The 72089-nt window shown below is 46.3% G+C and overlaps 2 protein-coding genes across 2 annotated transcripts; one reads left to right on the forward strand and one right to left on the reverse strand.

Annotated features, from left to right (window-relative positions):
- Positions 1-2973: 2973 nt before the first annotated feature.
- Positions 2974-30481, forward strand: LOC123996614 (protein FAM110C-like). The gene is made up of 2 exons (XM_046300118.1): positions 2974-3268; positions 26153-30481. The coding sequence occupies exon 2, from the start codon at positions 26937-26939 to the stop codon at positions 28380-28382; it is 1446 nt and encodes a 481-aa protein (XP_046156074.1). The 5' UTR covers positions 2974-3268; positions 26153-26936; the 3' UTR covers positions 28383-30481.
- A 27980-nt stretch (positions 30482-58461) lies between these two features.
- Positions 58462-61205, reverse strand: LOC123997282 (uncharacterized protein C1orf232-like). Its single transcript, XM_046301433.1, has 4 exons — positions 60712-61205; positions 59366-59443; positions 59035-59141; positions 58462-58831 (listed from the first exon to the last, which is right to left on the reverse strand). Exons 1-4 carry the CDS (start codon positions 60790-60792, stop codon positions 58462-58464), a joined length of 636 nt encoding a protein of 211 aa, XP_046157389.1. The 5' UTR covers positions 60793-61205.
- Between the last annotated feature and the right edge of the window lie 10884 nt (positions 61206-72089).

Below are 72089 nucleotides of genomic sequence, written 5' to 3' on the forward strand. Positions count from 1 at the left end.
TCATGTAGTAACCAAAAAAGTATTAAACAAATCAAAATATATTTTATACTTGAGATTCTTCAGAAAATCTTTGGTCAAATAAGTATTTGGTCAATAACAAAAGTTTATCCCAATACTTTGTTATATAACCTTTGTTGGCAATGACAGAGGTCAAACGTTTTCTGTAAGTCTTCACAAGGTTTTCACACACTGTTGCTGGTATTTTGGACCATTCCTCCATGCAGATCTCCTCTAGAGCAGTGATGTTTTGGGGCTGTTGCTGGGCAACACGGACTTTCAACTCCCTCCAAAGATTTTCTATGGGGTTGAGATCTAGAGACTGGCTAGGCCGCTCCAGGACCTTGAAATGCTTCTTACGAAGCCACTCCTTCGTTTCCCGGGTGGTGTGTTTTGATCATTGTCATTCTGAAAGACCCAGCCATGTTTCATCTTCAATGCCCTTGCTGATGGAAGGAGGTTTTCACTCAAAATCTCACGATACATGGCCCCATTCATTCTTTCCTTTACACAGATCAGTCGTCCTGGTCCCTTTGCAGAAAAACAGCCCCAAAGCATGATGTTTCCACCCCCATGCTTCACAGTAGGTATGGTGTTCTTTGGATGCAACTCAGCATTCTTTGTCCTCCAAACACGAGGAGTTGAGTTTTTACCAAAAAGTTATATTTTGGTTTCATCTGACCATATGACATTCTCCCAATCTTCTTCTGGATCATCCAAATGCTCTCTAGCAAACTTCAGATGGGCCTGGATATGTACTGGCTTAAGCAGGGGGACACGCCTGGCACTGCAGGATTTGAGTCCCTGGCGGCGTAGTGTGTTACTGATGGTAGGCTTTGTTACTTTGGTCCCAGCTCTCTGCAGGTCATTCACTAGGTCCCCCGTGTGGTTCTGGGATTTTTGCTCACCGTTCTTGTGATCATTTTGACCCCACGGGTGGGAGATCTTGCGTGGAGCCCCAGATCGAGGGAGATTATCAGTGGTCTTGTATGTCTTCATTTTCCTAATAATTGCTCCCACAGTTGATTTCTTCAAACCAAGCTGCTTACCTATTGCAGATTCAGTCTTCCCAGCCTGGTGCAGGGCTACAATTTTGTTCCTGGTGTCCTTTGACAGCTCTTTGGTCTTGGCCATAGTGGAGTTTGGAGTGTGACTGTTTGAGGTTGTGGACAGGTGTCTTTTATACTGTTAAAAAGTTCAAACAGGTGCCATTAATACAGGTAACGAGTGGAGGACAGAGGATCCTCTTAAAGAAGAAGTTACAGGTCTGTGAGAGCCAGAAATCTTGCTTGTTTGTTGGTGACCAAATACTTATTTTCCTCCATATTTTGCAAATTAATTTATAAAAAATCCTACAATGTGATTTTATGGATTTTTTTCCCCTCATTTTGTCTGTCATAGTTGAAGTGTACCTATGATGAAAATTACAGGCCTCTCTCATCATTTTAAGTGGGAGAACTTGCACAATTGGTGGCTGACTAAATACTTTTTTGCGCCACTGTATGTGTGTGTGTGTGTGTGTGTGTGTGTGTGTGTGTGTGTGTGTGTGTGTGTGTGTGTGTGTGTGTGTGTGTGTGTGTGTGTGTGTGTGTGTGTGTGTGTGTGTGTGTGTGTGTGTGTGTGTGTGTGTGTGTGTGTGTATATATATATGTTTTTATTAAAACAGGACAAATCTGAGGGAGCGTGTGCCCCTGTGCCCCCTATGGGCATGACACCTCTGCATGCAGAGTAGCAGAGTATTTCAAGTTACAGTGTGCTGTGCTACCTCACTCGCCCTGTCAAGATTGATGAGAGCACGGGAATGAAAAACAGGTGTGTGTGTGAAATGTGTGGATCCCTTCTTTATCTCTTTCCTTTCCTCCCCCGGTCACCCAACCTTTTGGAGTCTGGGACTTTTGGCTGTTTTTTTATGGGAGGAAGAGAGGGAAGGAGGACAGGCACAGACGGAGGGAGCACTAGCACAGAAGGAGTGAAAAAACAACAATGATGATTGCAGATTGTGGCAAACTTCACCTCTTATCCCACACCCTGGATTAACTCTTAACTCTCCCCTACAGTCACATCTGAGTGTCCAGAACAACAGTGCAGGGTTAAGTTCCAACAAGCCTTTTGTTATACAACAATTAATCACATTATAAGCCAATCATCATCAAATATAGACAAAACACCGGAAATAGTCGCAAGTATAGGGATGATGTGTAAAGAGAATTGAGACAAATCATGTCTCACGAGGATGATAGATATAAGGCTATGCCCCACCAATCCCCACTCACCCCCATAATCCACCACAGGGGTCCTTAGAGGAGACTTCCCCCAAACCCCAAATGAATTAACAATAGTGAGGCAAGAGATTCATGACCTCCCTTGATATGTTTATATTGTTTGTTTGCTGACGAAATGTCCCAAGTGACTTTTGTTCATGTCACATAGTCTTCTGTAGCCATCTAGACAGTCTGCTACCGCCCTGAATTGTATGACTTCAATTATCTATGAATTTGGTTTCCCCAGCCAACGCAAACTCAAGGATGTGGCTTTAATCTTAAAAATATAATACTAAATGTATGATGAGTAGCCCATCCATACGGAAATATATTTTAGCCATATAAATCTAAAAATGTCTTAATACCAAGTTCTGTTTTGTCTTCAATATGGTTCTGAAGTACATTAGGTAAGGCTATGCCTATCATAGCTCACTTGGTAGAGCATGGCGCTTGGCGCTTGTAACGCCAGGGTAGTGGGTTCGATCCCCGGGACCACCCATACGTAGAATGTATGCACACATGACTGTAAGTCGCTTTGGATAAAAGCGTCTGCTAAATGGCATATATTATTATTATTATTATTATTATCATCGCCCTCCTGTCCATAATCGGTGCTTTAAATAAACATCTTGATTCTGATTAAATCTTACCTGGCCCTGGAAAATAAAAACAAGGTCAATCACCCACCCCGACATAAAGGCTGAACAGGAGTCAGTTTGCACAACGCCCTACCTGCCCACTCCCCATTGTGGCACGGAGTTGCACGGCTGCTACAACGTAAACTACCCAGTGTTCTGGCAGTCTGCGAAGGAAGCGGACGCAGCACAGCAGACAAGAAGCGTGGAGCACTAGCGGTCTGTCAGTCCGACTATCTGCCGAATAAAATAGGCTACACAAGAAGCTGAGCAGATAACCACTCGGACAGATCCATGTCCCGTCCCAGTGGTTGAAAGAACAGAAAGAAACGAGAGGACACCTTCACATGCATGAAGAGCAACACGCAACACAAGGTGAGCATGAAATGGATTTTTAAATGGATTGAGTAGCACAAAGTTATAATGTCCGTTTATTAGCCTACTATAGATCTTATTACTAGGTCAATTACAAACAAAATAGGCTCCATCGTTTTGAGGAGTGTCTTCCTTCAGCGTCGAAATTCAATCGTGAATGAATAGCCTTCAGCATTGAGCATTGCCAATAATTACTTCCATATTATTTACGGTTTAATAATTTGCAATAATTACTTCCATGTGATTTACGGTTTAATCAACTATGATCTGAGCTGTACATAATGCAATAAATTATGCCTGATCATATGTGGATAAGTGGGAGAATAGATTCGAACTTAGCTTGTTTATAACTCTGTTGTAGGCTATTATATTAAGTTACTGAATATTAAGGGAAATTGCCGAGAGGAGGTTTACTGAATGGTGCTGGAGCGCACGCTGGACACGTGTCCCTAGGCAAAGTAACAAGGTGAATTCAGTGAGTCTTGGCGGTGCGTTATTCGGATGAGAGGTTATTTTGCTAACGGGTCAGAAATGCCTCACTGAGAGGAACATTTTTATTTATGCCTGTTTTATCATGTTGGAAACGGGAGTATACAAAATTATGCACGCATGCTAGAGTTGTCCTCACCATAACTAAACGCAAAGTAGGCTACTTTCAAGCCGGGTGCACTGACTTGGTATTCTTGGATACGCATAATTGTGCATCTATTTTAGGCAGTGTGCCAGTAAATTTGTCATTCCAGATGGATAGGCTATACCCTCACATGTAACATGCCTTATATAAACTGCAAGCACAAGTATTGTATTTTTGTGCATAAAGTGGATTGTGTAGTGCTACATGGCATTTGACAGGTTAACTGTCAGCCTGGAGGCCAGCGCTGTTGGAGAAGTTGACATGCACTATAATTCATCACATGACATGTAACCTATACATGAAGGCCCCTCGTCTGACTCACCGTGAACTGTTCTAGTCGTTAAGACTGCCCTTTCACGACTACTTGTGACTACGGTCGCGATAAAAGTGAGATCGGGTGAAATTACTTCCTGATAAGATTGAACATCCGCGCGCTGATTGGAAAAGAGGCCTACTACCTTGGACCATAATATTTTAATCTGGATAAAAACTAGGGCATGAGAAGAAATGATGGATGAGCTTCAAACCATCTGATCTCCTTCTAATGCTCTGTCATTTTCCATGAGTGAGTGCAATGGTTCAATTGAGTTTTACTGAGTTACAGTTCCTATGAGGAAATCCTTCATTTTAAATCAATTAATTGGGCCCTAATCTATGGATTTCACATGACTGGGGATACAGATATGCATCTGTTGGTCACAGATACCCTTAAAATAAAAATGGGCCTCACAATGGGCGTCGGGATCTCATCAGTGTTTTTGTGCATTCAAATTACTATTGATAAAATGCAATTGTGTTTGTTGTCCATAGCTTATGCATGCCCATACCATAACCCCACCGCCACCACGGGGAACTCTGTTCACAACTTTGACATCAGCAACCCGCTCGCCCACACAACGCCATACACGTGGTCTGTGGTTGAGTCCAGTTGGACGTTCTCTAAAACGACACGGTAAAGAAATTAACATTAAATTCTCTGGCAACACTTCTGGTGGACATTCCTGCAGTCAGTATGCCAATTGCACGTTCCCTCAAAACAACTTGAGACATCTGTGGCATTGTGTTCTGTAAAATTGCACATTTTAGAGTGGCCTTTTATTGTCCTCAGCACAAGGTGCACCTGTGTAATGATCATGCTGTTTAATTAGCTTGGTGATATGCCACACCTGACTTGTGGATGGGTTATCTTGGCAAAGGAGAAATGCTCACTAACAGGGATGTAAACAAATTTGTGGACAACATTTGAGGGATTTCTTTTGTGTGTGTTTGGAACATTTCTGGAATCTTTTATGTCAGCTCATGAAACATGGGACCAACACTTTACATGTTGCATTTATATTTTTGTTCAGTGTATGTTGCCTTGTAGCCATTGTGTGGCATCTGTTTACCTGCAATGGCAACATTTTATGTGGCCTCGTGCATGTTGTAGTCTAACCTGGATTAGACATTAGGCCAATGGCAGTGGATCTATAGGGAAGATATTAGGCACTGATGAGCCAAATAAGTCCCCTACAACACGAGACATGGGTGGAAGACAGCGCTATCTGAGATCTCACAATAAGGCATAGCCAGCAGGTAGAGGAGCTCAAATCAGTGGTTCTTCAACAAGGTTCTTATGCAATTTTACCACACAATAGGTTTTGACTTGTCTTTCGTATCTCACAGTCATTATTGGGTGTTGCTCGAGTTCCTTTAGACTAGGGTTGGGCCAGAGCATTGTGTGTTTTATTCATCCCCCACCAACTCTTTCTGATATTTGGAGATAGTAGATCCAGACTTGCAGAGTGGGGATTATTAGTGTGGAGTCATATACCACTGAAGGCCAGTCTAAATAACCTGGAGTACTAGACCAAACAAAGGGCACTCCTTTGTCTTGCAACCACAAACAAACTTGCTGTGGTGTGTGTGTGTGTGTGTGTGTCCATAGAGCAGCCTGTTTACCCCTCCAATTATATAGGAGAGCAACAGTGGTATTTTTTAATCATGCACTGTGGTAACTTTGTGGTGTTGTTCCATTTTGACAGGCTGTTGCATGTTTTAAGATGCGGACATGGACAGCTGTGCTAGTATATCATGCAGTAGTGATGATGCTGATTCACTTTTACTTCATAGCCAGGGACCCGACATGATCTCCCCCGCCGCAATGCAGTTAGTTTGATTTTTTTTTGTATGGCATTACTGAGAGATAAAGCTCACTGTGATTCTTCAGCGTTTGTGTGCACAGTCAGTGGCAGTAGAACCTCGCATTCAGTGGCATTCTCTATCCCTAGTCGCTCTTTGGAGATGAGAAGGGGTGATCTTTGGCCGTGAGGACAGGAGCCTGGCAGATTTAGGATATTGACCAGTGTATTGTGGAAGGTTATAACCCATAGACAACCTTGCCCCGTCGTACAGATAACTGTGTACTTCCTTGATGTATTTGGCCTTTAAAGTTCCTCCTTAGGAAATGAGCTTTGAGATCTGCCGTATATGGGAACAGCAGTATGCGTCATCTCTTCCTATGCTCATGGCTCTCAGTCTGCGGGAACCAGCAGTGATCTGACTTACACTACCTGCAAATGAACAGTCTGGCATCATGGAACAGTTGCTAATGTCTGTAGTGTATTTTTTTAACCTATGGCAGTGGGTTCACACACTGCTAATTTAGCTGCTGTAATAAAGGCTGATGTCTTTCTTTGAAGTTGATCCCACCAGAGCAGACAGGCAGGAAGATGCCCTCTGCTACGGCAGACCCAGAGGCACAAACAGAGCAGAGAGCAGGCAAAGCCAACCTCCAACAGCAGTCCGGAATGGAGCGATGACAGGAGCCCTGACATCATTAGGATGACTAACATTAAATGTAACATGGGCCGGGCCTCCGCGGTGTTGGTGGCAGCGGTGGGACCCGGGTCTCTGACTGACCAAGCGAGGACTCACAGCGGCGGTCGAGTCGGGGTCAAAAATGTCACATTGCCCACAGTGACGTTTTCTGGAGGTTTGTGTGTGTAAATGCATAGCCACGTGTTCATCCAGCATCAAACGTTGTATAGACATACACACATTGCATACCAGACTGACAAATAGCAGTTTACATTTTCCCGTGGTATGCCATTGACCCATGTGCCCTGGTGTAGGACCGGGCTGAGCCACCTATGGGACAGATCTTCCTTTCAGACTCGTTCTTCATTTCTCTCTATCATTTATGTTTGCACTCTCTTTTTTTATAGACTCTCCACATGTATAATCTGATTGGTGTTGACCCACATCAATCTGAGCTGCTGAAGTACAGTGGAAGCCACAGGGCCTTTCATGCTTTTAGTTCACAATCGGCCCCTCGTGTTTCTTACCACTTAAATTTCATGAAACCCACAGTCACATTTCACTGAACTCTTATGTTTTCTCTGACAGACCAGTCTTGTAATCAGTCATTTCCCCAAATGAAAATCATTGGTTTGTGTGTGTCACATTGTATTCTCCAAAATTAAAATCAAACATTTGTTTTGCTTAATCCCTTTCCTGTTGCGTGGTTGCCGTGTATCGCCCCCTAGTTACAGAAGGTGAAGCCCCCTAGTTACGGAGCGAAGCTCAGGTTCCTAATTAGAGGGTAAAGGGTCCTGTAAGTGACATCACCTTCCCCCTGGCGCTATGTGTGTGTGTGTGTGTGTGTGTGTGTGTGTGTGTGTGTGTGTGTGTGTGTGTGTGTGTGTGTGTGTGTGAATAAAAGGCAGCTGGTGCGAGACATTTGACAATCACTGCTGTGTGAAACTTCAAACACCCTCAGTCTTCCCACAAACTGTCAGAACCGGAGCTTATAATTTGACTTTATTGTTCCTGTTGCCTGGTTTGGCCGATTGTTACCACCGTCTGTGGGAACTTCCTCACCAGTGGTTCAGGGGAACAAAATATTCAAAAAGAGGAACTTGTCAAGAGATGGCCTTTAAATGAGTTGTGTTTGTGAAGGTGCTTTTGAGATACCTAGCCTCATCCATATAATTCTTTACGATATCGCAATATTTTGTTTCACAATATCGCAATATTATGTTTGTGCTAGTTGGCTGTACCTGCCCCAGAACTGTATTATTCCTTCATAGCTTGTTCTCCATCTTCTTTTTAAATAGTGAGCAATTTGTTATCAGCTATTTTATTTCCATGACTGATCAAAACGTCTTCTCATGGCTCTCTCTTGTCCCCCTACAGCAGACATGATGAGCAATATGTTTGGATCATCGAATCGCAATAAAATCGCAGTGTCAAATTGCAATACGTATAGAATCATGAGAATATCATATTGTGAAGTCCCTGGCAATTCCCAGCCCTACACTCTTTAAAATAAAGGTGCTTTCTAGAACCTAAAATGACTGTCCCCATAGGAAAACTCTTTGAAGAGCCCTGTTTGGTTCCAGACAGAACCCTTTTGGAACCCTTGTTTCTAAGAGTGCATGAGCTAAATGTGCCCCTCCAGGAGCCTCCCAGGTGGCAGAGTGGTCTAGGACACTGCATCACAGCGCTAGCTGTGCCACCAGAGACTCTGGGTTTGCACCCAGGCTCTGTCGCAGCCGGCCGTGACTGGTCCGTGGGGCGACACACAATTGGCATAGCGTCGTACGGGTTAGGGAGGGTTTGGCTGGTAGGGATATCCTTGTCTCATTGCGCACCAGCGACTCCTGTGGTGGGCCGGGTGCAGTGCGCGCTAGCCAAGGTCGCCAGGTGCACGATGTTTCCTCCTACACATTGGTGCAGCTGGCTTCAAGGGTTGGATGCCCGTTGTGTTAAGAAGCAGTGCGGCTTGGTTGGGTTGTGTTTTGGAGGACGCATGACTTTCAACCTTCGTCTCTCCCGAGCCCGTACGAGAGTTGTAGCGATGAGACAAGATAGTAACTACTAATAATTGGATACTACGAAATTGGGGAGAAAAAGGGGGTAAAATGTAAATATAATAAAATTCCCCCCAATTAAAAAAAAAAGTGCCCCTCCAGTATCTCCTTATCGGCGTCACAACAAATCAGATCATCATCCCTATTAATCTAGTCATTTTCATGATTCGCAACCATCCATAGACCCATCTCTATCAGCCCCTAACCCAATAAATAATTAATCATCGATAACTAAATCATGAAAGGTGGTCCGCCCCTCCATCTCCTACTGGTCCCCTGTGTCGTGGTGACAGCTGTGGGAGCTCCTCTCCCTCTCCCTCTCACATCCCTGTAATTGTTCACAGCTCTGCTGGGCACCTCGGTGGCTCTGCCACATCCAATCAGAATCACCCATAGAGCCGTAATATCCTCTCAGTCGCTGACGCATGACAGTCTGGACCCTTCAATTAAGAGGACACGGTAGTGCTGGGCCCGGCAGCCTCCGAGACTGCCGTCCATTCCATCCGACCTCTCCATCCGACTCACTATGGTGAGTCTTGGTGACTCTGACAGGGCAAGGAGCAGGAACGGGGGGTCTATTTCTGTGGCACTTGGGGCCTGTTTGTGGAGACGTGGGCCGACGACTGGGTAATGAGTGAAGGCAGCTGGCAGGTTCAGTGGAGGTGACACACTAGTACATAAGGCAGGAAGGAAAACACTGGGCCTTGTTCTGGTTCTGTGTTTGAGAGGTTTTACCCTCATCTAGTTTTCCCCATGATTGACTCCTTTATTAGGTTCGGGAAATATCCCCCAAAAAAGAAAAAAGTGGTCGGTGCTTGGTGGGCCTCTGTAAACGTGGCATGTTTTTCGCAGGGAAATATGAAAAACACATTAGCTGACATTCTCTCTTTACCTCGGGGTAAGTTGAAAGGTAAGCTAATCGAGTCGTATTGGTTTTTCCGTTCAGTTGATAGCTGTGTCTGTCACATTGGTGGTGGGTTGGTGATAAGTGACTGGTAGCCTACATTGTAGGTCAGTACATTGCGTTCAGGCCATGGTTCATCCATAGTGGGACAGATAGCAAATCGATCGAAAGTGTGAGGCTGTGAGCGGTGGCAGTGGGTGTCCTCTGGCACAGTGATTGGCTAGGATGTATCAGTGTGTTGAGAGATGCCATGTTTGGTCAGAGGGCACTAGGGAGGCACAGCTGGAGGAGCCTCACCCCACCACCCATGACTAAATGATAACCCTTTACTGCCCCTCCAGCACTTGGATGATGCTACAACAGACAAAATATCTGGTTTGAACATCCCAGCGACGTTGTAAGACTTCTGTGAGAATGTTTTGTGGTCCCCGTTATTTTCTATTTAGAGTGCTAAGAGGTTGTAAATGCAGACACCCTCATGTTTAGACAGATCTTACACACAAGTTGCCCAGCTGTGCTAAACGTGTAGCATCTAAATAGTTTGTTAAGTAGATACATGGTGACATGAAAAACTGCAGCACTGACTAAATGTATTTTGTGTACTAACACAAAGTGGTAAGAGAAAAGACATGAGCCATCTCATGTTGTTGGACATTCCCGTACAGGCTCTGGAAATTGGCCGCATGCCTCAAACTCTCTTTTAACACCATGAAACCACTAGAAACCGGCATATGCTGTTTCAGAGAGGGCGAATTCTTCCGACTTATTGAAATCAAACATCTGGCTCGTCTCCAGCAAGAGCTCTAGCTCGAGCTTTCACACCAGCTGAGAGCTTAATGAGGGCTCACTCTGGGAGAACAGCCTTCATAACGTAACACTCCAGGGGCTTTCGCGATGTGCCCAGATTTATGTGTGTGTATAGCACTATGTATACAACCCCAGGATGGTGTATTTGGGAGGTTCGGAGGGAGGGGGGGGTCTCTGGTACCCAACAGGGTTCTTTCTCACACACACAGCATTCAGCAGTATATTTGACAGAGGGTGTGTTTTATTTAGTCAACATAAAGACATGTTGGCGTTTATAGGTGTAACAGTGGTGGTCATTGCTTAGAATATGTACACAAATCCAGACCTGGTTTGGAGGCACCACATACCTGCAGAGAAGCCTACTGCCCCCCCAAGCAGGCACACACACACACACACACACACACACACACACACACACACACACACACACACACACACACACACACACACACACACACACACACACACACACACACACACACACACACACACACACACACACACACACACCCCACCCCACCCCAGTCTACCACCAACCTCTCCCATCTCCCTTTTGACCTCAGCTGCATTCCCCAAAATCCTGACCAGAAGGACTATAGGTCTTTTATATAGGCTTTATATAATACAATTTTTCAACATTTCCTTGATAGGTTCCCCTTCCAAGTGCGCTTTAGTTCACTCGTCGACAGTGAGGCATCATAGTAGAGGCTTAACATTCCACCACTGAGCTGTAGACAGAGAGTGGATCAGGTGTCACTATATTGTGGCACGGGTTACCAGGGAGTCAGGGGCTGGGACTGGTTCCAGAGGTCCAAAGTGGAACACAGGTTGCATCAATGGCACTAGCTTCCACTAGGGCCAGGGGTGGGTGGGGCGGGACGGGGGGGCGAGACGGGACGGGTCTAACAAGTCAAAGTTAGGAGTAGTTCTCCATTGGAAAGATACAAATGTAATACTGAAAGGCCAATGAAGAGAGCTATGTTTTTCTGCATCTGTAGAATTGTCCATGTGGGCGAAACACATGCTTAATTGTATATTTTTCTGTGCATTAGGCCTAAAAGGTGTAACACACAAACAGTCGGTATTGAGTCATTGGGTTACATACCGTAGGTCAACTGTGCTGTGGTTATCAGCTCAACCAGGAGGGTGCCTGCTCCTGCTGGCAGGAAAAAAGGGAGTCGGTTTGATCTGTTGATAAAAGTTAGAATAGTCTAGGAAGTCTGGCCGTCTTATCTCAACCGTTTCAACCTTTATTAGCTTTCCACGGGTGTCAGAGCTGATAAGAGGTTGACCAGGGCCGGCAGTCTTGCACCTCCTGTGCCACAATCAGGTAGTCCGTGTCTCTTGAGTAGCTAATCAAGGGTGACTTTTGTTTTTAAAGTGACGTTCCGTACTTCAGGTTTTTGCGATTGGCCTCGGACTTGAAGGACTTTCCCAACCTTGAATAAACTTGGACTAGGCTAATATAAATAGTTGACTTATAGACTGTAAAGTGGTAATGACACGGAGCAGAACAGATTGCGTTCATCTCCACGTCTGTACAGGCTGTCTCTATTTCGCACTTATAGGCTTCGACGCTCCACTCACTGTCTTCCAGTTATTACCATTGAATGACAAAAGAGCCACATTCAGTGAGTTAAGTGGGCATCTCATCTATTTTATGGTTGGAGGAGGTCTAGTGAGGTGGCGGTCCCTTGTGACCTGATGCCCCCTTGCATGACAGTGGAAGGGTCTGAGGTACCCCCCCCCCCCCCCCGCAACACCCCCCCCCCCAACCATATATCAAGTAGCTAATGGCCTGATGGCACTCGAAGCCTCACAATTGTGAGGGGATTTACGGTGTGTCACTGGCTTTGTTTGTTGGGCCAGTGGAGGGGTGTTTATCCCCCTGGCTCCGTCTCTGTTATTTTTTTATTGTCATGTTTTGTTTTTTTGTCCTCCCCCAGCTAATGAGATGGAGTAGTCCAGGTCTTTCCCTTATTATCTACTAGACCCAGAGAGAGCCATTGTTTAGAGCCGTTAATAATGTAACTTCTGTGGCTCTAGTCTGTGGCCCTAGAGGAGCCAAGTCTCTGTCCATCCTTAGAATACACCCTCTAGAGATGTTTCTGTAGTGCTGGTTAACGACCTAGGAGGATTGCACCGTTAATTTGGACCGTTAATGGTCATAGTCTTTATGTTCACACATGGCACTGTCGACCTGGGCATGTTGTGCATCCATAGAGTCTACAAACTCCGCAAGAGAATCCTGAATAGGTCCTGGTTAAAATGAGTGCAATGGTGATGGTCTTCCATCTTCTGCCTGTTTCATCCTACAGAGAGGAGCCAGATGTTTGAAAAGACAGGAAGAAAAGGGGAATGCAGGGGAAAGAGAAAGGAGAAAATATAGGGGTGAAGACTGAGAGATAGTTCACAGCAGATGCCCGTTCGTTTATTTGACAGGTAAAAAAGAGGGTCAACACATTTTAAAGTGCTTCAAAGGTGGTCTCTCCGAGAATTGATGTACCTCTTATCTTGTGTTTATCGCTCTGAATGCATATGTCAAAAAAGGGGAACTTCTAAACTGAGGACAGCCGGTTTCCTTTGGATATGCTATGTTAGCTCTGGACTCTAGCTGGTTCATTGGTGGGTAGATGATGAAGTCCTCATGAACCAAACAAACACTTCCTGGGTTTGAAATCTCTCTTCCCCACCAGAGTAATCAACAGAAATCTACTGGCACTCTTTAACCCTTCCTAGTCAAATGTCTTTGCTTACTCATATACACTGCTCAAAAAAATTAAGGGAACACTTAAACAACACAATGTAACTCCAAGTCAATCACACTTCTGTGAAATCAAACTGTCCACTTAGGAAGCAACACTGATTGACAATACATTTCGGATGCTGTTGTACAAATGGAATAGACAACAGGTGGAAATTATAGGCAAATAGCAAGACACCCCCAATAAAGGAGCGGTTCTGCAGGTGGTGACCACAGACCACTTCTCAGTTCCTTTGCTTCCTGGCTGATGTTTTGGTCACTTTTGAATGCTGGCGGTGCTTTCACTCTAGTGGTAGCATGAGACGGAGTCTACAACCCACACAAGTGGCTCAGGTAGTGCAGCTCATCCAGGATGGCACATCAATGCAAGCTGTGGCAAGAAGGTTTGCTGTGTCTATCAGCGAAGTGTCCAGAGCATGGAGGCGCTACCAGGAGACAGGCCAGTACATCAGGAGACGTGGAGGAGGCCGTAGGATGGTCAACAACCCAGCAGCAGGACCGCTACCTCCGCCTTTGTGCAAGGAGGAGCACTGCCAGAGCCCTGCAAAATGAACTCCAGCAGGCCACAAATGTGCATGTGTCTGCTCAAACGGTCAGAAACAGACTCCATGAGGGTGGTATGAGGGCCTGACGTCCACAGGTGGGGGTTGTGCTTACAGCCCAACACTGTGCAGGACGTTTGGCATTTGCCAGAGAACACCAAGATTGGCAAATTCCCCACTGGTGCCCTGTGCTCTTCACAGATGAAAGCAGGTTCACACTGAGCACATGTGACAGACGTGACAGTCTGGAGATGCCGTGGAGAACGTTCTGCTGCCTGCAACATCCTCCAGCATGACCGGTTTGGCGGTGGGTCAGTCATGGTGTGGGGTGACATTTCTTTGGGGGGCCGCACAGCCCTCCATGTGCTCGCCAGAGGTAGCCTGACTGCCATTAGGTACCGAGATGAGATCCTGAGACCATATGCTGGTGCGGTTGGCCCTGGGTTCCTCCTAATGCAAGACAATGCTAGACCTCATGTGGCTGGAGTGTGTCAGCAGTTCCTGCAAGAGGAAGGCATTGATGCTATGGACTGGCCCGCCCGTTCCCCAGACCTGAATCCAATTGAGCACATCTGGGACATCATGTCTCGCTCCATCCACCAACGCCACGTTGCACCACAGACTGTCCAGGAGTTGGCGGATGCTTTAGTCCAGGTCTGGGAGGAGATCCCTCAGGAGACCATCCGCCACCTCATCAGGAGCATGCCCAGGCGTTGTAGGGAGGTCATACAGGCACGTGGAGGCCACACACACTACCGAGCCTAATTTTGACTTGTTTTAAGGACATTACATCAAAGTTGGATCAGCCTGTAGTGTGGTTTTCCACTTTTAAAATTTTGAGTATGACTCCAAATCCAGACCTCCATGGGTTGATAAATTTGATTTCCATTGATCATTTTTGTGTGATTTTGTTGTCAGCACATTCAACTATGTAAAGAAAAAAGTATGTAATAAGAATATTTCATTCATTCAGATCTAGGATGTGTTATGTTAGTGTTTATTTTTTTGAGCAGTGTAGCTTACCTCTAGCACCATTTCTATTTGAAACAGTAGCAAAGTTACCAATAAATTGAATCAGTTGTTTTTGAATAAGGCCTGTCCTCTGAGCTGTGCAGTGGGAAACATATAGGCATGACCTTTGCTTTTGGTTTATCAAACCTGGGTCATACTCATTAACCAAGTAGGCCAAATAATACCATTGATTAAAAGCAAAATTGAGTGAGCCGAATCCATTTGTTGTGCACACAATCACAATGCGACCCTGGTGACCACGGGACGTCGGACCCTCGCTACTCTCTCTGTCCCGGCCCAGAGGTACTGATGCAGCCTGACACAAAACTTCTGCTTCTTCTTATGGGCTACGTGGAGTGCCTGGCTAAGTCTTCCCTGCAGGCGGGCTAGCAGCTTCACAGACAGAGGGGGAGAGAGAAGGGGGGGGAACGACAGGGTGGGTGGAAAAAACAAAGAGAAAGAAAGCGAGAGAGAGAGAGAGGGGGAGAGAGAGAGAGAGAGAGAGAGGGGGAGAGAGAGAGAGGGAGAGAGGGAGAGAGAGAGAGCGAGAGAGAGAGAGAGAGAGAGAGAGAGAGAGAGAGAGAGACGCATGAAAGCCAGGGAGATGAGAGGTTAATAACTACCCATTGTGAGAGAAGGAGGTTGTCTACCTCACTTGCTTTGGCAATGTTAACACGTGTTTCCCATGCCAATAAAGCCCCTTGAATTGAATTGAATAGTCAGGGCGGGAGCGGTGGCGATGCAGTGTATTAGGAGAAACGTTCTGCTGTGGCCGTCACACACTTTTCAAAAGAGAGAGGATCACAGTAGAAGGTGCTGGGTACTAATTAGTCTCATTAGAGTCAATGGAGTTAATGGAGGCTGTTGTCTGTGTGTAAATGCAGGCTGCTCTCAGTGTGTGTGTGCGTGCGCGTGCGTGCGCACATACCTACGCGTCAACCTTGTCATGTTTTGTCATTTATTATCTTGTCTTGTCCCTGTGCTTCCCATTCTATTCGTTTCCCTCTGCTGGTCTTATTAGGTTCTTTCCCTCTTTCTATCCCTCTCTCTCCCCCTCCCTCTCTCACTCTCTCGCTCTCTCTTCTCTCTATCGTTCCGTTCCTGCTCCCAGCTGTTCCTATTCCCCTAATCAATCATTTAGTCTTCCCACACCTGTTCCCGATCCTTTCCCCTGATTAGGGTCCCTATTTCTTCCTTTGTGTTCCGTTCCTGTCCTGTCGGTTCCTTGTCTAGAATTCACCGTGCTGTGTTTGTGTATCGCCCTGTCGTGTCGTGTTTTCCTCAGATGCTGCGTGGTGAGCAGGTGTCTGAGTCTGTCTGGTTCAAGTGCCTTCCCGAGGCAACCTGCTGTTCACCTGCTGTTCAAGATCGAGTCTCCAGTTTGTCCTCGTCATTTCGAGTGAAAGTTGTGTTTTTTGTTTGTATTTACTTTACTGGATTAAAGACTCTGTTTTCGCCAAGTCGCTTTTGGGTCCTCTTTCACCTGCATGACAGAAGGAACCGACCAAGGAATGGACCCAGCGACTTCAGACGCTCGTTACACTGCCGTCGAGATCCAAGGAGCCATGCTCGGCAGACACGAGCAGGAATTGTCTGCTGCTCGCCATGCCGTGGAGAACCTGGCCGCTCAGGTTTCCGACCTCTCTGGACAGTTCCAGAGTCTACGTCTCGTGCCACCTGTAACTTCCTGGCCTGCCGAGCCTCCAGAACCTAGGGTTAATAACCCACCTTGCTACTCCGGGCAGCCCACTGAGTGCCGCTCCTTTCTCACGCAGTGTGAGATTGTGTTCTCTCTCAACCCAACACATACTCTAGAGAGAGAGCTCGGGTTGCTTACGTCATTTCACTCCTTACTGGCCGGGCTCGAGAATGGGGCACAGCTATCTGGGAGGCAAGGGCTGATTGCTCTAACAGGTTCCAGAACTTTAAAGAGGAGATGATTCGGGTTTTTGACCGTTCAGTTTTTGGTAGGGAGGCTTCTAGGGCCCTGGCTTCCTTATGCCAAGGTGAACGGTCCATAACGGATTATTCTATTGAGTTTCGCACTCTTGCTGCCTCTAGTGAGTGGAACGAGCCGGCGCTGCTCGCTCGTTTTCTGGAGGGACTCCACGCAGTGGTTAAGGATGAGATTCTCTCCCGGGAGGTTCCTTCAGATGTGGACTCTTTGATTGCTCTCGCCATCCGCATAGAACGACGGGTAGATCTTCGTCACCGGGCTCGTGGAAGAGAGCTCGCATCAACGGTGTTTCCCTGCTCCGCATCGCAACCATCTCCCTCCTCTGGCTCAGAGTCTGAGCCCATGCAGCTGGGAGGGATTCGCATCTCGACTAAGGAGAGGGAACGGAGGATCACCAACCGCCTGTGCCTCTATTGCGGAGTTGCTGGACATTTTGTTAATTCATGTCCAGTAGAAGCCAGAGCTCATCTGTAAGCGGAGGGCTACAGGTGAGCGCAACTACTCAAGTCTCTCCATCAAAATCCTGTACTACTTTGTCGGTCCATCTACGCTGGACCGGTTCGGGTGCTACATGTAGTGCCTTGATAGACTCTGGGGCTGAGGGTTGTTTCATGGACGAAGCATGGTTTCGGAAACATGACATTCCTTTCAGAGAGTTAGAGAAGCCTACGCCCATGTTCGCCTTAGATGGTAGTCATCTTCCCAGTATCAGATTTGAGACACTACCTTTAACCCTCACAGTATCTGGTAACCACAGTGAGACTATTTCTTTTTTGATTTTTCGTTCACCGTTTACACCTGTTGTTTTGGGTCATCCCTGGCTAGTATGTCATAATCCTTCTATTAATTGGTCTAGTAATTCTATCCTATCCTGGAACGTTTCTTGTCATGTGAAGTGTTTAATGTCTGCCATCCCTCCCGTTTCTTCTGTCCCTACTTCTCAGGAGGAACCTGGCGATTTGACAGGAGTGCCGGAGGAATATCATGATCTGCGCACGGTCTTCAGTCGGTCCCGAGCCAACTCCCTTCCTCCTCACCGGTCGTATGATTGTAGTATTGATCTCCTTCCGGGGACCACTCCTCCTCGGGGTAGACTATACTCTCTGTCGGCTCCCGAACGTAAGGCTCTCGAGGATTATTTGTCTGTGTCTCTTGACGCCGGTACCATAGTGCCTTCTTCCTCTCCGGCCGGGGCGGGGTTCTTTTTGTTAAGAAGAAGGACGGTACTCTGCGCCCCTGCGTGGATTATCGAGGGCTGAATGACATAACGGTTAAGAATCGTTATCCGCTTCCCCTTATGTCATCAGCCTTCGAGATTCTGCAGGGAGCCAGGTGCTTTACTAAGTTGGACCTTCGTAACGCTTACCATCTCGTGCGCATCAGAGAGGGGGACGAGTGGAAAACGGCGTTTAACACTCCGTTAGGGCATTTTGAGTACCGGGTTCTGCCGTTTGGTCTCGCCAATGCGCCAGCTGTTTTTCAGGCATTAGTTAATGATGTTCTGAGAGACATGCTGAACATCTTTGTTTTTGTCTATCTTGACGATATCCTGATTTTTTCTCCGTCACTCGAGATTCATGTTCAGCACGTTCGACGTGTTCTACAGCGCCTTTTAGAGAATTGTCTCTACGTAAAGTCTGAGAAGTGCTCTTTTCATGTCTCCTCCGTTACTTTTCTCGGTTCCGTTATTTCCGCTGAAGGCATTCAGATGGATTCCGCTAAGGTCCAAGCTGTCAGTGATTGGCCCGTTCCAAGGTCACGTGTCGAGTTGCAGCGCTTTTTAGGTTTCGCTAATTTCTATCGGCGTTTCATTCGTAATTTCGGTCAAGTTGCTGCCCCTCTCACAGCTCTTACTTCTGTCAAGACGTGTTTTAAGTGGTCCGGTTCCGCCCAGGGAGCTTTTGATCTTCTAAAAGAACGTTTTACGTCCGCTCCTATCCTCGTTACTCCTGACGTCACTAGACAATTCATTGTCGAGGTTGACGCTTCAGAGGTAGGCGTGGGAGCCATTCTATCCCAGCGCTTCCAGTCTGACGATAAGGTTCATCCTTGCGCTTATTTTTCTCATCGCCTGTCGCCATCTGAGCGCAACTATGATGTGGGTAACCGTGAACTGCTCGCCATCCGCTTAGCCCTAGGCGAATGGCGACAGTGGTTGGAGGGGGCGACCGTTCCTTTTGTCGTTTGGACAGACCATAAGAACCTTGAGTACATCCGTTCTGCCAAACGACTTAATGCCCGTCAAGCTCGTTGGGCGTTGTTTTTCGCTCGTTTCGAGTTTGTGATTTCTTACCGTCCGGGTAGCAAGAACACCAAGCCTGATGCCTTATCCCGTCTGTTTAGTTCTTCTGTGGCTTCTACTGATCCCGAGGGGATTCTTCCTTATGGGCGTGTTGTCGGGTTAACAGTCTGGGGAATTGAAAGACAGGTTAAGCAAGCACTCACGCACACTGCGTCGCCGCGCGCTTGTCCTAGTAACCTCCTTTTCGTTCCTGTTTCCACTCGTCTGGCTGTTCTTCAGTGGGCTCACTCTGCCAAGTTAGCTGGTCATCCCGGTGTTCGAGGCACTCTTGCGTCTATTCGCCAGCGCTTTTGGTGGCCGACTCAGGAGCGTGACACGCGCCGTTTCGTGGCTGCTTGTTCGGACTGCGCGCAGACTAAGTCGGGTAACTCTCCTCCTGCCGGTCGTCTCAGACCGCTCCCCATTCCTTCTCGACCATGGTCTCACATCGCCCTAGACTTCATTACCGGTCTGCCTTTGTCTGCGGGGAAGACTGTGATTCTTACGGTTGTCGATAGGTTCTCTAAGGCGGCACATTTCATTCCCCTCGCTAAACTTCCTTCCGCTAAGGAGACGGCACAAATCATTATCGAGAATGTATTCAGAATTCATGGCCTCCCGTTAGACGCCGTTTCAGACAGAGGCCCGCAATTCACGTCACAGTTTTGGAGGGAGTTCTGTCGTTTGATTGGTGCGTCCGTCAGTCTCTCTTCCGGGTTTCATCCCCAGTCTAACGGTCAAGCAGAGAGGGCCAATCAGACGATTGGTCGCATACTACGCAGCCTTTCTTTCAGAAACCCTGCGTCTTGGGCAGAACAGCTCCCCTGGGCAGAATACGCTCACAATTCGCTTCCTTCGTCTGCTACCGGGTTATCTCCGTTTCAGAGTAGTCTGGGTTACCAGCCTCCTCTGTTCTCATCCCAGCTTGCCGAGTCCAGCGTTCCCTCCGCTCAAGCGTTTGTCCAACGTTGTGAGCGCACCTGGAGGAGGGTGAGGTCTGCACTTTGCCGTTACAGGGCACAGACTGTGAGAGCCGCCAATAAACGCAGGATTAAGAGTCCAAGGTATTGTTGCGGCCAGAGAGTGTGGCTTTCCACTCGCAACCTTCCTCTTACGACAGCTTCTCGTAAGTTGACTCCGCGGTTCATTGGTCCGTTCCGTGTCTCCCAGGTCGTCAATCCTGTCGCTGTGCGACTGCTTCTTCCGCGACATCTTCGTCGCGTCCATCCTGTCTTCCATGTCTCCTGTGTCAAGCCCTTTCTTCGCACCCCGTTCGTCTTCCCTCCCCCTCCCGTCCTTGTCGAGAGCGCACCTATTTACAAGGTACATAAGATCATGGACATGCGTTCTCGGGGACGGGGTCACCAATACTTAGTGGATTGGGAGGGTTACGGTCCTGAGGAGAGGAGTTGGGTTCCGTCTCGGGACGTGCTGGACCGTTCACTCATTGATGATTTCCTCCGTTGCCGCCAGGATTCCTCCTCGAGTGCGCCAGGAGGCGCTCGGTGAGTGGGGGGTACTGTCATGTTTTGTCATTTATTATCTTGTCTTGTCCCTGTGCTTCCCATTCTATTCGTTTCCCTCTGCTGGTCTTATTAGGTTCTTTCCCTCTTTCTATCCCTCTCTCTCCCCCTCCCTCTCTCACTCTCTCGCTCTCTCTTCTCTCTATCGTTCCGTTCCTGCTCCCAGCTGTTCCTATTCCCCTAATCAATCATTTAGTCTTCCCACACCTGTTCCCGATCCTTTCCCCTGATTAGAGTCCCTATTTCTTCCTTTGTGTTCCGTTCCTGTCCTGTCGGTTCCTTGTCTAGAATTCACCGTGCTGTGTTTGTGTATCGCCCTGTCGTGTCGTGTTTTCCTCAGATGCTGCGTGGTGAGCAGGTGTCTGAGTCTGTCTGGTTCAAGTGCCTTCCCGAGGCAACCTGCTGTTCACCTGCTGTTCAAGATCGAGTCTCCAGTTTGTCCTCGTCATTTCGAGTGAAAGTTGTGTTTTTTTGTTTGTATTTACTTTACTGGATTAAAGACTCTGTTTTCGCCAAGTCGCTTTTGGGTCCTCTTTCACCTGCATGACAAACCTGGTCTACTGACCTCACCCTTTTCAGATCCCCAACCTGTTTTCTTACCTTGTGGCTTGAAACCTGTCTATTTCTAAATCTTCTCTCGGTTATCAATCACCGTGTGTGTCCAGAAGAAATATGAGCCAACTTGAATTTGGGCCACTCTCTGGTTTGTAAGTAATAAATAGTGTCCCAAACAACCAACGGCTAGCATTGTGATTCACACTGATCTATGCATTGTTCTCAGTGATAGTACTTACAGTGCTCAGAGCAAGAGAGAACCTCTCATCAGAGACTGGCTGGCTCTCTTCAAACGGCCGTTGTCACATCCAATGAATACAATGCCTTCAGAAGACGTTTACATTTCAAACAACAGTCAATCTCAGAGGGGAGCACGTTTTTTAAACTTGGCCTTAGTGGAAAACGGCAGTGGTTTTCAAAAGATGTATGGTCTATGGAGTTATACTTTCATGTTCTAAACATTCTCCCTTGTTTTGTCATATACCGTGATTCTGTTCATATTTGCTTAACACTTGACTCCAACATCCTGCGGTTAACCGTTTTGTCTTCCATTGGTCAGAACTAAAACCAGGATGTACTCCATGCCACAAACTCTATAGAACTCCTATTCAGATTGGATTGAAGAACTGACACATCCATGGAGGGTCAGAGGCTGCCTGTCATCAGTGCCCCATGTTTGAGTTCATAGGCCAGGCACTAATCTCGCTTTGCGCTCCAGTGGCATAATCCTGCCACTTGAAACGGCAATCCTACTGTCTGCTGGAGCACATATCCCCCCGAAAGAACGGTGTCTGGTAAATATGATGCCCCACCACCACCGCTACCCTTTAGTTCTGCTACATGTTTCATTACCCAGTTTCTTTCTGTAGTTACACTTTATCGGATGGTCTGGATAGTCCATCTGTAGATGCAGATGGTCATACTATCAACAAACGAGGCAACTGCTTGCTAAGGTTAGGGTTAGGTTTAGAATATGGTTTAGGGTAAGGGTTACATTTAGAGTTAGGACCAGGGTTAAGGTTAGGGTTAAGGGTTAAGGGTTAGTAGATACAGTAGTTGGTTGAAATGTTACTGATAGTCTGTAGATCTAGAGCATCTACAGATGGACCATCAAAAAAAAGTGTTACCCTGTCTGTTTTTATCCCTGTTTTTATCCCTGTCTAGGCTCTTTCCTCTGGCACCTGTTGGGTTTTGTTCCGGAACTTATTCCAAACAATGGGTACCTTTCCCGGCCTTGCCTGCTTGACATCTGGAAAGTGTAGCCGTTCCCCCCTCCTCTCTAGACGGAATTTATAGTAGTAGGCCTTCTAGGGCTTTTGACAGCAGGGCAGAGGGGGGGGGGGGTTGATGTGAGAGGGGTGTGGAGGTTGAACGGTAGAGAGCCAACCTAAACGCAGGAGGTAGGGAGGTAAGCCCCCTTTTTATGTCATGGTGCCAGTAATTAGCTTTTTCACCAATTCATAGGACTTTGTGTTAAGTCTTGGGGGTTTGTTTCATGATCATTAAGGGGCTCGGATCCTTATGGAAAGTACTTGCTGTTTGCAAAGTGCCTCTGTTTCTTTGTTATTGAACGTACCAACATACTAACCTTATACTGGTATGTAATATGTACACAAAACCCTTTAAAAACACCACAGACATAGATCCTTTTCCTGTCAGAAGGAGGTCACTCGTTGTTTTGCCACTTTGTTTTTATATCACACCTCGGGCCATTCTGAGAACAATACCACTCTGACTCTCCAGCAGTCACACAGCAGAATTCTGAGAACAATACCACTCTGACTCTCCAGCAGTCACACAGCAGAATTCTGAGAACAATACCACTCTGACTCTCCAGCAGTCACACAGCAGAATTCTGAGAACAATACCACTCTGACTCTCCAGCAGTCACACAGCAGAATTCTGAGAACAATACCACTCTGACTCTCCAGCAGTCACACAGCAGAATTCTGAGAACAATAGCACTCTGGCTCTCCAGCAGTCACACAGCAGAATTCTGAGAACAATTACCACTCTAACTCTCCAGCAGTCACACAGCAGAATTCTGAGAACAATACCACTCTGACTCTCCAGCAGTCACACAGCAGAATTCTGAGAACAATACCACTCTGACTCTCCAGCAGTCACACAGCGGAATTCTGAGAACAATACCACTCTGACTCTCCAGCAGTCACACATCGGAATTCTGAGAACAATACCACTCTGACTCTCCAGCAGTCACACATCAGAATTCTGAGAACAATACCACTCTGACTCTCCAGCAGTCACACAGCAGAGTTCTGAGAACAATACCACTCTGACTCTCCAGCAGTCACACAGCAGAATTCTGAGAACAATACCACTCTGACTCTCCAGCAGTCACACAGCAGAATTCTGAGAACAATACCACTCTGACTCTCCAGCAGTCACACAGCAGAAGGAGCACATTTGGTTTTCTGGGCCAGTTTCTAAATACTTTTTGAAGGAAAGTACATGAAAAACAGCCACCACCTGTGCTCTCAGGTTTTTGTAGCAGTTTAGGGGTTTACAGACAAGGTCTTCCTACTGCTATAACACAGATGGAAGCCTATGTAGGCTCTCGAGTGGCGCAGCGGTCTAAGGCACTGCATCTCAGTGCTGGAGGTGTCACTACAGACCTTGGTCTCGATCCCGGGCTGTATCACAACCGGTCGTAATTGGGAGTACCCTAGAGCGGCACACAATTGGCCCAGCGTTGTACGGGTTCGGGGAGGGTTTGGCCGGGGTAGGCCGTCATTGTGAATTAAGAATTTGTCCTTAACTGACTTGTCTGGTTAAATAAAGGTAAAACAAAAATGAATGTGGGCTCTCCAAAAGGCCTGATAATCTGCAAACCAACTCTGTAGACATACAACTGAATTTACTGGGCAGGGCCTTATTGCCACATGCTGACACACACACACATACATATATATACACATGCATGCAAGAGCACACACATACACACACGATAATCATGTTGGGATTCTCTGTAGCTATAAATACTTTCTCTGCGCCTTGGCTTAGGCTCCCTATCCCGTTATAAACACACAACCTCGTCCCCTCCCTTCCTTACTCCCAAGTCAGAGCAATGTGTGCCCCTGAAAATAACACGGTCTTCTCTTTCTATGCAACATGCCATTGAGATATGTACCATTTTCAAACAACTCCAGTTACTTTTGGTTTCAAGTTTAACTTATCTTTCATTGGGGCTTGCTAATTTGGAGAGCACGCTGTCCCACTGCAACTTTGAGAGAGTTATTGCGTTGGAAGTGTATTGGTTTACTTTGCAAGGTTTTTATGCAGGGTTTTTAAATATTAATGGTCTTGTGTTAGTGAAGTATTCTGTGCAGCTCTTTAGGACTGCAAATGTGGTGTGTCTTGTGTTAGTGAAGTATTCTGTGCAGCTCTTTAGGACTGCAAATGTGGTGTGCAGAAGCTTTGTTCAACTCATCACAGCTGATTATGCAAATGTATATTAGGAGCGATACCTCTTTTCTGTCAACCTTGCATGTTGAGGAGCAATCGTTTAGGGAGATGTGTTGAACTCCTTTCCCCTTCTGCACGTAGACACACAGACACATTCTCTCACAGCTACAGGGTGTTAGGAATATCAGTGCAGAGGTATGATTGCTAAAATGAACGTAGCCTCCAAGATATTCAATTCCTCGTAAAAACTTGGATTGGCATGTTTTGTGTATTCCCAATAGCAGTCAGCTCAGTGCATGCGTGGGAGCTTGGCCCAGCTCTTTCCTGACAGACACAGGACTCATTCCAGCTCTAAAGAGTGTGACATGAGCTCAGTGTGAGCTTTGGGGACCCCTGTCACTCTCTGCCATAACGTCTCTCTCTGTTTCTCTGTCTCTGCTGTCCTGGATAAAAGCAGGCCGTGCTAACACCTCTCTCTGTTTCTCTGTCTCTGCTGTCCTGGAGAAAAGCAGGCCGTGCTAACACCTCTCTCTGTTTCTCTGTCTCTGCTGTCCTGGAGAAAAGCAGGCCGTGCTAACACCTCTTCTCTGTCTCTGCTGTCCTGGAGAAAAGCAGGCCGTGCTAACACCTCTCTCTGTTTCTCTGTCTCTGCTGTCCTGGAGAAAAGCAGGCCGTGCTAACACCTCTCTCTGTTTCTCTGTCTCTGCTGTCCTGGAGAAAAGCAGGCCGTGCTAACACCTCTCTCTGTTTCTCTGTCTCTGCTGCCCTGGAGAAAAGGCAGGTTTCTCTGTCTCTGCTGTCCTGGAGAAAAGCAGGCCAACACCTCTCTGTTTCTCTGTCTCTGCTGTGGAGAAAAGCCTGGTTTCTCTGTCTCTGCTGTCCTGGAGAAAAGCAGGCCGTGCTAACACCTCTCTCTGTTTCTCTGTCTCTGCTGTCCTGGAGAAAAGCAGGCCGTGCCTGGAACACCTCTAACACCTCTCTCTGTTTCTCTGTCTCTGCTGTCCTGGAGAAAAGCAGGCCGTGCTAACACCTCTCTCTGTTTCTCTGTCTCTGCTGCCCTGGAGAAAAGCAGGCCGTGCTAACACCTCTCTCTGTTTCTCTGTCTCTGCTGTCCTGGAAAAGAAAAGTTTCTCTGTCTCTGCTGTCCCTGGAGGCAGGCCGTGCTAACACCTCTCTCTGTTTCTCTGTCTCTGCTGTCCTGGAGAAAAGCAGGCCGTGCTAACACCTCTCTCTGTTTCTCTGTCTCTGCTGTCCTGGAGAAAAGCAGGCCGTGCTAACACCTCTCTCTGTTTCTCTGTCTCTGCTGCCCTGGAGAAAAGCAAAAACACCAGGAAAAGCAGGCCGTGCTAACACCTCTCTCTTTTTTCTTTTGCTCCGGCCGTGCTAACACCTCTCTGGTCTCTGCTGTCCTGGAGAAAAGCAGGCCGTGCTAACACCTCTCTCTGTTCCTCTGTCTCTGCTGCCCTGGAGAAAAGCAGGCCGTGCTAACACCTCTCTCTGTTTCTCTGTCTCTGCTGTCCTGGAGAAAAGCAGGCCGTGCTAACACCTCTCTGTTTCTCTGTCTCTGCTGCCCTGGAGAAAAGCAGGCCGTGCTAACACCTCTCTCTTTTTTTCTTTCTCTTCCTAGGGGACTGTGAGTGCAGGTGAGGTGAGGACAAGGACAAGTCCTTCATCCATCCGTCAACGTCCGAGTGTCCCGGTGCCGCCCACTCTCAGGTCACCTCAACCGCGACGGCGGCCGAACAAATAGGAGTCTCTCGAACCCAGCGTCCCTCAGACTGCCTGCCTTCGCAAAGCAAATATTTGAAGCCATTATATCTCATTTCCCAGGGCTAACCTTCGGTGAAAAGATCAACGGAAAGGGAGTGATCGCTCAGAGAGAGACGGACAAAGAGAGAAAGAAAGAAAGGGGGAGGGTGAAAAACAGTAACCCTTTCAAAGTGAACTCTGCCTGCTATTTCTGCTGCGCTGTGGGCAGGAGAACGTCCCATTTGGGAGTGCTTTTGGCCAGTGGCAACAGGATTTCCCTGCTCCCTGCCCATTTATCCAAATGCCTGTGTAAATACTAGATAGAGATATCAATTTGTCTGGGCTCCAACAGTGCCCAAAAAGAGACTATCTATAGCTATAAGCTATCTATAGCAAGCTCCACATCAAACGTGGCCTCTGTGGTCACAGAATTGCTACCTATTTATTTCCTCAGTAGAGAGATTCAGGAACTGTGAGTGAGAATGGGAGCTGTTATGTCTTTAGTTCTGAAGCAGAAAGCTTACTGAAAAAGTTCACACTAGAGTAGAACTTGAAAGGCACAACAATAAATCCAGGGGGACACCTTTCGCCACTCGCTGCAGGAGAAGGCAGCCATTTTGGGGCTGCTGTTTTGATGTCTTTACCCGAAAGGGTGGAGCACCATGAAACCGCTAACACCCATAGGATCCCCCTCACCTCTGAGGCTCCTCAACAAGGGCCCGGACTACCTGCGTAGGCAGATGGAGGGTGGGGGCCAGGGCCGATCTATCAGCGCTGTAGAGAGACTAGAGGCAGACAAGGCCAAGTACGTTAAGAGCCAGCAGGTCATTAACACCAAGCAGGAGCCCGTCCTGGTGCCCTGCACACCACCTCCTCCACACCGTCGTCCCCTCACCGTGCCTGGGAGTCTCACCCCACGGCTGCCACCCCGCCGTTCCTCTGCCCCTTTCCCCACCCTGACCGGCCCCCTCAAAGTACGAGACGAGAACGAGAATGATGACTCGAGGAAGGAGAATCGGAGGACGTCGGTGGATGTGGAAGCACGGAACAGGAGTAACGCCAACAAGGTGACCCCACCCAGCCCCAGGACCCCCAGGACTCAACCCTCCGTACCCCTGGTAGCCCCTCACAGTGCACCCATCCTGAGGAGGAGCACCGGTAAGCGCATGCTGCGGCCTGACTCCCTGGTCATCTACCGGCAGAAGAAAGAGTGCAAAAGCCTGCCTAGTGGTGGCATCGTATTGGGGAACTCCACCATGGAGATAAAGGGGTACAACTTTGTCCGCCGCCTCTTCCTGGGCTCCATGCGGGAGAAGAGTGGCGGGGGCGAGGGGGACACCCAGAAGATGGTGATCAGCGAGGAGAAAGCTCTGTCGCGGGATGGTGACTCACACATGTCCTGGACCACTGACAAGGACACAGTGGACGGGGGACAGGGAGGGCCGGGTAGCCAGAGATCCAGTAAGACGGACCACGAGCGCTCACCGCTGCCCAGCCCTGGCTTCAGCTGTACACCGGAGCGGACTAAGAATGGTGTTAGCTGTGTTAGCAATGGCACCACCAATGGTACCAGAAATGGCAATGGCATCACCAATGGTACCAGAAATGGCAATGGCATCACCAATGGTACCAGAAATGGCAATGGCATCACCAAGGGCAACAACGTGAGTGACCACACTGACAACGAGGCGGACATCTGGAAACGGGTGCCACCACCACCACCACCGCGGCGGCGTTCAGGACTACAACGCTCCAAGTCAGATCTGCTTCTGCGATGCTCAGTGGCGTTGTCTGACCAGGAGCATTTCTTTGACTACTGCGGGCTGGACCTGGACATGGTGGACCGGCTGGGGCCTGAGAACTTCCTGGGTGGGGCCAGCGACGTAGACACGCTCTCGTTGGTGCTGAGGAGCATAGGGGGAGGGCGCGGTGGCTCGGAGCCCAGCGAGTTCTCCCGCCACTCAGGAGAGGCGGGGCTTTTCCAGGAGGAGGTGGCCGAGAAGCTGACCACGGGGGTGTCAATCATCGAGAGGAACGCCCGTGTCATCAAATGGCTCTACAGCTGCAAGAATGCAGCACAGGAGGGGCCCAAAGAGTCCACTGTTTAGACACCACTTCTCTAAAAGAAGACATGTTCCCCTATGACTGAAGGACAGAGACTTTGTTATTGTACTGTAATCCTTAGTCTTCTCCCAGGTTGATATGCTGTATTTATAGGTCCTATGGAAAGTGAGGGGTGTGGATGGGCTACACCTTATTTTCCAGTGGAATCATTTACCCCTGAAGATGTTAGTGTCAGTGAGTGTGTGCGGTTGTGTTGGATATGGCTGTCCCGCCCACTCCCTATCCTAACCAATATGTATTGTCAGATCTATAGTGACTGACAGCTCCGCTCTGACTCTACAACACACAATAAGACGCATCAGTGGGAAAACAACAGGCACAGATGAGGCTGTATTTAGCGTCGTGGACGCACAACACAACCCTACACTCTTCTCTCGAACAAATTCATAATTTAGAATGGAAGACCACAGAGGGTTTTTCTGAACTGGAGTGAACCGTGAGTACCTCATTCCGAACTGTGCCCGTTTAGTTTGTGTGTTGCCTTTTTTTTCTTCTTAAACGCGGGCGTTGGAACAAACACGCGAGGGCCCCTGTGGGGTCGTTAAATGCACTGAACTGGACGAAAAGTGAGAGAGGGAGGAAATGAGTGAGAGAGAGAGAGTGGAAACGAGTGAGAGAGAGAGGAAACGAGTGAGAGAGAGAGGAAACGAGTGAGAGAGAGAGGAAACAAGTGAGAGAGAGAGGGAGGAAACGAGTGAGAGAGAGAGGAAACGAGTGAGAGAGAGAGAGAGAATGAGAAACAGCTTTATAGGAGACTCCTCTCAAATTAAACACTGAGCATAATACTCTAGAGACAGTACTTCCAGGACAGTCGTATTAGACAAGGAGGGACGCAGGGTCGGTTATTTTGATCCTACAGCACCTCTGAACCTTACCCCAAAGAGCGCTATAACTCTTACACAGCAACTACTGACCACTGATACGTTAGTTGTGACGCAATTGTGATTGATTTTGACAGCTACAGCTGTGTGACTGGCTGGCAGCGAACTCTGCATTGCCTTTTTATCTGTTGCTACTGTGTAAGCTACCTTGTTGCCATTGCAGGATAGAAATTAAAGTGTGATAAGTTATTTTTACTGGATAGCTGGTCAATTCCTTGTGGGAAAAAAAGTGACTTTTTACTTCGCTACCACAAAATATTAACTTAAAAGGGCATTTTAAATTCCTCACAAACACAGATGTATTTTGTTGCTGTTGTCATGTAACATTTTCACCATAGTGTTCAAAGTGTAAGGGACCATGAGCTATCAGGTTGCCAAATATTTGAGGGTGTCACCTTCACAGAGCTGACGTTTACAGAGTCCCCCAGACTCCCTCTGGTTTGAGGGTTGGGGTTCCTCTCCCCTCTGGGGCCAATGGTCATCTGGTTATAATAATAATAATAATATGCCATTTAGCAGACGCTTTTATCCAAAGCGACTTACAGTCATGTGTGCATACATTCTACGTATGGGTGGTCCCGGGAATCGAACCCACTACCCTGGCGTTACAAGCGCCATGCTCTACCAACTGAGCTCTACCCTAGGCCTGGGGGAGGACGGTAAGGGGGTGAGAACTCCCTCTCTTACCCCTCTACCTTTTTAATAGCTGTAGATCCTGTCTCACTTCATCAATCTGTCAGTGATGCCCATTTTTATCGAAATGAAAACGTCACCTTGATCAGAGTTCTCCCTGGGATACCTCTGAAAAATTCACTGAAGTTCCGCGGGTGGTATGTACGGGTTAGAATGTGACACGGAGAGACAGAGTCATTGGGTGGAGTAATATTGGACCTGAGGAGGGTCACATGATAGGCTATGTAATAAATCAACAACCAATCCCCTTTTAGAGCCATGGTGTTTTCTCTCTGTAAGTAGCATAGCGCCCCAAAACAACTGGACCCCCTTCCCCCCTTTAAACTGGATTTGTGTTGCAAACTCTTCGGAGAAAATTGTTCTCTTGCATGTTTACAAAATGTCTGTACATTTTTCGATCTGTTTTATTTTCCGTGTATATGAGAGGTTTTAGTTTTTACTCCAAAGAGAAGTGTGTATGATGTTGTACACAGACAATTTTAAGAATAAAGTTATATTTGTGCGAGAAACAAATGTCATTGTTTTATTGTTTTTGGCTCCAGCTCCAGTAGACATAAACAAGTATACAGAAACCATGAAGCGGCACATATTTATACCACATCAACACCACAGTGAAGCAGGACAAACTCTGTCTGACAGAAACAGTACATGATGACTTCATCCACTCTTTAACACTGCAAATCATAATTGTAGTCTTAAGCCTTACAAACTTGTCTCACCATTTTGTGGGTTACAGGCAACCCGTTGTTTACAGGAGGCGAATAACTACTTTTGAGAAGAAAGAAACTCCTCTGTAAATAGCGTAAGTTGTTTCAGGAATGTCTGATGGAAAAGAGTGAAGTGAGTCAGAGTTTTGATGTTGTCTGGCTCTTTTAATCTTTGCTGTCTCTCTCCACCACCTCACATCTCATTTTTCACATTAGCTCAAGAGGCTGCCTGTGGTAATCCTTTTAGCATTCTGGGCATATAGAACCCCTGAGTGAGTTGCAACAGGTCCTGTTTACAGACAACACAAAGGAGACTGTGGCCCGATGCTATTTCTAGGTGGTCAGGCTGAGACGTCCGTGGACAACTGCTACCTTTTCTCCGTTTCTGTCTCTCTCTTTTTCTCTCTCTCTCTGCCTGTATCTCTCTCTCTCTTTCTTCCCCCTCTCTCTCTCTTTCTTCCCCCTCTCTCTACCTTTCTTCCCCCTCTCTGTAGTATTTCTGTCTTTGTCTGTCTCTCTCCTCCAAACTTTCTCTTTCCTCCAAATCCTTCTCCCATCCAACTCTCTCTATTTCTCTCTCTCTTGCACGCTCTCTCTCTCTACCTTTCTTCCACCTCTCTCTGCCTTTCTCTCTGTCTTTCTCTCTTTGTCTGGTTCCTGGTTCTCTCCTCCAAACGGTCTCTTTCCTCCAAAACCTTCTCCCATCCAATACATACACTCTCTCTCTCTCTCTCTCTCTCTCTCTCTCTCTCTCTCTCTCTCTCTCTCTCTCTCTCTCTCTCTCTCTCTCTCTCTCTCTCTCTCTCTCTCTCTCTCTCTCTCTCTCTCTCTCTCTGAGGAGAACAATAGGTACCCTGTCTGTCTGTGGGTGTCAGTCAGGGCTGACAACAGAGCCTGCTGTTACATCCTGTCATTGGTTCGTAGGACCAGGTTTTTAACACATGTTCACGTCTTCTGGGATAAACAGACTAAACACCTAGTTGCAGCCATCTGTTTGAATTTGATGGCATCAAGTTGCATTGAAGGAAAGGCATTGCCACCAAATGTTGCTTTTCCAAATGTACAATACTACAAATGAAAGGTTTCCACCTGTTAGACATCAAAGGGTTTCTAATGTGACTGGGCCTGCGGGAAGTAGGTGATAACCTGGCAGGGATCTACCATCCACGGCTTTGATGCTGATGTTGGTTTTTCCTAACGTTAAACTTCAGGGGGCCTTGCAGAGAGCCAAACCAGACCTCCGACACCATGTGTTTAGCCAGCACCACCATATCCTTTCTGTTAGCTGCCCTGATTTTAATTCGAGGACTGGTTCAGTGGTAGCCTGGTCCCAGATCTGTTTGTGCTGTCTTGCCAACTTCTCTGGTCATTGTCATGCCAATGACCATAGGACTTGGTAAGATGGCACAAGCAGATCTGGAACTAGGCTAGATCAGAAATCACTGAGAATAAGAAACACTGAACTCTTGAACCCGCCCAGAAATGTGCTAACAGGCAGTCTCCAGGCATACCTTATGAATGTGACATCTAGTCTCCAGCACCCGTCTCTATCTATCTGAGGCTGTCCTAATATGGACACCGTATCAATCAATAATTCAGTCAAATTAATTATTTAAGCCCTTTTTACATCAGCTGATGTCACAAAGTGCTATACAGAAACCCAGCCTCAAACCCCAAACAGCAGACGTAGAAGCACGGTGGCTTGGAACAACTCCATAGAAAGGCAGGAACCTAGGAAGAAACCTAGAGAGGAACCAGGCTCTGAGGGGTGGCCAGTCCTCTTCTGAGATTATAACAGTACATGGCCAAGATGTTCAAACGTTCATAGATGACCAGCATGGTCCAATAATAATGATCACAGTGATTGTAGAGGGTGCAACAGGTCAGCACTTCAGGAGTAAATGTCAGTTGGCTTTTCATAGGCGAGCATTCAGAGTTCGAGACAGCAGGACCGGTAGAGAGAGAGAGAGAGTCAAAAACAGCAGGTCTGGGACAAGGTAGCATGTCCGGTGAACAGGTCAGGCTTCCATAGACACAGGCAGAACAGTTGAAACTGGAGTAGCAGCACAACCAGGTGGACTAGGGACAGCAAGGAGTCAGGCCAGGTAGTACTGAAGCATGGTCCTAGGGCTCAGGTCCTCCGAGAGGGGAGGGAGAGGGAGAGAGAGATAATTCGAGGGAGCATACTTAAATTCACACAGGACACTGGATAAGACAGGAGAATCATTAACAAACTGACCCTAGGCCCCCAACACAACTATTGCAGCATAGATACTGGAGGCTGAGGACAGGAGGGGTCGGGAGACACTGTGGCCCTGCCGGACGATACTTCCGGACAGGGCCAACCAGGCAGGATATAACCCCACGCACTTTGCCAAAGCACAGCCCCCACACCACTAGAGGGATATCCGCAAACCACCAACTTACTACCTTGAGACAGGGTTGAGTGTAGCCTACAAAGATCTCCCCCACGGCATGAACCCGAGGGGGCGCCAAGGCATTGTCACATGTTGCTCGGACATGCTTACATCACACAGTAGTCCCCCTCAGAAAGACATACTGTACGTTACTGCTGGGGATGTTATTAGTGTGCGTTCTTGCACTGTTGGATAGTGATTCGGGCTCGGTGTTTTTCCTCCTTGCACTCTGAATAGCAATGTGTGTCAGGTTTAGCAGGGGTTGTGAAGTGTGTCAAATCTGGCCTAGTTCTTCTAGGCCAGCAGCTCCAGCGTGCTGCAACCGTCCACGCTTGAGAGGAGCCCAATTCATGACTCACAGAGAGATATAGAGAGAGAGAGAGGGATGAACACACACCGGAGCATGCACACACGCATGTGTACACACACACGCACGCACGCACGCACGCACGCACGCACGCACACACACACACACACACACACACACACACACACACACACACACACACACACACACACACACTCTTACACCAGAACATGCAATCACAAACACACACACACATTGGGGCACAAGATCACTATGATAGAACTAGCACATGACACAGAGACAATAGGCATTCCTGATGCACGTTTTCCTAAGGGATGTCTTAGGCAGTGACAACAACAAACTAATTGGGGAAGTTAGTTGGAGGACTCAAATGGTTATGGGTGTGTGCGTGTCTGTGTGTCCTGGCAGTCAGAGGGCTTGGGTACAGAGGGGTTGACACATGACCACACAGTCTGTTATAGCTCAGGCCCGAGGACCCAGTGACACAAACCTGTAGACAAACCTCCGACCGACTGAAAACTGCAACTCCATAACAGGGGGGGAAACGACTCAAACATATGATTTATCTGTGATTTATGCTGGCACGTGCACATATTAGTATATACCCGTGCCCTTTGACCTCCCAGTCACTAAGTGCCCTTTCGGGTGGTGGTATATTTAAGAAAAAATCTGTATACAGGTTTTGTTGTTGTTGTTGTTCTGAACCCACTGCCCCAAGTCGTTGTGACGTTGTCAAGTTCACCACCCCCCACCCCTACCCTCTCTGTGTCCGTTTGTCTTCCCTGTACAGAGCTCACACGTACCCGGTTGTGCCCTTTTCTCAGTCTGCCCTGTATGGAGAATCTGCATACCCAGTATCCAAACATGCATGGCTTGTGATGCTAATCATTTTGCCTAGCTGTGGATTGTGAGTAACCCAATAACAAGGCATAGCCTACAGTCGGGAACGCACTGCATATCTGTCAGTGAACAGCATGGAGACAAAACAGGCTTTTCGCAATATTTCAAATAAATTTGAGGGGAAACACAGTTTGGAAAGCAAATGGATCCTGCTGAAAAGAAAGGACTCTAATCTGTCTGCTGTAAAAATATATATATATATATATATATGTATATTTTTAAACTTCCAAATCGGCGTATTGAGCGAACATTGTTTACAAGAATGAGAGAGCGCAGTGGGCAAACACTGGTTGAATCAACATAGTTTCCACGTCATTTCCACAAAATGATGCTAAGCCAACGTGGAGTAGACGTTGAATTGACGTCTGTGCCCAGTGGAAGGCTTTTGGCATGAGCGCATTGGCCAAGCCAGCAAGTGAAAAGATCTGGATTTATGTGATTGATGAGTCATGCTGTGATGTAGGCTACGGTATATTCCAAGGGTTATATATTGAAGTTAAGTAATGTAGTTCCCAAAACCTGATCAGATTGATTCCAATGCCCCAAACTACTTACATTGTTTACCTACAGAGAGAGTAAGGAACACACCTACCTCTTCCACCCACCCACCCATTCCCCATACCCAACCCTGTCCCTATGGAGGTTTGAAACCTTATACCCTAAACCGGTAGATGGGGTGTGAGTGGGGGTGGGTGGTGGTTCAGCTTCAGTGTGCCCCCTCCCCTAACAAAAAACATGGGATGCTGGAGCACAGGAGGATCCAATGGCTCCACCAGGTCATAAATCAGAAGACAGCCCTTTTCACTCCCCTCTCTCGTGTGACCTTCGCTCCCTGGGGTCAGGGAGAGGAGGTATAGTGCGCCCCTGTGGGAAACCTGACCAGGAGACACCAGCACACCCAGCTAACTCCTCTCCACAAGATGGATTGACGTCAGAAAAGACAACGACGATGGGGGATGGAAGGGGTTGGGGTTTGGCTCGGGTGGAAACTTGCAGGAAGAGCAGAGTTTTATGTGTTTTATTTTCTGTATGTGGTTGTGAGGTCAAGGGTTGGCTAGTCCTTGTTGAACCGAAACCGAAACCAAAGGTTATTGAGATGCTGGTGCATTGGCTTGGTTGCAGTCAGGAGTTTTGGAACTTTAGTAGGCTTCGTCAAAATGTCCCACTCAGACTCAGTAACACCCCCTCACACTCGCCGCTTTTCATCAGCTGTGAAAATGTGATCATGTCATTAGTGACAGCTGCAAAGCCTCCGGAGTCAAAGTTGCAAATGACAATACAAACAGTTTAACTAAGTCATCCAAAACATGTCATATAAAAGTGGCCTGATATTGACTAATTGAATCTAATTCCATGTTGTTTCAGTGATGTTTTTACAGTGACTGAGAAGACCAAGGACCATGGGAGGTTAAAGCAGGGGTGGTGGCCAGCTAATGCCTTATTACTGTGTAATACCCTGAGCCACATCGTAATACGCTGGCTAGCTACCACAATACGCTAATGGCATTACCAGACACAGTAGCAGAGGATAGAGTGCCAAAGGAGAGAGGTGAGAAAGTAATGAGCAACACTGTGCCGGTGAACCCTTGTGTTTTATCCGGGTGGTGTAGAGAGGAGCGAGAGACAGTGTGGTCAGGAGTTGAGAGGTTCAGGCTGCTTTGATGACAGGGCAAGGAGAAAGTGGAGGGGAAACACAATGCTGGAACCAACGGTGGAACTAACCTGGGTGTGTTGGGTTCTTCACCTCTGTGAATGTGCAGTGAACTCAAAAGGGATCTGTTAAGACGTGAACCTTATATGACAACACTTGTGAAACACGAACAACTGAATTTTCTGAAAGAAAACTAAATATGATGTAAATGTACTAATTCTTGCTACGTTTGGCTTACATCACTCCTAAATTGTCAGTCATAATATACATTTGACTTATGAGACAAAAAGAAAATCATTGCAACTTGGGTTTACTATATAGTATATTGCTCAAATATACAGCAGCATTCTTAAACCTAATAGTTTGTTAAAGAGGATCTGTGGTGAGGAGAGTTGGCTAATCACATGTTCTGATCTATTCCTAGTCATGTGGGAACTAACGTGGAGGAAACATCAGGCAGACAGCTGCTGTATATGTGTTAGTAGAAACATTCAACTAGACGTTTCATGCTTTGACATTCGACTCCTAGGGAGTTTAAAGTTCATACTTAAAACCCTCACAGTACAATCTTACTTATTGCCCATTTTATTGTATCCCTGCTGTTTTCGTTGACTCTATTTCACTTTCAGTTCTTGATGTTTTCTCAGAGCCGGGTTAAACTGTCACTTATCCCCATATGTTCACAATATGGGCCAGCCATAACTAGTGAGTGACTTGCTCCTTTTCTTGGTTTGAGCTTTGATGTGCTACCCAAGCCGTTCAATTTGTTTGTGAAATGTACAAAGATGAAACGGGTCTGACTGAGAAACTGTAATATAAAGTCTCCCTATAAAAAAAGGGGGAGGACAACAATATTTCTGCTCATAAGAGGAACTCGTGGATGCCATTTTTATGCCTCTGCGTCCAGTATGAAGGAAGTTAGAGGTAGTTTTGTTATGCGTGCTAGCAGATACCATAGACTTCCAGTCATTGCGCTAATGCTAGTTAGCACTACTGCTGGTTAACAACTTCCTTCAAATGGCACGCAGAGACATAGAAATGGTATCCACGAGTTCCTCTGACTCTGGGGAAGTAGATCAAGGGACTCATTGCCGAAATCCTGAAGTATCCCTTTAAGACTGTGACCTTGGGGCAGAGAAAGGAGGCCAACCACTCTGAAATGTCCTGATTAGAAAGCAGCCAGACTTAGAGGACTGGCCGGCAGGGAGGATTTGGTAGTAATTTACTGTCTTCTGTTTCGCTCCCTCTAATTGCCGACTGTTTATCTGCATGGGACGAGTTGACACATATTCCCACGGATCAGGAAGCTAGGCCAAGTTAGGGCCCAGGATAGGGGGTAGAGAGTGTGACTTAAAACACAAAACTCCCAGGCTTTTTACAGGGAAGTAGGTCTGTTGTCCACTGTCCAATTTAAGTGAATTACTCCGTTTCTGGAGCAAACGAACGTGAGGAAGCCTCGGAATCTAAGCTGTGTTAAAGGGCATGCTAGTAGATACCATAGACTTCCAGCCATTGCGCTAAAACTAGTTAGCATTGGCTCGCCAAACGACCTCTAACTTCCTTTATACTGAACACAGATGCATAACAATGGTATCCACAAGTTCCTCCGACTCTGGGGAGGAAGACAAAGGGCATCATTGCCAAAATCCCGAAGTATCCCTTTAATAAGATGTCTAAGCTCAACTTAGAGACAGGTAGTGGAGGTGGCTCTGCGTATGATCCCCATGGGTAAGAGAGTGAGCGTATAGACGGAGAGCAGAGTGTGGTGTCACTCCTCCCGATGGGGTTTCTCCTTAGGCTCCTGTGGGATTGCCTGCTGTGCTCCAGCCCCGACTGACCAACATCAAAACAGACCCGACCAGACCAGACCAGTGTGTGTGTGTGTGTGTGTGTGTGTGTGTGTGTGTGTGACCTCGCCCACAGTCTCCCACTGCTCTGGGGTTTTGCCGTTCCTTATTTAACGCCCGCCTGGTTGGCACGGGGCGGAACGGCCCTCCACCACGGCGCCATGCTGCTCAGGACCTCCCCTGAGATAGCAGCCAAATATGGCCACGATAATATTAGAGGATATCTGCTGACCACACTGTCCACTGTTGAAAACGAGCTCGAGTTAGTGTATGGCGTCCATAGTAGGAAGTCATCAGTTCTCAGGCAAAACTCCAATTGTCCATCATAAGTCACTGATGACCAAGAGATGTGTGTGAATGAGTGATGTATAGGGATGCACAATCTGAACATCTGCGTGCACAGACAGGGAGGAGTAGGACCCTGATATAGAGCGGAGTCAAGCCTCCTCTCTAATTACTGTATATCTGTGATGAGAAGTCGTCATCTTTGACTTTTTAATTACCTGGATGGCCAGTTAAGACTTCTCTACAGTGTCCTACAGAGGGTAGCTCTGTGTGTATCAAGTTCTCCAGGGTAAACCACAAAAGATCATTTTTTATTTCTACGTTTATATACAGTGCTTATACAATGATCCGCGGGAGAACATGCACTGTGGGGTAACTGTATACACCGAACCTCCAGTTCATGAGAAGAAACCAGCACAGAGAGGACAGGAAGAAGAGATGCATAATGCTTTGCAGGGAAGTCTATTTATATGCAACGCTCTGAGCAATTTCGCTTTGCTTGGCTGAGAAGTATTTCTTCCTTAACGTGGAAACAACAACAAACATTCCTGTTGCAGGAGATTCGCTCATTTGAACTGGAGAATGAATGTTCATTCAACGGAAAGTAATGTATTGCCTGTGATATTCGTGCATCAGGGAAAACCAAAATGAGCAAACAACAACTGTGCAAAGTGGCCCAAAGATAATTATTACCTCTAAAATGAATACAGGACATTTAATTCTTCAAATTACAGACAGGAGATGGCTTTGTCTATGCCTTTCTGCAAATGACCCCCAGGCACAGTACGGACGGGCTGGGCTCTGTGTGGTCATGTGGTGTCCTCAAATGACATGGAGGGCTGGGCTCGAGACCACCCCGAGGGGCCAGAGCTTAACCCAGGTGTCTAATTGGTTAATTAACCTGTCACTCAGACAGGTGTAAAGTTCTTGAGTGACTCAATTAGGCCTTCCTCAAAACAAGCCACCTGCGTGACGTCACCTTAGTATGTTGACTGAAGGGATTTGCACAGCACTACTCCAAGCCTTTTGACTCTGAGAGCAGTCGCTCTGTCCAACGTTTGGCCCTGTCAATCAAAGTGCGTTAATCCAAGTAACATAATACAAACATCCCCATAAAAATCTGTCAGTTTAAACTAGAGATGTCTTTTTTCTTTTTTTGCCATGGATGCATCTCAATCCACAGCATCCGCACTTCCCCTCTCTGAAAAGGGGAGACTCTCGCGAGCACGAATGGCGGTAGTATTCTCCCCCCCCAAAAAAAAAGTATCAAGGTACTCGTCTGGAGGTAGCCGGTACCCTTTTTTTCAAAAAATGAATGTGAGGATGAAGGACAAACACTTCAAAACCTTGTTCCGTTTGATACATTTTTTTTTTGTCTTTTTTGACATTTCTGAATATGTTATTCAATGTGTTTCTCTAAAGGCCTGAATCAATATTTTATCCCAACATTTGCATTGTCTACCTAAAGGGGTCGTAGAATTCCATATCAAATAGCTTCATGATCCATAGTGTGAACATCTTAAAACAATTCCATATGTCAGTTTAGAACCCCCCCCTGCGGCTTAGACTTTCTTGTTCTTAATGTTTTGTATGTTCAGTGTATGATGGAAAGGGGGATACTGACTGTGTTCAACTGAAACGTGTCTCTCGCATTTAACCTAACCCCTTTGAATCAGAGAGATCAGAGAGGTGCCGGAGGCTGCCAAAATCAACATCTACGTCTTTGGCGCCGGGGGGGGGGGGGACAGTGGGTTAACTGCCTTGTTCAGGGGCAGAACGACTGATTTTTACCTTGTCAACTCGGCAATTCAACCCTGCAACCTTTCGGTTACTGGCCCTACACTCTAACCACTAGGCAACCTGCCGCCCACGGGGTCCATCTCATACACTAATAAACCACAATGTGATTCAACGGCTCTTGTGCCTCCCCACAAACAATACAAAGAGAGAACTCCTCTTTGGATGTCACATCTTACATGTTCAGTTTTATGGCCAGAGTCCATACAGGTCCAGGTCATAGCCCAAACCCCACTTCCCCACTCCCCAATCCTCACTATACCACAATAGCTCTGCCTCCTGACAACCTCCATCAACTCCCCATGCCCAGCGACACACCAGGTTCCCAGGTCAGTCCGACATAGAGGCGGAGGAGCTAGGGGGCATGAGGAGGAATTCCTGTCAGGGCCCATGGAGGAACGGCTAGCAGACACGCAGGCCAGGGCTTTGAATGACAACTTGATGACAGGCGGGACGGACGGGGGTTATTCATGGCTACCGCAGGAGCAAGGGGGAGTGTGAGGAGGAGAAGGGGTGGAAGACGAGCCCATGGACATCTGCCCCCGCCATCCATGGGCTGTTCTAAAGCACTGATCTCAGACAAGATATGAAGTATTGAAGTGTGGATGCTATCATCATCTGGTTCTACCATTCGGAAGACTAACATGACATTTCCTCCTTGGCTCGCTATGTTGAGGAGGATGACTTCTTTGTTTGATACTGCCATATCTTTATGCTAGGACTGAGCAGAGTTCTATTAGCTGCGGTGGTTCCTTCTCCCTGTGGGGTTTAGGAAGGGGAGAGGGCCGGCTTTGAAAGGGAGTGGGGGAAGGGGGGGGGGCTCTAGCTGCAACACGGGTGCAGAGCAAAGAGCAACATCCCAAACAGCTGTAGAAACAGAAATGTGACACGGACAGGGATTTTGTGAGGGGTTTCTGAACTCATCCTGCATTCTAGAGCCACCATGTTCCAAATATACAAAGCAAAGACAAAATTCATAACACCACTTTATGAGGGTCACTTTTGTATGTCCAACAACAACCATGACACTGTTTTGTTTTTTTAATTGCATGATTGAATTGAATAAAATGAATCGTCCTTATTAATTGTCGGAGAAAGATGTCAGTTGCAGTTCAAAGATGGTTAACGGATAGCAGTTCTCTGCTCTAACTCTTTATGCAAAAAAAAACCATAATGGCCGAGGGACAGTCAATATATCCATGTTAAGCAGGCAGCAGGCTTCAAGACGGCAAAGATGAACATGTACATAATTGACTGAGAATGTATTGACTCCCTGGACATTTAACAGTCAGTCCCTCAACCCCTCAACCTTTGTTACAGACCAATAATAGTCACCACAGACAAGTCAATCGGTTTACAGAGCACTGAGGCACCGGTCCCAAGTTTGGGAGGTGGGATAAAATGTCCTGCAGTGAAAGAGTGGAGGAGGAGAGAGAGAGACAGAGAGGTGGGTGATGGGGGTTGGGGTGGTCGGAAGGGAGGAGAGGCTGGGGGGCTTCTAAAGGCTTGTGTGTGTTGTGGGAGTTTTGGGGGAGGTTGAGGGGTATGAGATGATGGGGGAAGGGAATTTAATGGCGAGATTACCCCTCTGATGTAGATAGTGGGGTAGATAGAGAAAAGGGGAGGGGTGTAGGGGGTGTCCCAAATCCACCCCTAAAGACCCAGGGGATTACAGAGGCTGAGATTGAGTTGGCAGATTACGAACTGAGAGCTGAAAACTCTGCCACTCCAGTTCTGGTGAGAATCCCAGGGTAACGAGAATGGGTTAGAAGGAACAGAAGAGGGTGTGTTTGAATAATTTAACTTCTTTCCACCTTATTTTTCTCTTCCGGGACAAAACCTTGGAGACTTCTTCACACTCAGCCAGGCCACAGAGTTCAGATCAGCTCTCTGGGTTTAAAAGGAAGACAGGAAAAGCAATAGCTGTCAACTCTATGTTTTTTCATATGACTGCACAATTATTTAACACACACACACACACACACACACACAATCAACACATCATCAACACATTATCACTTCTGGATTATGGGTGCATGACAGAGTTCCTCTGAGTGAGACAGGGGCCAGAACTCAAAACAAAAAGAGAAAGTCTCTCTCGTATCTCGGCAGAACACTTTGATTGGGAGTATGAGTGTTCTGGCTCACACTACTTTGGCTATCTGCTGTTTTTCTTTGATAAGAGCGTTAAAGGAGCTGATTTTGCCCATCTGGCAGGTCATCTACCCCTTAGCTGAAATAACTACGACATCAATCATATTTTAGAACTATAAACTGTCAAATAGGAAAACCTGTGAATCCAAGAGTGAATCCAATGATTGGCCTGTGCATTCTGACACTTCTGTCTGTTTTTCTAATGATTGGCCTGTGCATTCTGACACTTCTGTCTGTTTTTCTAATGATTGGCCTGTGCATTCTGACACTTCTGTCTGTTTTTCTAATGATTGGCCTGTGCATTCTGACACTTCTGTCTGTTTTTCTAATGATTGGCCTGTGCATTCTGACACTTCTGTCTGTTTTTCTAATGATTGGCCTGTGCATTCTGACACTTCTGTCTGTTTTTCTGATGATTGGCCTGTGCATTCTGACACTTCTGTCTGTTTTTCTAATGATTGGCCTGTGCATTCTGACACTTCTGTCTGTTTTTCTAATGATTGGCCTGTGCATTCTGACACTTCTGTCTGTTTTTCTAATGACTGGCCTGACTGACACTTCTGTCTGTTTTTCTAATGATTGGCCTGTGCATTCTGACACTTCTGTCTGTTTTTCTAATGATTGGCCTGTGCATTCTGACACTTCTGTCTGTTTTTCTAATGATTGGCCTGTGCATTCTGACACTTCTGTCTGTTTTTAAATGATTGACCTGTGCATTCTGACACTTCTGTCTGTTTTTCTAATGATTGGCCTGTGCATTCTGACACTTCTGTCTGTTTTTCCAATGATTGGCCTGTGCATTCTGACACTTCTGTCTGTTTTTCTAATGATTGGCCTGTGCATTCTGACACTTCTGTCTGTTTTTCTAATGATTGGCCTGAGCATTCTGACACTTCTGTCTGTTTTTCTAATGATTGGCCTGTGCATTCTGACACTTCTGTCTGTTTTTCTAATGATTGGCCTGTGCATTCTGACACTTCTGTCTGTTTTTCTAATGATTGGCCTGTGCATTCTAACACTTCTGTCTGTTTTTACAATGATTGACCTGTGCATTCTGACACTTCTGTCTGTTTTTCTAATGATTGGCCTGTGCATTCTGACACTTCTGTCTGTTTTTCTAATGATTGGCCTGTGCAATCTGACACTTCTGTCTGTTTTTCTAATGATTGGCCTGAGCATTCTGACACTTCTGTCTGTTTTTCTAATGATTGGCCTGTGCATTCTGACACTTCTGTCTGTTTTTCTAATGATTGACCTGTGCATTCTGACACTTCTGTCTGTTTTTCTAATGATTGGCCTGTGCAATCTGACACTTCTGTCTGTTTTTCTAATGATTGGCCTGTGCATTCTGACACTTCTGTCTGTTTTTCTAATGATTGGCCTGTGCATTCTAACACTTCTGTCTGTTTTTACAATGATTGACCTGTGCATTCTGACACTTCTGTCTGTTTTTCTAATGATTGGCCTGTGCATTCTGACACTTCTCTCTGTTTTTCTAATGATTGGCCTGTGCATTCTGACACTTCTGTCTGTTCTTACAATGATTGACCTGTGCATTCTGACACTTCTGTCTGTTTTTCTAATGATTGGCCTGTGCATTCTGACACTTCTGTCTGTTTTTCTAATGATTGGCCTGTGCATTCTGACACTTCTGTCTGTTTTTCCAATGATTGGCCTGTGCATTCTGGACACGTCTGTCTGTTTTTCTAATGATTGGCCTGAGCATTCTGACACTTCTTTCTGTTTTTCTAATGATTGGCCTGTGCATTCTGACACTTCTGTCTGTTTTTCTAATGATTGGCCTGTGCATTCTGACACTTCTGTCTGTTTTTCTAATGATTGGCCTGAGCATTCTGACACTTCTGTCTGTTTTTCTAATGATTGGCCTGTGCATTCTGACACTTCTGTCTGTTTTTCTAATGATTGGCCTGTGCATTCTGACACTTCTGTCTGTTTTTCTAATGATTGGCCTGTGCATTCTGACACTTCTGTCTGTTTTTCTAATGATTGGCCTGTGCATTCTGACACTTCTGTCTGTTTTTCTAATGATTGGCCTGTGCATTCTGACACTTCTGTCTGTTTTTCTAATGATTGGCCTGTGCATTCTGACACTTCTGTCTGTTTTTCTAATGACTGGCCTGTGCATTCTGACACTTCTGTCTGTTTTTCTAATGATTGGCCTGTGCATTCTGACACTTCTGTCTGTTTTTCTAATGATTGGCCTGTGCATTCTGACACTTCTGTCTGTTTTTCTAATGATTGGCCTGTGCATTCTGACACTTCTGTCTGTTTTTACAATGATTGACCTGTGCATTCTGACACTTCTGTCTGTTTTTCTAATGATTGGCCTGTGCATTCTGACACTTCTGTCTGTTTTTCCAATGATTGGCCTGTGCATTCTGACACTTCTGTCTGTTTTTCTAATGATTGGCCTGTGCATTCTGACACTTCTGTCTGTTTTTCTAATGATTGGCCTGAGCATTCTGACACTTCTGTCTGTTTTTCTAATGATTGGCCTGTGCATTCTGACACTTCTGTCTGTTTTTCTAATGATTGGCCTGTGCATTCTGACACTTCTGTCTGTTTTTCTAATGATTGGCCTGTGCATTCTAACACTTCTGTCTGTTTTTACAATGATTGACCTGTGCATTCTGACACTTCTGTCTGTTTTTCTAATGATTGGCCTGTGCATTCTGACACTTCTGTCTGTTTTTCTAATGATTGGCCTGTGCAATCTGACACTTCTGTCTGTTTTTCTAATGATTGGCCTGAGCATTCTGACACTTCTGTCTGTTTTTCTAATGATTGGCCTGTGCATTCTGACACTTCTGTCTGTTTTTCTAATGATTGACCTGTGCATTCTGACACTTCTGTCTGTTTTTCTAATGATTGGCCTGTGCAATCTGACACTTCTGTCTGTTTTTCTAATGATTGGCCTGTGCATTCTGACACTTCTGTCTGTTTTTCTAATGATTGGCCTGTGCATTCTAACACTTCTGTCTGTTTTTACAATGATTGACCTGTGCATTCTGACACTTCTGTCTGTTTTTCTAATGATTGGCCTGTGCATTCTGACACTTCTCTCTGTTTTTCTAATGATTGGCCTGTGCATTCTGACACTTCTGTCTGTTTTTCCAATGATTGGCCTGTGCATTCTGACACTTCTGTCTGTTTTTCTAATGATTGGCCTGTGCATTCTGACACTTCTGTCTGTTTTTCTAATGATTGGCCTGAGCATTCTGACACTTCTGTCTGTTTTTCTAATGATTGGCCTGTGCATTCTGACACTTCTGTCTGTTCTTACAATGATTGACCTGTGCATTCTGACACTTCTGTCTGTTTTTCTAATGATTGGCCTGTGCATTCTGACACTTCTGTCTGTTTTTCTAATGATTGGCCTGTGCATTCTGACACTTCTGTCTGTTTTTCCAATGATTGGCCTGTGCATTCTGACACGTCTGTCTGTTTTTCTAACGATTGGCCTGAGCATTCTGACACTTCTTTCTGTTTTTCTAATGATTGGCCTGTGCATTCTGACACTTCTGTCTGTTTTTCTAATGATTGGCCTGTGCATTCTGACACTTCTGTCTGTTTTTCTAATGATTGGCCTGAGCATTCTGACACTTCTGTCTGTTTTTCTAATGATTGGCCTGTGCATTCTGACACTTCTGTCTGTTTTTCTAATGATTGGCCTGTGCATTCTGACACTTCTGTCTGTTTTTCTAATGATTGGCCTGAGCATTCTGACACTTCTGTCTGTTTTTCCAATGATTGACCTGTGCATTCTAACACTTCTGTCTGTTTTTCTAATGATTGGCCTGTGCATTCTAACACTTCTGTCTGTTTTTCTAATGATTGGCCTGTGCATTCTAACACTTCTGTCTGTTTTTCTAATGATTGACCTGTGCATTCTAACACTTCTGTCTGTTTTTCTAATGATTGGCCTGAGCATTCTGACACTTCTGTCTGTTTTTCTAATGATAGGCCTGTGCATTCTGACACTTCTGTCTGTTTTTCTAATGATTGGCCTGTGCATTCTGACACTTATGTCTGTTTTTCTAATGATTGGCCTGAGCATTCTGACACTTCTGTCTGTTTTTCTAATGATTGGCCTGTGCATTCTGACACTTCTGTCTGTTTTTCTAATAATTGGCCTGTGCATTCTGACACTTCTGTCTGTTTTTCTAATGACTGGCCTGTGCATTCTGACACTTCTGTCTGTTTTTCTAATGACTGGCCTGTGCATTCTGACACTTCTGTCTGTTTTTCTAATGACTGGCCTGTGCATTCTGACACTTCTGTCTGTTTTTCTAATGACTGGCCTGTGCATTCTGACACTTCTGTCTGTTTTTCTAATGATTGGCCTGTGCATTCTGACACTTCTGTCTGTTTTTCTAATGATTGGCCTGTGCATTCTGACACTTCTGTCTGTTTTTCTAATGATTGGCCTGTGCATTCTGACACTTCTGTCTGTTTTTCTAATGATTGGCCTGTGCATTCTAACACGTCTGTCTGTTTTTCTAATGATTGGCCTGTGCATTCTGACACTTCTGTCTGTTTTTCTAATGATAGGCCTGTGCATTCTGACACTTCTGTCTGTTTTTCTAATGATTGGCCTGTGCATTCTGACACTTATGTCTGTTTTTCTAATGATTGGCCTGAGCATTCTGACACTTCTGTCTGTTTTTCTAATGATTGGCCTGTGCATTCTGACACTTCTGTCTGTTTTTCCAATGATTGGCCTGTGCATTCTGACACTTCTGTCTGTTTTTCTAATGATTGGCCTGTGCATTCTGACACTTCTGTCTGTTTTTCTAATGATTGGCCTGTGCATTCTGACACTTCTGTCTGTTTTTCTAATGATTGGCCTGTGCATTCTGACACTTCTGTCTGTTTTTCTAATAATTGGCCTGTGCATTCTGACACTTCTGTCTGTTTTTCTAATGACTGGCCTGTGCATTCTGACACTTCTGTCTGTTTTTCTAATGATTGGCCTGTGCATTCTGACACTTCTGTCTGTTTTTCTAATGATTGGCCTGTGCATTCTGACACTTCTGTCTGTTTTTCTGATGATTGGCCTGTGCATTCTGACACTTCTGTCTGTTTTTCTAATGATTGGCCTGTGCATTCTGACACTTCTGTCTGTTTTTCTAATGACTGGCCTGTGCATTCTGACACTTCTGTCTGTTTTTCTAATGACTGGCCTGTGCATTCTGACACTTCTGTCTGTTTTTCTAATGATTGGCCTGTGCATTCTGACACTTCTGTCTGTTTTTCTAATGATTGGCCTGTGCATTCTGACACTTCTGTCTGTTTTTCTAATGACTGGCCTGTGCATTCTGACACTTCTGTCTGTTGTTCTAATGATTGGCCTGTGCATTCTGACACTTCTGTCTGTTTTTCTAATGATTGGCCTGTGCATTCTGACACTTCTGTCTGTTTTTCTAATGATTGGCCTGTGCATTCTGACACTTCTGTCTGTTTTTCTAATGATTGGCCTGTGCATTCTAACACTTCTGTCTCTTTTTCTAATGATTGGCCTGTGCATTCTGACACTTCTGTCTGTTTTTCTAATGATTGGCCTGTGCATTCTGACACTTCTGTCTGTTTTTCTAATGATTGGCCTGTGCATTCTGACACTTCTGTCTGTTTTTCTAATGATTGGCCTGTGCATTCTGACACTTCTGTCTGTTTTTCCAATGATTGGCCTGTGCATTCTGACACTTCTGTCTGTTTTTCTAATGATTGGCCTGTGCATTCTGACACTTCTGTCTGTTTTTCTAATGATTGGCCTGTGCATTCTGACACTTCTGTCTGTTTTTCTAATGATTGGCCTGTGCATTCTGACACTTCTGTCTGTTTTTCCAATGATTGGCCTGTGCATTCTGACACTTCTGTCTGTTTTTCTAATGATTGGCCTGTGCATTCTGACACTTCTGTCTGTTTTTCTAATGATTGGCCTGTGCATTCTGACACTTCTGTCTGTTTTTCTAATGATTGGCCTGTGCATTCTGACACTTCTGTCTGTTTTTCTAATAATTGGCCTGTGCATTCTGACACTTCTGTCTGTTTTTCTAATGACTGGCCTGTGCATTCTGACACTTCTGTCTGTTTTTCTAATGACTGGCCTGTGCATTCTGACACTTCTGTCTGTTTTTCTAATGACTGGCCTGTGCATTCTGACACTTCTGTCTGTTTTTCTAATGACTGGCCTGTGCATTCTGACACTTCTGTCTGTTTTTCTAATGACTGGCCTGTGCATTCTGACACTTCTGTCTGTTTTTCTAATGATTGGCCTGTGCATTCTGACACTTCTGTCTGTTTTTCTAATGATTGGCCTGTGCATTCTGACACTTCTGTCTGTTTTTCTAATGATTGGCCTGTGCATTCTGACACTTCTGTCTGTTTTTCTAATGACTGGCCTGTGCATTCTGACACTTCTGTCTGTTTTTCTAATGATTGGCCTGTGCATTCTGACACTTCTGTCTGTTTTTCTAATGATTGGCCTGTGCATTCTGACACTTCTGTCTGTTTTTCTAATGACTGGCCTGTGCATGGTTCCATTGGAGATGGATATGTTAAATAAAAGTTCAATTACAGTTTTTTCCAACTGCTTACACACATTTTTCAAAATCGCCTCCTTTTTTTTCAAAACTCTACACACAATTCCCAAAACTGCACACACACAATGCAAAATGCCTCACATCTCCTTCAAAATGTAACACTGCATTCAAAATGCCATAAACACATGTCAGAATGAAGCATTTGCATCAAATGGCAAACACTGCTTTCATAATACTACATTTTTGGATATACCATGTAAACACTGTTGTTCTAAATCTAAAGCTCTTTGGTCTTTCATTGGCTTATATCTACATTTCAATACAATGTTCTACAGTGAAAGTAATCTGCTGAAAGGGGTAACAAGTACACTGTAAACACCAATGCAATGTAGAAACAGAAAATATTTACTATTGTATACAGTAGCATACAACAAAACCATAAACATAAGTAAACCAAAAGTATATTCTTTAGTATACAGTAAAGAACACATGTGTGGCGTCCCAAGGGGGCAGTACAGGAATTGGTGGTGGGGGGGGGGGGGGGCAGTCACCAGTGCAAAGCTACGCTTCATCTCTTCTCAGGCCTGAGTCTGGCCACGATACTTCGTCCACATCACAAGATAGGTTTTCTATTGCCAAACATCAAGGGGAGAATCTCCTAGCATGGCGTATCCAACCTTGGACAGAGGCAACCTCTATGTCCCCACATAGACCATATTTATAATTGCAGTCTCTTGTACATCTGTAAACAAGCGTCCTCGTCCTCCATGATGTCTTTGCCTTTCCACTCTGTACAGAATTCAAACACAGTATGTGTTCAGCATAGGAACTGTAAACAATGTACAAAAAAATGTAGTACAGCATGATAACCAACCTCATTCATTCAATGCAGTGCAGTAAATGGATGGCTTAGAGTAACAAATGTTTATGCAATACTATGCAGTCATACGTATTTTACAGTACATTACTGTAATGCTAAAATAGTCATTAGACAGTTGCATACCTGTTCTCATTTCTGAAGGTTCGAATTATGGACGCCACTGTAAATCGACTCAAATTGGGCTGGACTCTCAGTCCAGCCTCTCTCATGGTCAAACCGTGGTTGATCACATAATCTCATTAGAGATGCCTCTCCTTCCTTCGCTTCTTTGCCCTTGTCCTCTTCCTCTCCCTCCTACTCCTCTTGCTCTCTGTCCATTGTTGGCGTCCATTGTTCAAAACAGGTAATCTGACCTTTGACCTATTTATAGGCCTATACTACAGTAAAGCAGTGATTGGTTAGTGATCAGTTAAGCTATTAGTGTTTGCACATGTGAGGAGTGTGTGTGTGACCTGGTGAATAAGTGTAGCATTTTGATTGGTTGTGTTTGGAAAAGGAAAGCAAGTCACTTCCTGTTAGATTTTTGTGTTTTAGGTTGAGAATTGTGTGTAGTGTTTTGAAAAAAGTGTTTTATGCAATTGACAACTGGGTCAAAGGCTGAGAAATAGCTTATGGTTTTTCACATTTGGTGTGTAGTTTTGCACTTTGAGTGAGAGGTTTAAAAAATCGTGTGACATGAAAGGATTTTGTGTGTAAGCAGTTGGAAAAACTGTAAAAAGAAAAAGCAAAGCTATTAAAAGGTGACCTCTTGTGAACTGAAGTGCTTTGTCCTCTCCAAGCTGTTAAGGGATTATTCCCCTGATTGGCCCTGAGAGTGAACAGCAGGCCAGGTAGACGTCCACAGGGGAGACCCAGGTGAACAGGTCAATAACATACCCCGTCCTCCTCACATCTGTTTTCCTTAAGTGCTTTGTGTGTGTGTGTGTGTGTGTGTGTGTGTGTGTGTGTGTGTGTGTGTGTGTGTGTGTGTGTGTGTGTGTGTGTGTGTGTGTGTGTGTGTGTGTGTGTGTGTGTGTGTGTGTGTGTGTGTGTGTGTGTGTGTGTGTGTGTGTGTGTGTGTAGTGCGTGCGTGCGTGCGTGCGTGCGTGCGTGCGTGCGTGCGTGCGTGCGTGCGTGCGTGCGTGCGTGCGTGCGTGCGCATGCCAGCGTGTTGTTTCACACACCTTGTTCACACAGGTAGGTTTCCAGATGGGACTGCTGCCTGTGTGTGTGAGTCATCAGGTCTACAGAGACACCCACCTCTAGTCTGACTGTCACCCGTGGGGGCTTCTGGGGATGTCTGTCTGGCTGAGGGAGGAAAGCTCCTTGTGGAAGAAGTGTGTGAGCAAAACACTGGCTTTATTGTTTGTTTTTACTACGCTTGTAAAAGGAGAGACATTAGAGCCAAATTCAAAAAAGGTGGCGTAAGTGTGAGCAATATAATTTCAATATTTTTCCATGTGAGACGAAGACATGAAAGCTTTGGTCATTTTCAAGGTCTGTTTCATACTTAGGGTAGCCTAGTTGGAACTTGTCGAGGTTAAAACAGACAGCCCAGTTGGCTATGCTTGAGGTGTGACTCAAACTAACCAGGACAACTTACAGACTGGACAGGATGAAAATACAACGTCAACTTACAGCTATAATCACATAGCAATTTGATTCAAACCAATCATTTTGAAATATGTTCTATAACTGACCACAGACAGAATAGTCTCCTGCTGAGCTCATCCTGTTTCTATGATGGATTTAAATAGCTGACCAGTAAAGGGCTTATGGGTAATATCCTCTTCACTTGTCTGCCATTGTGTTTGAGTGGATCAGTTTGAGCAAGGTGAGGCACGGTATTACTAATCTTCATCACATTATGGGCAGTTATTTGGGATGCGAGGGGATTTGTGGACCAGGGATTATGCACAGTCTGCCTGTCATTGTGTTCATCTCAAACATGAAGTATGTCTACTGCATTGGTCTATGTGCCAGTAGCATTACAAACTGTACTTAGTTAAATGCTCCTACGGTTAGTAGCATTAGATTAATAATTACATTCACATTTTTTATCATTTTGATTAATGCTATAATTAACAAGGTGTAATTTTACACATCACTGTAATTACAAAGGGATCCTCACCACAACTGGGCATTCTGGGTGAGAAAGAATCCCTTACAAACTCAGCTCATTAAACTTCAAAACTACCTGCTCCCTTCTTCTCCTGATCCAGGAAAGAGTGGTCAAATAGTGTGGGGTTAAGTGCAACAATTAACACACGCTCACACTGCGTTTGTGGCCTGCTTTTGTTGGCTGTTCTTACTTTATGGAAGAACTCCGGCAGTGTGGTGGACAGGAGTGTTACTGTTTAGTCGTCATCGTTCAGTCATTCAGCGGTTAAAAAACGAGAGACAAAGACCCAGCCTCTGCTGTTCTAAGATCAGGTCTTGGAATGTAGTAGGGAGGGAGGTAGCGGTAGAGACACACCTGCAGGCATGGGAGGCCCAGAGAGAACAGAGCAGGAAACACAAGGGCACAGAACATACATGGGCCATATGGCACAGGACGCAGGGTTGGTAGGGTCATGTTCCAGAGAGAAAGAGCGAGACGGACAGAGCGACAGAGAGAGAAAGAGAGTGAAGAGAGATAAAGAGGGTTTTCAAGTGTCTCCATACACCCCTATGAAAAGGCCTTGTGGTTTGGGTTACATATTTAAACGGGGATGTACAGCTCTCAACAGGGCAGGGCGTCAGACGAGACAACCTGTATGCCTGGGCATCTGTGAGTCATGTAATGTCAAGATAAGATTGAGTACTTCAACATAAACATCCTAATCTAGGGGCTGGGCTTGTTGTGACTCACTCTGTTACAACCTTCAAAACCCTTCTAATTCTGCTTGCTCTCTTTTTTTAATCTCTCTCTTTCTGTCACTTTCTCTGTCTATCTCAGTCACTGTTGCTGTTGCTCTCTCTCTCTCCCTCTCCCTCTCCCTCTCCCTCTCTCTCTCTCTCTCTCTCTCTCTCTCTCTCTCTCTCTCTCTCTCTCTCTCTCTCTCTCTCTCTCTCTCTCTCTCTCTCTCTCTCTCTCTCTCTCTCTCTCTCTCTCCCTCCCTCTCTCTCTCTCTCTCTCTCTCTCTCTCTCTCTCTCTCTCTCTCTCTCTCTCTCTCTCTCTCTCTCTCTCTCTGTCTCTCTCTCTCTCTCTCCCCTCTCTCTCTCTCTCTCTCTCTCTCTCTCTCTCTCTCTCTCTCTCTTTCTCCCTTTACAATTTCTCAAATAAGTAAATGAATAACCACCCACTTGAACATATCCACATATATATACACGACAAAACCTATTCCCCCTCAGGAGACTGAAATGATTTGGCATGGGTCCTCAGATCCTCAAAAGGTTCTACAGCTGCACCATCGAGAGACCCTGGCAACTGCTCAGCCTCCAACCACAAGGCACTACGGAAGGTAATGCGTACGGCCCAGTACATTACTGGGATCAAGCTTCCTGCCACCCAGGAAGGCCCTGAAAATGGTCATAGACTCTTCTCTCTGCTACCGCACTGCAATCGGCAATCAGCACTGCAAGAGCCAATTCTAGGTCCAAGAGGCTTCTAAACAGCTTCTACCCACAAACCATAAGACTCCTGAACATCTAATGAAATTGCTTCCCAGACTATTTTCATTGCCCCCCCCCCTTTACACCGCTGCTACTCTCTGTTGTTATAATCTATGCATATTCACTTTAATAACTCTACCTACATGTACATATTACCTCAATTACTTTGACTAATTGGTGCCCCCGAACATTGACTCTGTACTGACACCCCCCTGTAGGTTTTCTCACTGTTGTTATTTTACTGCTGCTCTTTAATTACTTGTTACTTTTATTCTTATTCTATTCATTTAAAAAGTACTGCATTGTTGGTTAGGGGCTCGTAGGTAAGCATTTCACTGTACGGTCTACCTACACCTGTTGTTTTCGGCGCATGTGACTAATTCAATTTGATTTGATTTGATTTGATTCAGGGACCACTATTCCTGTGTACATTGTGTATTGTATGAAATCACTGTTGACTTGTCTTTGACGCACATTACACATTAGCTCAACCAAGCACATTTGCTTATCCCTTTGAGGGACTCAACATGCTTATGTGACCCAATGCTCACTGACACATATTTGAAGCCTAGACATCCAGTAAACTTCAGCCCACCGGAGATCTGGCCTCAACCTCATTGTGCCCTCATCTCCCCTCGCTGAAGAGGACTCTCAGTTCAAACTGTGAATGCCGTCTGTCAATGTGCACTTTGTGATTCCCTCATGCTCTACAAACTCCATGCCCACAGAGTGGCTGCATCCTGCCGTGTTTAAAGTGTCAGAGAGTGCAAACACGTTACTAGGTTGTGTTTTCATTTGTTTTAACATCAGATAGACCTTTGGTTTGAATCTGGAATAGTCATTTGAGGGGAGGGAAGGGGACATGAGGGGTGGGAAGGGGACATGAGGAGTGGGAAGGGGACATGAGGAGTGGGAAAGGGACATGGGGGGTGGGAAAGGGCCATGGGGGGTGGGAAGGGGACATGAGGGGTGGGAAGGGGACATGAGGAGTGGGAAGGGGACATGAGGAGTGGGAAGGGGACATGAGGAGTGGGAAGGGGACATGAGGGGTGGGAAGGGGACATGAGGAGTGGGAAGGGGACATGAGGAGTGGGAAAGGGACATGGGGGGTGGGAAAGGGACATGGGGGGTGGGAAAGGGCCATGGGGGGTGGGAAGGGGACATGAAGTACAGGAAGTACAGCTCCCGCTCAGCCCAGTCAAAACTGTTCGCTGCCCTGGCCCCCCAATGGTGGAACAAACTCCCTCACGACGCCAGGACAGCGGAGTCAATCACCACCTTCCGGAGACACCTGAAACCGCACCTCTTTAAGGAATACCTAGGATAGGTTAAGTAATCCCTCTCACCCCACCCCCCTAAGTTTTAGATGCACTATTGTTAAGTGACTGTCCCACTGGATGTCATAAGGTGAATGCACCAATTTGTAAGTCGCTCTGGATAAGAGCGTCTGCTAAATGACTTAAATGTAAAATGTAATGTAAATGGAAGGGGACATGGGGGGTGGGAAGGGGACATGGGGAGTGGGAAGGGGACATGAGGAGTGGAAGCGGGCATGGGGGGTGGGAAGGGGACATGGGGGGTGGGAAGGGGACATGAGGGGTGGGAAGGGGACATGAGGAGTGGGAAGGGGACATGAGGAGTGGGAAGGGGGCATGGGGGTGGGAAGGGGACATGGGGGTGGGAAGGGGCCATGGGAGGTTGTGTTTTCATTTGTTTTAACATCAGATAGACCTTTGGTTTGGAATAGTCATTTGAGGGGAGGGAAGGGGACATGAGGGGTGGGGAGGGGACATGAGGAGTGGGAAGGGGACATGAGGAGTGGGAAAGGGACATGGGGGTGGGAAAGGGCCATGGGGGTGGGAAGGGGACATGAGGGGTGGGAAGGGGACATGAGGAGTGGGAAGGGGACATGAGGAGTGGGAAGGGGGCATGGGGGGTGGGAAGGGGACATGGGGGGTGGGAAGGGGCCATGGGAGGTGGGAAGGGGGCATGAGGGGTGGGAAGGGGCCATGGGAGGTGGGAAGGGGACATGAGGGGTGGGAAGGGGCCATGGGAGGTGGGAAGGGGGCATGAGGGGTGGGAAGGGGCCATGGGAGGTGGGAAGGGGACATGGGGGGTGGGAAGGGGCCATGGGAGGTGGGAAGGGGGCATGAGGGGTGGGAAGGGGCCATGGGGGTGGGAAGGGGACATGGGGGGTGGGAAGGGGACATGAGGGGTGGGAAGGGGATTTGGGGGGTGGAAAGGGGACATCAGGGGTGGGTAGGGGACATGGGGGGTGGGAAGAGGACATGAGGGGTGGGAAGGGGATATGGGGGTGGGAAGGGGACATGGGGGGTGGGAAGGGGACATGGGGGGTGGGAAGGGGACATGGGGGTGGGAAGGGGACATGAGGGGTGGGAAGGGGATATGGGGGGTGGGAAGGGGACATGAGGGGTGGGAAGGGGACATGGGGGTGGGAAGGGGATATGGGGGGTTGGAAGGGGACATGGGGGTGGGAAGGGGGAAGGAGGTATGGGGGGTGGGAAGGGGATATGGGGGGTGGGAAGGGGACATGGGGGTGGCAAGGGGGAAGGAGGCATGGGGGTGGGAAGGGGACATGGGGGGTGGGAAGGGGGAAGGAGGCATGGGGGTGGGAAGGGGACATGGGGGGTGGGAAGTGGGAAGGAGGCATGGGGGGTGGGAAGGGGACATGGGGGTGGGAAGGGGACATGGGGGGGTGGGAAGGGGGAAGGAGGCATGGGGGGTGGGAAGGGGACATGGGGGTGGGAAGGAGGCATGAGGGGTGGGAAGGGGATATGGGGGGTGGGAAGGGGACATGGGGGTGGGACGGGGGAAGGAGGCATGGGGGTGGGAAGGGGACATGGGGGGTGGGAAGGGGACATGGGGGTGGGAAGGGGATATGGGGGTGGGAAGGGGACATGGGGGTGGGAAGGGGACATGGGGGTGGGAAGGGGGAAGGAGGCATGGGGGTGCCTTGTTGTGATTCAAACATAGGCTGACAGCTGTGGCATCAGCCTTTCTCTGTCAGCTGTCACACTGCCACATGCTACAGAGGGATTGTCGTATCACTGGCCCAGTGACAAAAGGGGATCAATATAAATGGATTCTCTTTTCACTGTCGAGAAATAGAGTAAGTCCATAAATAGGGGTTGATTGAGGATGTGTACTACTTTTGACCAGGGCCCATCACACTGGGCACAGATGTCAATTCAACGACTATTCCACGTTGGTTCAACGAAATGACGTTGAAACAACATTGGTTCAACCAGTGTGTGCTCAGTGGGATAGGTCTCTGGTCAAAAAGAATACACAATATAGGAAAAAAGGGTAGCATTTGGGACACAACTCAACCGACTCACTGATGGTTCAAAATCAATTCTCCAGTTGGAAGTTACCGTTACTTCTCCTTTGCCAGTGGATTGAAATGTTTTCAACATAATTTACTAACATTTTGAGACAGGAAGTGTGTCGGTTAGACAGGAAATGGGATTGAGAGCAGACAGAGAGGATATGGAGGTAATGCTGAGAGGGGAAAGGAAAAGACAGAGAGAGGAAGGGAGAGGTACTGTCGTCTGTCCCTGTCTGTAAATTACAGTAAAAGCTGTCCATCTGGGAGGAAGTCACCGACAGGGAATATGGGCAGGCCTGTATGTATTTTGGATAGATTATAAATATTAGGGGTTAGGGTTAGGAGCTACGGTTAGGGTTAGGTTTTCGGGTTAGTGAAAATAGGATTTTGAATGGGACTGAATAGTGTGTCCCACAAGACTGTGCATATATATGTGTGATAGAGGGAGAGAACTTATCTGACATTAAATAAAGAGTAATTGAGAGATATACTGTTGCATAACAGATGAGTGCAAGTGAGAACCATCCAGAGAACGTTCCAGTAGTACCATACTCACTGTGAAGTTCACCCATGACTTGGCAAAGATCGCCCCCTGCTGTCGACTTCAGAATACTTCCCTCTAAAGCACAACCTTGTAAAATCTTCAAACGAACCCCATGCTCTCCTCTCATATCCCATACTTATCTTCTGTCCAACAACAAGAAAGGTTGTGACTTCACTGACCCTGAGGGTGAGCGGTATGAGGCTCGAGGTGTGTCTTAGATCTGCCCACACTAGTCCCATAGACCTCATGTGGTCTTAGCACGTATAAGAGTTCACATGTAAGTGAATGACTCTCCCCGCCGGTCTGGCTGTCATTTGTCTACAATCCTCTGTCATGTTCTCACGTGTGTATTGGCTGTGATGTGGGTTGGGCTCACATGCAAGCGTGTAGCTTACAGGGTCAATATTAAACAAGGGGCGATATTGTCCCATGTCCCCACCCCAATGTTGAAGTCAGACCTACGCCCTTTGCTTGGTGCTCTGCCTCATTGACCTGTCATTCTTTACGGGGGAATTATTCTCCGTGTTTATTAGAGCACAAGAGGTAGCAACACATCACAACAAAACGTTTGAAAAAGCGTATTGAAAACAGAAAAGACAGACAGAAAAGAACAATATGGACACGTTACTGTCTTACAGACAAGTGTCACAGAGGGACTGCGGGAGGGTCACACTGCAACTGTGTTTTGTAGGGGCCGATAGAACAAGTTACCAGTCTCGTGCCCATGTAAGTTCATCCCAAGACACTCAAACTATGACCTCCACATACCAGTCAGCCAAAACAGTTAGCCAAATATTATGTCCTGAAAGGGCCATGTAATCCCAATCATTCCAATGTTGCACATCCTATTTCCACCATTCTTAATTAACGTCACAAGAAAACATGAGATATTTCCTATATACATTGCAAAATGGTTTTTACAGTGAAAGCAAATTTTCATCAGCTATGAAATCCCTTTCCAAATTGGTGCCATAATCTCTGTGTGTAATCTGTAATCTCTTAATCTGGTTTTGTTGGTTAATTGATCTAATCCAGCCTGTTTGTTGGTGTCATTTTCAGGTATGAGTCGTAATGACATGAACTAAATGCCATTTACTGTATGGGTGCCAGCGCTTGTTCAAATGCTGTACAGTTCAACACTCTGGAGAAGGTATGGAAAGGGAGGTGAGAGCTCAATTCCAAATCGACCCCTATTCCCTATACACTCCCTTAGATCTGAAAAGTCAATTGCTACTGGTGTTGGTGTGGTGGGTACAATCTACACCTGAGCAAGTAGAATGAAGATGATAACTGGTTAGGAGGAGCCTGGTCCCAGATCTGTTCACACTGCTTTGCCAACTCCTATGGTCACTGTCATGATGTTTACAAGACAGCATCAACCGATCTGGGACCAGGCTAGGCTAGGAGGGCATTCGGCCCCATGTACTCCCTCATCCCCTGACCCCACTCAACCCCTGCCCCAGACTCCATCCCACCCCCTTACAGCTGGCTTGTTAGTCTTCCTGGCCAGACATGCTCTTGGTCTTCAACTCAGCCAGCTTGCCTGTGACAAAGTTCCACTTGAAGGGCGTGTTCTCGCTCCCTCCTCCCAGCATGGCGTATCTGGAGAAGCTGGTGTTGCTCCCTCCTCCTCCATCTTGACTCTGCTCGCCCTCCGTGTTCCCCCCCTGGTAACTCTCCCCCCCTCCCTCACCAGCTCCCTCTCCCACCGCCTCCTGACCCTCCTCCATCGTGCCCGTCTCGTTTGCTGCGGCTTCAGCCTGTTTTGAGGTGGCCATTTGTTTCCAGTTGGTGGCGAAGCTACCCCAGAATCCTGAGGGTCTGGCCGGTCTCTGCGGCTCCTCAGGCGTCACTGCTAGTGGACTGGGGATACAAGGGATGGAGGGGGACCGTCATTTTGTGTATCATAATATGTTTAACTCAATTACTATAATTACTTTATTGATGTATTTAATTAAGCATTCATTCATTAGACATGGATGACATTCCCATGTTCAGGAAGAGGAGGTGGAAGAGGAGGGGGCAGGGGAAAAGAGAGCTGTGTAGAAGAGTAGAGTCCCACTGACTGGTCTGGGACAGGCGGGCTCTCAGTCTCCTCCAATAGCTGGTGCTCATCCTCTTTGTTGAAGAGAGCTGACATCCTGTTCCAGCCTTTAGCCCCAGCACCCTGCACCTGAACACAGTGTCAAAGGTGTGTGTGTGTGTGTGTGCGTGCGCTGGAGCACTGTCCAATGCCAATCCTTCGGAATGTGATTAATGTGTAACGTGTGTGTGTGTGTGTGTGTGTGTGTGTGTGTGTGTGTGTGTGTGTGTGTGTGTGTGTGTGTGTGTGTGTGTGTGTGTGTGTGTGTGTGTGTGTGTGTGTGTGTGTGTGTGTGTGTGTGTGTGTATGCTTACTCTCTTGGCCAGCTGAGACACTGCATTGGGCCCCTCATCCTCCTGGACAGGGCTCATGTCAATCTCTGCATTATTGACCTGGGAACACAAGCCCAGCAATGACCATCACACATTTATATTGTCAGCCTCAGCACAACAGTGTTGGTAGTGAAGTATTGAGCTCTGTGTAAAAACACATGCTGTACTCCTCGACCCTGCTTTTCAGTGCATTCGATTTATTGGTAGTGGTTGCCCTCTAGTGGGTTAATATAGACACTACAAGCAATTTCCAGAAAAATAATTACACAGAAAATGTAAAGGAAAAGTCTGTCATTGAAAATGCTGGACAAATGTAACACAAAATCCTCATTTGTAGCAACATCATTTACTATTTTGAAGAAGTCAGATTGGAGTAATCCCTGTGGATTCCTTTTAATCCATTATGCCGAAGACAATAAACCGAGGGAGAATATACAGCCTACTTTATTTCTGTATCCACTTTAAAAATAGAAAAAGCTGCCACAGAGTTCATTTCCAAGAGGGTAAATATTCTTCGCTTTTCTCAGACATACAGTAAGAACGACAACTCCCACCATAACTCAAAGAACTCTAAGTAAGCGATGTTTTCAGACATCATTCTAACGCAGTATCCTTCACACAAGCCCTGTCACCATGTCAAGGACATAATAATGAAATATAATATTATTCATTAGGATCTACGAGGCAAAACTGATCCTAGATCAGCACTCCTATTCTGAATATGGGGGCTTTCTGTCTTCGTCTGTCTCATCCCCTGTCACTGGAATGCCATCTAATCCGTGTACGCAGCTCCAGTTCGGCATCAGGTTTCCCGACGTTCCGAAGAACTGGGTCATCCTTGTTCCAACAGCCTGTACCAACCCCGGACACATCGGGGGTGTCGAGACAAGAAAAAAATCCTGAAAACTCAATCATCGAAAGACCCTTGGATTTTTAAAAACCTGATAGTATGTCTAATAGCACTGCTAGCTTGTCCATCATATTATCTAACATAGGTTACAGTATGAGGGGTGGGTGAAAGTTCATAGGAATAAACCAGTAGCTACTGCAGACAGAGTACTATAGCAGCGATGTGGGTTTCGAATTTGTAATTGAAAGCCTATGCTACAGTGATTAGCATGTTTTGGCCAAAACTATAACAAAGCACAAGAGGAACTGCTCTGTAGTTTCCTCAAAGTTCCAGCAGAAATAAGCCTTTGTGAGCGGAACAAAATGATTTAAGTCAAACTTCAACAACAATGAATAAGCAAACCAACAGATCTGTCCCCGTGAGAAGCCACAGCGATAAGACATCTGCAGATGAAAGATACGCTTTTTATATTCTCTACCTCTTCCTCTGTGTACTCCTCTAGGTCCGGGTTCAGGGTCTTCAGCACTTTGCTCTTGTACACTTTCCATATGGGATTCATGCTTGTTCACCCTAAAAGACCTCTAGAACTGTTGAAACAACTCTCAGTAAGGCCTCACAGCTTCGTGAGGCAGACCACCCTCCACCAAAGTCCCCTCTGCAGGTCTTCTCAGTTTGACTAATGCCCTTTTCCCATTCGTACACTTCCAGCTCTTAGACAACGACTCAGCCTCGACGGAACGTTTGACCTGACTCACTCTAGGCCTGTCTACAGTGTTGTAGGCCTGTCTACAGTGTTGTAGGCCTGTCTACAGTGTTGTAGGCCTGTGCTGTTTCATGTTGTATCCCGATTAGATTGTCAATGTCTCTCGTCAGGAACACGGGTTGCTGGTAACATCCCTGTGAAGCATCTGATCACTTAGAGGAATCAAGCAGTTGCCAATGTGAACACACATACACAACCCCATGCATGTACGCGACCACACTCAAACACACACACACACACACACACCGTCACGGTTCAGGATTCAGGCTGCATCGGTTACCTGGAAACAGGTGTGGGTTTCCTCATGTATTTTTCAGCAGGGCTCTTTCCCAGAGGTAGTGGGCCATTGTCGGCTGGCACCGCTAGACTGGCCACTGTAACCCTAACCCAGTGGGCGCTGGCTCCACCCGGGTGCCATGTTTAGATGCCCGTTACACTCTGATACTGATTAGAGTGTATGTCCCATTTGACCAACATTATGAGAAGACAGGCCCAAAAGCCCAATGATGCTCCTGTTCAGTAGATCAGTACACAGGGCGTAATCTTCCTCCTATTTGACTGTTGTTCATTTCTGTCACACGTTGTCATGTGGTAGACGACAAGCAAGATCAGCTCAGTATAAAATGTGGCACAATTATGGCAGAAAGTTCAGGGCAGACTACTGCTACCAAATGAAGTTGTACCATCGCAACATGTACGTCGATACACTTATAGTTTTGTTTAGGGTGGGGTGACTAAAGAGTAGAGCTCTTATTGGACTCCAGATGCATTTGAAAAGTGTCGAGTGACAACACTGTATCATGTCTTTCTTGTTTCTTTTTTTAATCATCTACCTCATTTACTTTTAGTGTGTTTGTACACAAACTGCAAACTCCAATCCTTACCTGTTCACTTCCTTGGAGAGCTGGTTTTCAACTACTGGTTTGTTGGCAACCTGAGGAGGGCTTGCTAGTGTAATGTAGATGGAGACAGATATCATAAAGCTTTGATGACCTATACGGTTTCATTGAATACTGAGCATAATACAACCAGATATTTAAAGAAAATATGTTTCTGACACTTTTTCATAAACTCTTTTAATTTTAATAAACAGTTTTTCAAAGTTTCATTATCTATTATCTAACTAAATGTTTTTCGAATTTTCTTTCTAATTTATAAAAAATAAAGTGTTGTAAAGTTTTGCATACACCAATCATAATCATAGTAAACATTGCCTCAATCCTAACAGCGCCTCTTCAACCTCAGGAGGCTGAAGAAATTTGGCTTGTCACCTAAAACCCTCACAAACATTTACAGATGCACAATTGAGAGCATCCTGTCTGGCTGTATCACCGCCTGGTACAGCAACTGCACTACCCACAACCACAGGGCTCTCCAGAGGGTGGTGCAGTCTGCACAACGCATCACCAGGGGCAAACTACCTGCCGTCCAGGATACCTACAGCACCCAATGTCACAAGAAGGACAAAAGGATCATCATGGACAACAACCACCCGAGCCACTGCCTGTTCACCCCGCTACCACACAGAAGGCGAGGTCAGATGTATCAAAGCTGGGACAGAGAGACTGAAAAATAGCTTCTATCTCAAGGCCATCAGACTGTTAAACAGCCATCACTAACACAGAGAGGCTGCTGCCTACATACAGACTTGAAATCAGACATATTTCTACACTTGCAATAACATGTGTATGTGACTAATACGATTTGATTTGATTTGAAATGCAATGGTGTTTTTTTACCAATGTAATATTGGCAGCCTTGACGATAATCTTGATTATACTACACAGTGGTGTAATCTTAGCATACCTGTAGTTCTCGTGTTGCCAGTTTTGATTACCATATAGAGTTCCGCTTTAATGAGGGGATTGCATACTTCTAAGATAAACTTCAATAATGTATGGGCTTGTATGGGAGGGGCACGCACACACACACAGGAACACAATATAGGCTTGACTGCTGATGGATGTTTCCTGTTTGAACAGCAGCCACTGATCATGGCTGCCCAGGGTTGGATTTCTTCCTGAGATGGAGATATTTACCTGGGTCGTATTCATTAGGGCACAAGGTTTTTCACTGCTAACCTGTGAACGTCATACAGGCCTAAAACTCACTGATCCCCTCCACTCACAGTGTGTCGTTAGTGTTTGCTGCACCTGGTCATCATGCCTCTGTCTGCTGAATGGTTGCGTCCTTCTACATTAAAGTTCCATCTGCATCATTCAACAGGGAGACTACTGGCACAGCAAATCAACTCCTGCAGTTATTATGGACTTAGGCTGGGATTCAATCCGAAGGTGTGTTATAGAGCAGTGCACTATACACCCAACAATGCTGCCTTTCTAAGGCCTTTTCCCTGATGTGAGCAGAGATCACATTCATGGTCAATGCTGCGCAGATCAGCTCAAACATCATTTAGTTAACGTATCTAGGGGCAACATCAACTGTACCCAGTTCTAGTCAAGGAATGAATGATCAAACTCACTCATACTGTAGGCATGTAGCCTAAGCTATGTATTGTAGGCTATATGGGCCTTCTAGTTCATGCATTGTCTCCTTATAGACTATAGGCCATAACCCTCCACCATCCTAAATCAATCCTAAGATGTCAGACTGACCTGATGGCACTTGCCATCTGGAGGTGAAAAAAGCAGCATTGAGTTTCCCTTTACCTTGCGCTCAATCTCACACGGGCCTTATTCCATTAGATGTGCAATGCATCATTCCTTCTTCCCCTTCCTTGAAGTTATCGCTGATCTTTAAGTGATTGGATTGGTGTAAGCAAGGTTACCACCGTATTACTTTGACCAATCCAACCAATTTCGATCTGTGATAACAACGAACGTATGAAGGATCTTACATGTGTAGTACATCCTTTGAGCATTGCCTTTCATGGCCACTAGGTGACTCAGGAAGTCTAAACTTTTATATTTCACACTTGTTTTTTTTTGTTTGACTTTATGGATAAGAATGTATTGATTATTATCCAGTTTTACCGCTGCTCCTTGCCTCAGGATGCTTTACCCTTTATGTTATTACATATGGGGCATGAAACCAGTTGAAACCGGTGTGTCTGTATGAGGCTACCAAACAAAAATCAATTGTGGTGGGCTGAGAATTTTGAGGAGAAGAAACACCAAATAATATTTTTGCTGATTGTTTAAGGGGGGGGGGGGGGTGTTGCATGTGTATGTCGGCTAAAAGAAGTTAGAAAGGACCCTGCATGGATGAAGTGTGTTACACCTTGACAGTCGCTTACTTTCTGGTACATGTCCTCTTAAAGGGGCAAACAGCAGTTGAAACAATAACAAAGCCTTGACCCTGCCCCTGTTTTGGTAAAAAAAACTGTGGGGTGGGGCTGGAGAAATGTAACCACTCTCAAATTCATAGACAGAGCTATAGTTTTAACCTTGTTTTGGCGGCCTTATAGTGTTTGATCACGTTTACTTTGTTTACAAACAAAGCTTTTATTTTGACAGTTGAACTAAGCTCACGAGGCATTTATTAGTGATATTCTTCAAGAATCAATAGGTACATGTCATTCGTTCATAAGCCCAAACATGTAGCAACTGCCGATTGCCTCTTTAAAAGTCTGAAGTAATTGAAAGAAAGGTGTCGGGGTGACATTATTAGTATGGAGAGTATCATATCAAGCTTTGCGAGTAAATGTTCACAAATCAATGATTATGGAACAATGCCTGCCTCTCCATATGTCTACAAGTAAAGTCCAACCACATAGCAGTAATCGTATTAGGTCATCTAATCCCTGGGACTAGGAACATCAGTAAATGTATAACACACTGTGTGTGTGTGCACGAGTGTTTTGTGTACATATGTGTGTATGTATGTACAGTACATTTGAACCTCGAGGGCTCAGGGCAGATGCATTTCCACATCCCACCACCACTTGGCGACAGGGAGCCATGTCACTCCTCTTAGCTCTGGGCATGAAGCGCTACCCTAAATGTAGAACACAATGTACAGAACACAGAGTTCCATCCATCCACACACACATCCCAGAGCTTCCCTCCTACCTCGTCTTCCTCCAGACACGCACATGTCGCAGTGTGGATGTGATCACAGAGAGGGAGAAAGCCTCTGCCCTCTGCTCTCATCATGGCAGGCTGAGCCACCTTTAACATAGATCCATAGGGCATTGTGATGTAAACATTAGTTGTTCTTAGATTGTTTTGCTTGAAATGAAAATGAACAATTCAGTCATGAAAATGAGTCTTTTGTTTGGCCCAGGATGGCATTTTTGAACGATGTACAATGTGTGTATAGACAGTACCAGTCATAAGGGGCAGCATGTTGCCTAGTGGTTAGAGCATTGGGCCAGTACGAGGTAAAAATCTGTCATTCTGCCCCTGAATCAAATCAAATATATTTATATAGCCCTTCTTACATCAGCTGATATATCAAAGTGTTGTACAGAAACCCAGCCTAAAACCCAGGTGTAGAAGCACAGTGGCTAGGAAAAACTCCCTAGAAAGGCCAAAATCTAGGAAGAAACCTAGAGAGGAACCAGGCTATGAGGGGTGGCCAGTCCTCTTCTGGCTGTGCCGGGTGGAGATTATAACAGAACATGGCCAAGATGTTCAAATGTTCATAAATGACCAGCATGGTCAAATAATAGTAATCACAGTGAACAGGTCAGGGTTCCATAGCCGCAGGCATAACAGTTGAAACTGGAGCAGCAGCACGGCCAGGTGGACTGGGGACAACAATGAATCATCATGCCCGGTAATCCTGAGGCATGGACCTAGGGTTCAGGTCCTCCGAGAGAGAGAAAGAAAGAAAGAGAGAACATACTTAAATTCAAACAGGATACCGGATAAGACAGGAGAAATACTCCAGATATAACAGACTGACCCTAGGCCTCCGACACATAAACTACTGCCTGAATAAGGCAGTTAACCCATTGCTCCCCAGTAGGACGTCATTGTAAATAAGAAGTTGTTGTTAATTGACTTGCCTAGTTAAATAAAAGTACATTTGGACACACATACTCATTCAGTGTATTTTTCTTTATTTTTGCTATTGTCTACATTGTATAATAATAGTAAAGACATCAAACTATGAAATAACACATATGGAATCATGTAGTAACCAAAACAGTGTTAAACAAATCTAAATAGATTTTAGATTTTAGATTCTTCAAAGTAGCCACCCTTTGCCTTGATGACAGCTTTGCACACTCTTGGCATTCTCTCAACCAGCTTCACCTGGAATGCTTTTCCAACAGTCTTAAAGGAGTTCCAACATATGCTGAGCATTTTTTGGCTGCTATTCCTTCAATCTGTGATCCAACTCATCCAAAACCATCTCAAATGGATTGAGGTTGAGTGATTGTGGAAGCCATGTAATCTGATGCAGCACTCCATCACTCTTCTTCTTGGTCAAATAGCACTTACACAGCCTGGAGGTGTGTTTTGGATCATTGTCCTGTTGAAAAACAAATGGTAGTCCCACTAAGCACAAACCAGATGGGAATGATGCAGAATGATGTGGTAGCCATGCTGGTTAAGTGTGCCTTGAATTCTAAATAAATCACTGACAGTGTCATAAGCAAAGCACCCCCACACCATCACACCTCTTCCTCCATGCTTCACGGTGGGAACCACACATCTTGAGCTGTTCTTGCCATAAAATGGACTTGGTATTTTACCAAATAGGGCTATCTTCTGTATACAACCCCTACCTTGTCACAACTCAACTGATTGGCTCTAACCCATCAAGAAGGAAAGAAATTCCACAAATTAACTTTTAACAAGGCACACCTGTTAATTTAAATTAATTCCAGGTGACTACAGCTCTACCCTTTAGCTCAGTGCGAATGCTGCTTGTAATCCACGGCTTCTGCTTGGGGTATGTACGTACGGTCACTGTGGGGACGACGTCATCGATGCACTTATTGATGAAGCCAATGACAGATGTGGTGTATTCCTCAATGCCATTGGAAGAATCCCGGAACACGTTTCAGTCTGTGATAGAAAAACAGTCCTGTAGCTTAGCATCTGATTCATCTGACCAATGTTGCACATTTAAAATGCTGATAGGAATTTGGTAAAACTGATTTAAGTTTCCCAGCATTAAACTCCCCAGCTACTAGGAGTGCCGCCTTTGGCTGAGCATTTTCTTGTTTGCTTACGGTGGAATACAGCTCATTCAATGCTATCTTAGTGCCAACCTCAGACTGAGGTGGTATGTAAACAGCTACTGAGAATACAGATGAGAACTCTCTCGGTAGGTAGTGTGGTCAACAGCTTATCATGAACCAGGAGCTGTGCTGAGGTTTCTGAGGAGTCACTGCCAGGACCTGCAGAGGGAGTGGGCCCGATTCCTTCACTGGGTGGAGTATGCCTAGAATTCATTGTGTCACTCCTCCACTGGGCTGACTTCCTTCCAGTGTGTTCTTGGTTATCAGCCAGCCTTGGCTTCGTGGACCCTGAACCAGACCAAAGCTCCTGAGGTGGAAAAGTGGTTCAGGCGCACAGAAGAAGTTTGGAACAATGCCCACGGGAGGCTCCAGCGCACCATCTGCCACCTGAAGGAGCAGGCGGATTTGCCACTGCAGTAAGGATCCCATGTTCCATCCTGGTGATTGTGGCTGCCTCTCCACCAGGAACCTCCCACTTCGCCTGCCATGTAAGAAGCTGAGCCCCCGGGTTTGTGGTGCCGTTCAAGGTCCTCAGGAGGGTCAACGAGGTGACATATAGATTACAGCTCCACACTAACTACCAGATCTCACCCTCTTTTCATGTTTCCATCCTCAGGCCGGTGGTTCCTGGTCTCCTGGTTGAAGCTATCCCACATCACACCTATCCGTCTCCCCTCGAGGGAAGCCCCGCCTACGCCGTCAGATCCCTCCTACACTCCCGAAGTCATGGGGGTTGGCTTCATTACCTGGTGGACAACATTCCAGATCCCAACATCACCTGAGATTTCCACCTTCGCCACTCCTCACCCTCTGGGCCGTCCCCCTGGCCGGCGTCGTCCTGCAGCTGAAGCTGCGCGTCGGGGTCCGGGCAACCCTGGTCCTGGCAACCCATCATTACACACACCTGGCAGCCCTCATTACGCACACCTGCAACCCATCATTAGGCACACTTGGACTACCCTGATTTACTCCCCCTTTATCTAGCACTCCCAAGCACTACTCTTCAGGCAGATGATTCTGTGTTCTGTGTTCATGGCCAGAAGCTTCTCTTGATTTGTTTCACTCCATGTTCTTTATTATTAAACTCACCAACTGCACCTGCATCCTGACTCCCAGCGTCATTGTTACACCAAGAATGGCCCACCAACCAAAGGACATCCAGCCAGCTTGACACAACTGACCGTGTAGCGTCCATGCCTTGACAAATTGATGTTGTTCTGAGGGCAGGGGGGGGGGGTGACTCAATATTAGAATGTCTTCCTAATGTTTTGTACCCTCCCTGTAGATAGATAATAGGCTTCTTGTGTTTGGATTCTTTATCAAGACAGGACAAAAAATGCTTACATAGGAAAGTGAACCAAACAGAATGGGTGGCATGTTGGTGACTGATGGTGGTCCTTGGTGGTCTGTGGTGGGTCACCTTAGCCTGCTGGAGGTCTGTGACCCTGGACATTAGGGCATCTCTGTTTCTCTCCACTAGGCTTTATTCAGTAAGGTACACAGTCATCCCATGACAAACGTGACTAACGACTTGGAGACTGAAGAGACAGTGAGACAATTTAAGAGCGTTGGAGTCATGGGTTGGGGTTAGAAATCCCCACTAGGACAATGTACTGTATAGCCTTGAGAAAAGCACATTATTGCCTTAAATATGTTATATGAAGAGTATGTTGATATCTGTAGGCTAAGTGATATACAAGCCCATTTTGTGTTGGTATCATCTCTCGGACAGCTGATGTGTCCCTGGAGAATAATGACTAACAGATCAACACATTTTTGAGGTATTTTATCCCAAACCCATCTCTTTATCCACACACACACGGATCCTCAGACTACCGATGTATGGTGCGTTTCGCTCATCGCCTCAAAACCAAAAAACTCCAACCAAACTGAAGTCATCTGATGACTCACCGTGCACTCACATACACCATGGTCCATTACCCAGAATGCATCTCAGAGTTAGCAGAATACTCCCACACCATGGGCTACTGTACAACAAGTCGTTGTTTATGGCTGTGAGCAAAGTATCCACTTCCATACACCTCTAAATTGGTATGAGGACCTTTGCAGATGTCAAAACATCTGCGCTTGTCCCTTTTTCCTCTCCCTTTCGTTATCTGAATTCCTAATCAAACGCCAGCTCCTTTCTAGTCTCTAGGCCCTAATGGACCACCATCAGTCACCAACATGCCACCCATTCTGTTTGGTTCACTCTCTGTAGCTGGTGTGAGAAAGACCTTTAAACAGGTCAACATTCACAAGGCCGCGAGGCCAGATGGATTTCCAGGACGTGTGCTCCGGGCATGTGCTGACCAACTGGCAGGTGTCTTCACTGACATTTTCAACATGTCCCTGATTGAGTCTGTAATACCAACATCTTTCAAGCAAACCACCATAGTCCCTGTGCCCAAGAAAACTAAGGAAACCTGCCTAAATTACTTCAGACCCGTAGCACTCACGTCCATAGCCATGAAGTGATTTGAAAGGCTGGTAATGGCTCACATCAACACCATTATCCCAGAAACCCTAGACCCACTCCAATTTGCATATCGCCCAAACACATCCACAGATGATGCAATCTCTATTGCACTCCATCCACACTGCCCCAGATGGTGAGGGTAGGTAGCAACACATCTGCCACACTGATCCTCAACACTGGAGCCCCTCAGGGGTGCATGCTCAGTCCCCTCCTGTACTTCCTGTTCACCCACGACTGCGTAGCCAGGCACGGCTCCAACACCATCATTAAGTTTGCAGATGACACAACAGTGGTGGGCCTGATCATCGACAGCGATGAGACAGCCTATCGACAGCGACGAGACAGCTTATAGGGAGGAGGTCAGAGACCTGGCCGGGTGGTGCCAGAGTAACCTCTCACTCAACGTAGCCAAGACTAAGGAGATGATTGTGGACTACAGGAAAAGGAGGACCGAGCAAACCCCCATTCTCATCGACTGGGCTGTAGTGAAGCAGGTTGCGAGCTTCAAGTTCCTTGTTGTCCACATCACTAATAAACTAGAATGGTCCAAACACACCAAGACAGTTGTAAAGAGAGCACGACAAAGCCTATTCCCCCTCAGGAAACTAAAAAGATTTGGCATGGGTCCTTAGATCCTCAAAAGGTTCTACAGCTGCAACATCGAGAGCTTCCTGACTGGTTGCATCACTGCCTGGTACGGCAACTGCTCGGGCTCCCACCACAAGACAATACAGAGGGTAGTGCCTACGGCCCAGTACATCACTGCCTGCCATCCAGGACCACTACACCAGGCGGTGTCAGAGGAAGGCCCTAAAAATGGTCAAAGAACCCAGCCACAGACTGTTCTCACTACTACCTCATGGCAAGCGGTACCGGAGGGCCAAGCCTAGGACCAAGAGGCTTCTCAACAGCTTTTACCCCCAAGCCATAAGACTCCTGAACAGGTAATTAAATGGCTACCCGGACCCTTTGCATTGTGTGTTGACGTCCCCCCAAACCCCTGTTTCACGCTGCTGCTCTGTTTATCATATACATTATGCATAGTCACTTTAACTATACATTCATGTCCATATTACCTCAATTTGCCCGACTTGACACTGTCCCACAGGCCCTCTTATTGGTCCCCTGTGATGAAATGGACAATCACTTGCACGCACGATATGCACCAACGCACACGTTATGCGTCTGGCTGTCAATGTGATGTACATGCGGTACGTGCACCATCAGTACGTGCACAGAATGTTCCCCATCGAAATAGCACCTTATGTAAGGAGTTCAACCCTGGGAGGATTCCAACTGGCTGACCCTTCTCTTCATACCGAACACAGTATGGTTCCTATAGTCAAGGCCTAGTGGCTGGATTGGACTGGACTGATATCTTCCTAGGGGGTCCTTTATGTCCCACATTGCACCCTAATCCTTTTATCGTGCATTACTTTTGAGCAGGGCCCATAGGACTAACAAATGATTCTCCAAAACACACCCACAATCCATAAATCAGGAGGCAAAAATAAGCCTGGATGAAAGGTAAAGAGATTGAGGGAGTAAACAACGGAGCATTCTGGGTGAGAGCCTAAATGGCTGACATTAGTGCCCTTTCCATCACAATAATGACCACTCACAGAGTCACTACAAACATAGGATACATTCCTCAAGGCCCCAGCTACTGATCTGTGGAGGTAAACTCAAACACTGGCCAGCCTTCCCGCCCCTCCCCCTTTAGAGCCCCATGTGAGTTACATGATTAACCTTCCCCCATCTCGTCCACCTTGACGTGAAATGTATGTAGCCTACAGTTGAAATCTGAAGTTTACATACACTTAGGTTGGAGTCATTTAAACATGTTTTTCAACCACTCCACAAATGTCTTGTTAACAAACTATAGCTTTGGCAAGTCGGTTAGGACATCTACTTTGTTCATGACACAAGTAATGTTTCCAACAATTGTTTACAGACAGATTATTTCACTTACAATACACTGCATCACAATTCCAGTGGTTCAGAAGTTTTCATACATTAAGTTGACTGTGCCTTTAAACAGCTTGGAAAATTCCAGAAAGTTATGTCATGGCTTTAGAAGCTAATTGACATCATTTGAGTCAATTGTAGGTGTACCTGTGGATGTATTTCAAGGCCACCTTCAAACACAGTGCCTCTTTGCTTGACATCATGGGAAAATCAAAATCAATCAGCCAAGACCTCAGAAAAAAGGTTCATCCTTGGGAGAAGTTTCCAAAAGCCTGAAGGCATCACGTTCATCTGTACAAACAATAGTATGCAAGTATAAACACCATGGGACCATGCAGCCGTCACACCGCTCAGGAAGGAGATGAGTTCTGTCTCCCAGAGATGAATGTACTTTGATGCAGTAAGTGCAATTCAATCCCAGAACAACAGCAAAGGACCTTGTGAAAATGATGGAGGACACCGGTACGAGGACGCTCAGCAAGCAATACG

This window comes from Oncorhynchus gorbuscha, linkage group LG15 (genome assembly GCF_021184085.1).
Source record: "Oncorhynchus gorbuscha isolate QuinsamMale2020 ecotype Even-year linkage group LG15, OgorEven_v1.0, whole genome shotgun sequence".
In the NCBI taxonomy this organism is placed as follows: Eukaryota; Metazoa; Chordata; class Actinopteri; order Salmoniformes; family Salmonidae; genus Oncorhynchus; species Oncorhynchus gorbuscha.

Excerpts from the sequence above, each read along its gene's own strand:
- LOC123996614 (XM_046300118.1), top strand. The coding sequence starts at position 26,937 with ATGAAACCGCTAACACCCATAGGATCCCCCTCACCTCTGAGGCTCCTC.
- LOC123997282 (XM_046301433.1), bottom strand. The coding sequence starts at position 60,792 with ATGAATCCCATATGGAAAGTGTACAAGAGCAAAGTGCTGAAGACCCTG. Across the intron at positions 59,444-60,711 it reads AGGAGTACACAGAGGAAGAG|GTCAATAATGCAGAGATTGA; the intron begins GTAGAGAATATA and ends TTGTGTTCCCAG. Across the intron at positions 58,832-59,034 it reads AGCCCGCCTGTCCCAGACCA|TCCACTAGCAGTGACGCCTG; the intron begins GTCAGTGGGACT and ends TTGTATCCCCAG.